The 72,089-nt window shown below is 42.2% G+C and overlaps 2 protein-coding genes across 2 annotated transcripts; both read right to left on the bottom strand.

Annotated features, from left to right (window-relative positions):
• Positions 1–5,165: 5,165 nt before the first annotated feature.
• On the bottom strand, positions 5,166–6,728 carry LOC123763811 (keratin-associated protein 6-1-like). Its single transcript, XM_045751128.2, has 2 exons — positions 6,695–6,728; positions 5,166–5,678 (listed from the first exon to the last, which is right to left on the bottom strand). Exons 1-2 carry the CDS (start codon positions 6,704–6,706, stop codon positions 5,439–5,441), a joined length of 252 nt encoding a protein of 83 aa, XP_045607084.2. The 5' UTR covers positions 6,707–6,728; the 3' UTR covers positions 5,166–5,438.
• A 36,688-nt stretch (positions 6,729–43,416) lies between these two features.
• On the bottom strand, positions 43,417–45,085 carry LOC123763812 (keratin-associated protein 6-1-like). The gene is made up of 2 exons (XM_045751129.2): positions 45,042–45,085; positions 43,417–43,892 (listed from the first exon to the last, which is right to left on the bottom strand). Exons 1-2 carry the CDS (start codon positions 45,051–45,053, stop codon positions 43,653–43,655), a joined length of 252 nt encoding a protein of 83 aa, XP_045607085.2. The 5' UTR covers positions 45,054–45,085; the 3' UTR covers positions 43,417–43,652.
• Between the last annotated feature and the right edge of the window lie 27,004 nt (positions 45,086–72,089).

Here is a 72,089-nt window from a genome sequence, read left to right as displayed (position 1 = left end):
ACTTCTGCGTGATGTAATCCATCATATCTTGGGCCGTCTTTCCCCTGAGCTCTGTTTCCCATGCTATATCTGTTAGGAATTTTCTTATCCCCTCATAGTTTCCCTTTCGGTATGCTAACCTTTTGGTTTCGGTATCCCTCCTCGAGTTCAATAACCCTTCTTCAATCAAGTACTCAAACACCAGTACACTGTGGTCGCTCATTCCTACTGGGTCCTCAAAACCAATTTCTCTTATGTCGGAGTCGTTCAGAGTGAAGACTAGGTCGAGTCTCGCTGGTTCGTCATTGCCTCTCATCCTTGTGGGTTCTCCGACATGCTGAGTTAAAAAGTTGCTTGTCACCACCTCCAATAGTTTGGCTCTCCACGTATCCTCGCCTCCATGCGGTTCCTTGTTCTCCCAGTCAATCTTTCCGTGATTGAAGTCGCCCATGATGAGCAGGTGGGATCTATTTCTACAGGCAGCAGAGGCTGCCCTCTCAATTATAGTGTTAACTGCCTTGTTGTTGTTTTCATACTCTTGACTGGGTCTCCTGTCATTTGGTGGAGGGTTGTATATTACTGCTACTACTATTCTTGGTCCTCCCATTGTTATGGTGCCTGCTATGTAGTCTCTGAACTCCTCACAGCCCGGGATGGCCATCTCCTTTAAACTCCATTCCCTTCTCATGAGTAGGGCCACTCCGCCTCCTCCTCTACCTTCCCTCTCTTTCCTTATTACTGTATACTCCTGGGGAAACACGGCATTCGTTATGATTCCAGAGAGTTTTGTTTCAGTGAGTCCGATTACATCTTGGTTAACTTCTTGTGCTCTTTCCCTTAGTTCACTTGTCTTGCTTGTGATCCCATCTATGTTCGAGTACATCACCCTGAAACTGACTCTCTTCTGCTTCTTTTCTGGGGGGGACCTTTGGGATCTGGGGTGAGTGGGAGCTGGGGGGACCTGGCACGGGGGGATTGGTGAAGGAGGGAGGGCTTGGGGTGGTGGGGGAGAGGGGGAGGGTACAGGGGGTGGATAAGAGGGGGAGGGTACAGGGGGTGGATAAGAGGGGGAGGGTACAGGGGGTGGGTAAGAGAGGGAGGGTTGGGGAAGCATGGGGGGAGGAGAGGCTGTGGGGGATAGGGGAGATGGGGGGGCTTGGGGGGAGAGAAAAGGGTGGAGGGCTTGGGGGGCGTGGGGGAAAAGGGAGGGCTGAGGTGGGTGAGGAAGAGGGGAGGGTTTAGGGGAGTGGGGGAGAGGGGAAGACTTAGGTGGGGTGGGGGAGAGTGGGGGGCTTAGGGGGGAGGGGGGGAAGGGAGGGCATGGGGGTGGGAGAGACGGGAAGGCATGTGGGAGAAGGGAGGGCATGGGGGATGGGGGGGAAGGGAGGTCCTGGGGAGAGGGGTGAGGGGGAGAAGGGGGGTGAGTGGGGGGAGGGGGGTGGGTGGGGGGAGGGTGCCCTAGGTGGGTACTTAGTGGGGGGCTGACAGGGGATGGGGCAGGTTGGGTGTCTGTTGGGTAGAATTTGGGGGTGGTGCCCCAATCCCTGTGGCTGTTGCACTGTTTGAGGGGGGTTCTCCACTTCGCTCTGGGATTGTAGGGTTCTGGGTTGTGGTACTCTGATTTCCTTCTCTCTCCCTGCGCTCCTTCCTCGCGTCTGCTGTCCGTATTCTCTCTTCCCTTGTCATATCCCTCTGCAGGAATATTTTCTTGAACTTCTCTACACCTTTTAGACAACACTTCCTTGCTAGCAGTTCCTCTTTCGCGATTTCGCTCATGAAAACCACCTTTATCATTCGGTCTCTGTCCTTGTTGTGTGTGTGTGTGTGTGTGTGTGTGTGTGTGTGTGTGTGTGTGTGTGTGTGTGTGTGTGTGTTGTGTGTGTGTGTGTGTGTGTGTGTGTGTGTGTGTGTGTGTGTGTGTGTGTGTGTGTGTGTGTGTGTACTCACCTATATACTCACCTATATGTGCTTGCAGGATCGAGCATTGACTCTTGGATCCCGCCTTTCTAGCTATCGGTTGTTTACAGCAATGACTCCTGTCCCATTTCCCTATCATACCTAGTTTTAAAAGTATGAATAGTATTTGCTTCCACAACCTGTTCCCCAAGTGCATTCCATTTTTCTACTACTCTCACGCTAAAAGAAAACTTCCTAACATCTCTGTGACTCATCTGAGTTTCCAGTTTCCACCCATGTCCCCTCGTTCTGTTATTATTACGTGTGAACATTTCATCTATTTCCACTTTGTCAATTCCCCTGAGTATTTTATATGTCCCTATCATATCTCCTCTCTCCCTTCTTTTCTCTAGTGTCGTAAGGTTCAGTTCCTTCAGCCGCTCTTCATATCCCATCCCTCGTAGCTCTGGGACAAGCCTCGTCGCAAACCGCTGAACCTTCTCCAGTTTCTTTATGTGTTTCTTCAGGTGGGGGCTCCATGATGGCGCGGCATACTCTAAGACGGGTCTCACATAGGCAGTGTAAAGCGCCCTAAAAGCTTCCTCATTTAGGTTTCTGAATGAAGTTCTAATTTTCGCCAGTGTAGAGTACGCTGCTGTCGTTATCCTATTTATATGTGCCTCAGGAGTTAGATTAGGTGTCACATCCACTCCCAGGTCTCTTTCTCGAATCGTTACAGGTAGGCTGTTCCCCTTCATTGTGTACTGTCCCTTTGGTCTCCTGTCACCTGATCCCATTTCCATAACTTTACATTTACTGGTGTTAAACTCCAGTAGCCATTTCCCTGACCATCTCTGCAGCCTGTTTAAGTCCTCTTGGAGGATCCTACAATCCTCGTCTGTCACAACTCTTCTCATTAATTTTGCGTCATCTGCAAACATTGACATGTATGATTCCACTCCTGTAAACATATCATTTACGTAAATTAGAAAGAGGATTGGTCCCAGCACCGATCCTTGAGGTACTCCACTTGTTACTGTTCGCCAGTCCGACTTTTCGCCCCTTACCATTACCCTCTGGCTCCTTCCTGTTAGGTAGTTCTTCACCCATACTAGGGCCTTTCCGCTTACTCCTGCCTGCCTCTCAAGTTTGTATAGCAGTCTCATGTGCGGTACCGTATCAAAGGCCTTTTGGCAGTCAAGAAATATGCAGTCTGCCCAGCCTTCTCTGTCCTGCCTTATCCTTGTTACTTTATCATAGAATTCTAAAAGGTTTGTTAGGCATGATTTCCCTGTCCAGAACCCATGTTGGTGCTTGTTTACAATTCCAATGCTCTCCAGGTGCTCAACAAGTCTTAGCCTAATTATTCTTTCAAGTATTTTGCAGGGGATGCTTGTCAGTGATACGGGTCTGTAGTTAAGTGCCTCCTCCCTATCACCCTTTTTGAAAATCGGTACGACATTTGCCTCCTTCCAGCAACTGGGCAATTCTCCCGACATAAGTGACTCATTAAAGATCATTGCCAGAGGCACGCTGAGAGCCTGCGCTGCCTCTTTGAGTATCCACGGTGATACTTTGTCTGGTCCAACAGCTTTATTTGCATCCAGTGTTGTCAACTGTTTCATTACATCCTCTGCTGTCACCTCTATATCCGATAGTCTTTCATCTTGGGTAATCTCTTCTAACAATGGGAGCTGCTCAGGCTCGGTTGTGAACACTCCATGGAATTTTGCATTCAGTACCTCGCAGATTTCCTTGTCGCTTTCTGTATATGCCCCTTCTGTTTTCCTCAGTCTTGTCACTTGGTCATTTACTGACATCTTCCTTCTTATATGGCTATGTAGTAATTTTGGTTGCTTTTTCGCTTTGACTGCAATATCGTTCTCATAATTTCTTTCCGACACTCGTCTTATGTTAATGTAATCATTCCTAGCTCTGTTACATCTAATCCTGTTGTCCTCTGTCCTTTGTCTTCTGTACTTCCTCCACTCCCTCCTGCTTCTCACCTTTGCTTCCTGACACTGTCTATTAAACCATGGGTTATTATATTCCCTCCTGCTTTTTTCCTTTATTGTTGGAATAAATCTATCTTCAGCCTCCTTGCATTTCAATATGACTTGGTTCATCATACCTTGCACTGTTTTTCTCTAAGTTCTTCCTCCCACTGCACTTCTCCCAGGTAGTCCCTTATCCTTCTGTAGTCCCCTTTTCTGTAATCAAGTCTCCTTTCCCGGACCTCTTGTCCTTTGGTCACAATTTTAAGCTCCATCATGTAGTCAAAGACTAGGACACAATGGTCACTAGCTCCTAGTGGTATTTCATGTTCCAACTGCTCGATGTCTTCTACATTCTGAGTGATAATGAGATCTAATAGGCTGGGCGTATCCCCTCCTCTTTCCCTAGTATCTTCTTTCACATGCTGTGTTAGGAAATTCCTGTCAATAACGTCTACCAGCTTCGCTCCCCAGGTCTCCTCCCCGCCATGGGGATTCCTCGTTTCCCAATTTATCTCTCCGTGATTTAGGTCCCCCATGACCAGCAGCTTCGCTCTCATTCTATGCGCTAAAGTTGCTGCCCTCTGCAGTTCATCCATACATGTCTTGTTGCTGTCCTCGTACTCCTGCCTGGGCCTTCTACTGTTTGGTGGGGGATTGTAGAGTATCAAGATTACAATCTTCTTCCCATCCACTGTCAGAGTTCCATGTATGAAGCTTGTGCTTTCATTGGTACCCGGATTTTCCAGCTCATCAAACATTATTTGTGTGTGTGTGTGTGGGTGTGTGTGTGTGTGTGTGGGTGTGTGTGTGAGTGTAAATAAATGCAAATGTATTGAGTTTATTATTAATTTTCATTAAGATGTTTTCCATTAAACGCAAATAACAGAGGAAAACAATTTGGCAGATGAAAATATTCGAGATATAGTAAACGAGAACGTTAAGATCACCCTAAGACTTGTTCAGTTAGGAAAAGCTGAACGACAACCATTGCCTAAAATATTCTTAAGTGAGAGTATTGTGATCAGGTAGAATACAATACACTGAGAGGTGAACCCAACTACATGGTGTATGTACACCAGAAGTTTACTTTAGTCTTGGACAATTTTCGGCTCCAAAATTATAGATGATGGTGATAAACGTTCGCGAGAATGGACTGGATGATCATTCTGGTTCACATAAAAAAAATTAGAGGATGACAGGTGCAAATCCGAACGCTGAACGAAATAGTTGAAAAAGTAGTAAAAATAAAATAAAATGTGCAAACTAATATGTTTGGATCAAGGCATTACTTAATTTTATTAATGATTATATATTTCTCTGAATTAATACAGGCGAGATCATGCAAGGAAGTGAATTCACATGATCACGTAAACTAGTAAACATGCAAAGTGTATTGAGGTTTTTAACAGAGACAAAAAAATTTCAGATGCTCAGAAGTTTATTTTCCTAATGATGATATGTAGTATTGATACATGATGGAGAGGTAATTTTATTTGTATTAGCGAGAGGACATGTAATTCTTATACACATGAAGATGCTCATATTACAGGAGGAAGGTCTGGTCTCTTAGCCGTACAGGCCACCGCCAAGTCCATAACCTCCAAGGCCTCCGAGACCATATCCTCCGTAGCCGAGACCTCCAAGACCATATCCTCCACCGAGACCATATCCTCCTCCGAGACCGTAGCCACCTCCAAGACCGTAACCAAGACCTGGGAGACCGAGACCTAAGCCACCGAAGCCAGCTTTAGGGTCAGCTTCTGGTTGAGGCATTGCTGCTGCCAGACCCACCAACAGGACGATGATCTGACGGTACACACAACATTATATCATTAGCTGGAGAAGGATGATCTAAGAGAAGGAAAATGAAAGTAAACATTTTATTGTTAATTCTTCACATAATGAACATTTAGGTTTGATAAGCAATCTAGGAACAAGTGAGCTTTAAGAAATTGTATTCATTTTCCCTGTATTTATGTAAAGTTTTACCCTGAAAGTAAAACTACTTCAAAAACTTGGGTAAAATATCTGAATCTTTAATTTTTAGGAGATTTAGTTATTTTTTGGTAAATGATCAACCTCAGTTTTCACACTATAATAATACTATAATAAAGATTGGCACTCATTCACTCTCATGCCTCACGCAACTGGTGCTATATTATATAATGCTTGGAATATTTATTTTTGTTTTATTGTTTCTAGCACCGCATAGTTCTGCGTGAATCTTGAAGTGACAGAACCTTAGTCACCTCACAAGTGTCTATTGATCGGACACTTTCTTCAAACGTAAGTGCCTATGGGTGGGGAAGCTATGGTACCGTTTCAAAACGAATTACACGTAACTATTTGGTTGTCATGGATACAGTTATTGGTCACCTAAATGAAGTTTTTTCCTCCTCCTAACCATAATATGAATTTAAGCATATTTTTCTCCACTGGCACTCATGATAACTTTTTACAAAATGGTCGCGAATCACATGCTCGTGAAACACTTATAATATTTCAATGTCTGATTTGCTTTACTAAATTATCATGACTATGTTTGTTGATTCTGTGTCGTAATTTCTTGCATAAATATAAATTTTGTTTTGAAAATGTATTGTTAGGAGTAAGTTTTATATTTAGCAAAGTTTTTAGAGGAAAGCAAGTTTCTTGGTTAGCCACTGTACCAAAACCTTCATATTTAATCAAACATTGAACTCACGTTTGACTATTTCCCTACAGTGCACATGTAATTGTTGAGTATTAGAACTCACCAGAACCTTCATGGTTGAATGTAATCTACTAAACTACACATGTAATTGTTGAGTATTAGTACTCACCAGAACCTTCATGGTTGCAGTGTTGTCGTGGGCGATGAAGGAAGGCGTGTGAAGGTGAAGAGACTGACTGTCCCATTTATACTCCAGCTTCCCGGAGCTGAGAATGTTGTCACGTGACCCTGACAAGGTCAGCAGCCAAGCAATGAAAAATTTTAATCATCGCCGAAGTTACTGAAGGTCGATGGGACCTGGGACGTCTATAATATTTCAGTATAACAATGTGAAAATATTCTCGTGCCAAATTTTCTTGAATCTCTTACTAAATCCAGCACATTCACGAGTCCGTATTTACGCATACTTATATATGTATAAATTAACACCTGCTCTGAGATAAACACACATCAACAGTTACAGTCAACACCTGGCGTCATGCACGAGAGGGGGACCGGAGGCCACACCCTCCAGCCTCGCCCTTGTGGCCATCAGCGTCTTAATGTGGCCACTGACTCCTGTGATAATTATAAAGAATTTGTATTGATTGTGTTGACTGTATATGCCAAAATGATATCCGTCTTGATAATTATGTGTAACTGAATATAAATAATATAAGCATAATAATTAAATATTAATAATAATTCTTTGTGTCGGGGGAAAATATATATATATATGTCGTACCTAGTAGCCAGAACGCACTTTTCAGCCAACTATGCAAGGCCCAATTTGCCTAATAAGCCAAGTTTTTATGAATTAATTGTTTTTCGACTACCTAACCTACCTAACCTAACCTAACCTAACGTTTTCGGCTACCTAACCGAACCTAACCTATAAAGATAGGATAGGTTAGGTTAGGTAGGGTTGGTTAGGTTCGGTCATATATCTACGTTAATTTTAACTCCAATTAAAAAAATTGACTTCATACATAATGAAATGGGTAGCTTTATCATTTCATAAGAAAAAAATTAGAGAAAATAAATTTATTCAGGAAAACTTGGCTTATTAGGCAAATCGGGCCTTGCATAATAGGCTGACAAGTGCATTCTGGCTACTAGGTACGACATATATATATATATATATATATATATATATATATATATATATATATATATATATATATATATATATATCTGTATATATATATATAATATATATATATATATATATATATATATATATATATATATATATATGTCGTACCTAGTAGCCAGAATGCACTTCTCGGCCTACTATGCAAGGCCCGATTTGCCTAATAGGCCAAGTTTTCCTGAATTATTATATTTTCTATAATTTTTGTCTTATGAAATGATAAAGCTACCCATTTCATTATGTATGAGGTCAATTTTTTTTATTGGAGTTAAAATTAACGTAGATATATGACCGAACCTAACCTAACCTAACCTATCATTATAGGTTAGGTGAGGTTAGGTAGCCGAAAAAGTTAGGTTAGGTTAGGTTAGGTAGTCGAAAAACAATTAATTCATGAAAACTTGGCTTATTAGGCAAATCGGGCCTTGCATAGTAGGCTGAGAAGTGCGTTCTGGCTATTAGGTACGACATATATATATATATATATATATGTCGTACCTAGTAGCCAGAACTCACTTTTCAGCCTACTATGCAAGGCCCGATTTGCCTAATAAGCCAATTTTTCATGAATTAATTGTTTTTCGACTACTTAACCTACCTAACCTAACCTAACCTACCTTTTTCGGCTACCTAACCTAACCTAACCTATAAAGATAGATTAGGTTAGGTTAGGTAGGGTTGGTTAGGTTCGGTCATATATCTACGTTAATTTTAACTCAAATAAAAAAAAATTGACCTCATACATAATGAAATGGGTAGCTTTATCATTTCATAAGAAAATAATTAGAGAAAATATATTAATTCAGGAAAACTTGGCTTATTAGGCAAATCGGGCCTTGTATAGTAGGCTGAGAAGTGCGTTCTGGCTACTAGGTACGACATATATATGTATATATATATATATATATATATATATATATATATATATATATATATATATATATATACATATATATATATATATACATATATATATATATATACATATATATATATATATATATATATATATATATATATATATATATATATATATATATATATATATATATATATATGTCGTACCTAGTAGCCAGAACGCACTTCTCAGCTTATTATGCAAGGCCCGATTTGCCTAATAAGCCAAGTTTTCCTGAATTAATATATTTTATCTAATTTTTTTCTTATGAAATGATAAAGCTACCCATTTCATTATGTATGACGTCAATTTTTTTTTATTGGAGTTAAAATTAACGTAGATATATGACCGAACCTAACCAACCCTACCTAACCTATCTTTATAGGTTAGGTAGCCGAAAAAGTTAGGTTAGGTTAGGTAGTCGAAAAAACATTAATTCATGAAAACTTGGCTTATTAGGCAAATCGGGCCTTGCATAGTAGGCTGAGAAGTGCGTTCTGGCTACTAGGTACGACATATATATATATATATATATATATATATATATATATATATATATATATATATATATATATATATATATATATATATATATATATATATATGTATATATATGTCGTACCTAATAGCCAGAACGCACTTCTCAGCCTACTATTCAAGGCCCGATTTGCCTAATAAGCCAAGTTTTCATGAATTAATGTTTTTTCGTCTACCTAACCTACCTAACCTAACCTAACCTAGCTTTTTTTGGCTACCTAACCTAACCTTACCTATAAATATAGGTTAGGTTAGGTTAGGTAGGGTTGGTTAGGTTCGGTCATATATCTACGTTAATTTTAACTCCAATAAAAAAAAATTGACCTCATACATAGAGAAAAGGGTTGCTTTATCATTTCATAAGAAAAAAAATATAGTAAATATATTAATTCAGGAAAACTTGGCTTATTAGGCAAATCGGGCCTTGAATAGTAGGCTGAGAAGTGAGTTCTGGCTACTATATATATATATATATATATATATATATATATATATATATATATATATATATATATATACATATATATATAAATATATATATATATATATATAAATATATATATATATATATATATATATATATATATATATATATATATATATATATATATATATATATATATATATATATATATGTCGTACCTAGTAGCCAGAACTCACTTCTCAGCCTACTATGCAAGGCCAGATTTGCCTAATAAGCCTAGTTTTCATGAATTAATGTTTTTTCGACTACCTAACCTACCTAACCTAACCTAACCTAACGTTTTCGGCTACCTAACCTAACCTAACCTATAAAGATAGGTTAGGTTAGGTTAGGTAGGGTTGGTTAGGTTCGGTCATATATCTACGTTAATTTTAAATCCAATAAAAAAAATTTACCTCATACATAATGAAATGGGTAGCTTTATCATTTCATAAGCAAAAAATTAGAGAAAATATATTAATTCAGTAAAACTTGGCTTATTAGGCAAATCGGGCCTTGCATAGTAGGCTGAGAAGTGAGTTCTGGCTACTAGGTACGACATATATATATATATATATATATATATATATATATATATATATATATATATATATATGTCGTACCTAGTAGCCAGAACTCACTTCTCAGCCTACTATGCAAGGCCCGATTTGCCTAATAAGCCAAGTTTTCATGAATTAATGTTTTTTCGTCTGCCTAACCTACCTAACCTAACCTAACCTAGCTTTTTTTGGCTACCTAACCTAACCTTACCTATATATATAGGTTAGGTTAGGTTAGGTAGGGTTGGTTAGGTTCGGTCATATATCTACGTTAATTTTAACTCCAATAAAAAAAAATTGACCTCATACATAGTGAAAAGGGTAGCTTTATCATTTCATAAGAAAAAAATTATAGTAAATATATTAATTCAGGAAAACTTGGCTTATTAGGCAAATCGGGCCTTGAATAGTAGGCTGAGAAGTGAGTTCTGGCTACTAGGTACGACATATATATATATATATATATATATATATATATATATATATATATATATATATATATATATATATATATATATATATATATATATATATATATATATATATATATATATGTCGTACCTAGTAGCCAGAACGCACTTCTCAGCCTACTATGCAAGGCCCGATTTGCCTAATAAGCCAAGTTTTCATGAATTAATGTTTTTTCGACTACATAACCTACCTCTCCTAACCTAACCTAACTTTTTCGGCTACCTAACCTAACCTAACCTATAAAGATAGGTTAGGTAGGGTTGGTTAGGTTCGGTCATATATCTACGGTAATTTTTACTCCAATAAAAAAAAATTGACGTCATACATAATGAAATGGGTAGCTTTATCATTTCATAAGAAAAAAATTAGATAAAATATATTAATTCAGGTAAACTTGGCTTATTAGGCAAATCGGGCCTTGCATAATAAGCTGAGAAGTGCGTTCTGGCTACTAGGTACGACATATATATATATATATATATATATATATATATATATATATATATATATATATATATATATATATATATATATATATATATATATATATGACTGAAAACTCACACCCCAGAAGTGACTCGAACGCATACTCCCAGGAGCAACGCAACTGGTAACTACAGGGCGCCTTAATTCGCTTGACCATCACGGCCGGACAAAAGGAAGTGATAGCCGAAGCTATTTGAACCACTTCCCTGCCGGCAACTCGGATGGTAATCTTGGGCATAGCATTTCACCAAATCACCTCATTCTTTGGGGCACACGTGAGGAACACAAATGCGAACAAGCCTGAATGGTCCCCAGGACTATATGCGACTGAAAACTCACACCCCAGAAGTGACTCGAACCCATACTCCCAGGAGCAACGCAACTGGTATCTACAGTGTGAGTTTTCTGGGGTGTGAGTTTTCAGTTGCATATAGTCCTGGGGACCATTCAGGCTTGTTCGGATTTGTGTTCCTCACGTGTGCCCCAAAGAATGAGGTGATTTGGTGAAATGCTATGCCCAAGATTACCATCCGAGTTGCCGGCGGGGAAGTGGTTCAAATAGCTTCGGCTATCACTTCCTTTTGTCCGGCCGTGATGGTCAAGCTGATTAAGGCGCCCTGTAGTTACCAGTTGCGTTGCTCCTGGGAGTATGTGTTCGAGTCACTTCTGGGGTGGGAGTTTTCAGTCGCATATAGTCCTGGGGACCATTCAGGCTTGTTCGCATTTGTGTTCCTCACGTGTGCCCCAAAGAATGAGGTGATTTGGTGAAATGCTATGCCCAAGATTACCATCCGAGTTGCCGGCGGGGAAGTGGTTCAAATAGCTTCGGCTATCACTTCCTTTTGTCCGGCCGTGATGGTCAAGCTGATTAAGGCGCCCTGTAGTTACCAGTTGCGTTGCTCCTGGGAGTATGTGTTCGAGTCACTTCTGGGGTGGGAGTTTTCAGTCGCTTATAGTCCTGGGGACCATTCAGGCTTGTTCGGATTTGTGTTCCTCACGTGTGCCCCAAAGAATGAGGTGATTTGATAAAATGCTATGCCCAAGATTACCATCCGAGTGCCGGCGGGGAAGTGGTTCAAATAGCTTCGGCTATCACTTCCTTTTGTCCGGTCGTGAAGGTCAAGCGGATTAAAGCGTCCCTGTAGATACCAGTTGCGTTGCTCCTGGGAGTATGGGTTCGAGTCACTTCTGGGGTGTGAGTTTTCAGTCATATATATATATATATATATATATATATATATATATATATATATATATATATATATATATATATATTAGTATATTTTAGTAGCAGTCTTTCCTGTAGACATATATTATTAAATATGACCGAAAAGGTAAGATTAATAATTCTAACACGAATTTTCTCCATCTTTCGTACATTACGCTTCACTGTTGGAGGTAAATCAAAAATCAATTCTCCAAAATTCATTTTTATTTCTAGTCTGACGCGACACGGGCGCGTTTCGTAAAACTTATTACATTTTCAAAGACTTTAGTTCACAAATACACAACTGATTAGAACTTACGTATCTCTGATTTTATATCTACATTTGAGTGAGGTGGGAGGGGTGATGTGGCATTAACACAAGACAGAACAAGAGGAGATATTAATAGGGTATTAAAAGTATCAACACAAGACAGAACACAAACAATGGGTATTGAATAGAAGTGTTTGTAGAAAGCCTATTGGTCCATATTTCTTGATGCTTCTATATTGGAGCGGAGTCTTGAGGTGGGTAGAATATAGTTGTGCAATAATTGGCTGTTGATTGCTGGTGTTGACTTCTTGATATGTAGTGCCTCGCAAACGTCAAGCCGCCTGCTATCGCTGTATTTATCGATGATTTCTGTGTTGTTTACTAGGATTTCTCTGGCGATGGTTTGGTTGTGGGAAGAGATTATATGTTCCTTAATGGAGCCCTGTTGCTTATGCATCGTTAAACGCCTAGAAAGAGATGTTGTTGTCTTGCCTATATACTGGGTTTTTTGGAGCTTACAGTCCCCAAGTGGGCATTTGAAGGCATAGACGACGTTAGTCTCTTTTAAAGCGTTCTGTTTTGTGTCTGGAGAGTTTCTCATGAGTAGGCTGGCCGTTTTTCTGGTTTTATAGTAAATCGTCAGTTGTATCCTCTGATTTTTGTCTGTAGGGATAACGTTTCTATTAACTATCCCTACAGACAAAAATCAGAGGATACAACTGACGATTTACTATAAAACCAGAAAAACGGCCAGCCTACTCATGAGAAACTCTCCAGACACAAAACAGAACGCTTTAAAAGAGACTAACGTCGTCTATGCCTTCAAATGCCCACTTGGGGACTGTAAGCTCCAAAAAAACCAGTATATAGGCAAGACAACAACATCTCTTTCTAGGCGTTTAACGATGCATAAGCAACAGGGCTCCATTAAGGAACATATAATCTCTTCCCACAACCAAACCATCGCCAGAGAAATCCTAGTAAACAACACAGAAATCATCGATAGATACAGCGATAGCAGGCGGCTTGACGTTTGCGAGGCACTACACATCAAGAAGTCAACACCAGCAATCAACAGCCAATTATTGCAGAACTATATTCTACCCACCTCAAGACTCTGCTCCAATATAGAAGCATCAAGAAATATGGACCAATAGGCTTTCTACAAACACTTCTATTCAATACCCATTGTTTGTGTTCTGTCTTGTGTTGATACTTTTAATACCCTATTAATATCTCCTCTTGTTCTGTCTTGTGTTAATGCCACATCACCCCTCCCACCTCACTCAATTGTAGATATAAAATCAGAGATACGTAAGTTCTAATCAGTTGTGTATTTGTGAACTAAAGTCTTTGAAAATGTAATAAGTTTTACGAAACGCGCCCGTGTCGCGTCAGACTAGAAATAAAAATGAATTTTGGAGAATTGATTTTTGATTTACCTCCAACAGTGAAGCGTAATGTACGAAAGATTGAGAAAATTCGTGTTAGAATTATTAATCTTACCTTTTCGGTCATATTTAATAATATATATATATATATATATATATATATATATATATATATATATATTTTTTTTTTTTTTTTTTTTAAAAAAAATAACTAAAAAATGGAAGGGAGTACCACCTCTGGCTGGAAGAAGGGGGACCCATAGCCTCGGAGGAAACCACACATAACGCATTGGAGGGAATGTGGGTCCCCTCCAATACAGTTTCTGTGTGCTTTTCTCCTACCACCCCCTTCCCTTTTTTTTTTTTCCTTTATTGTGTATTTAAAGGTTACAAAACATACAAGACAAATGCCTAAAGGTTATGGATCTCTTGAAGCTCCTCCGCTTCTGGACAGGAACCGAGGACGCAGCAAGCATTTCCCCTCTGGATCGCCACACTGAGACGCTGAAATAAAAAACTGGAAGCCCTTGGGTCTCTGGTGACGTCAATGAGCTTGGACCCCAATTCCTTGAGAAATCCCAAGGCACTCTTGCCCCAGGGGCCATGCGTCTCAGACGCTATGGGAACAAAGAGGTATTGACCTTCCAGTCGCCTGTACTTGAGTGATTTTGCTGTTTCCCTGTGGTTGGCCGCCCCACCTGCTTGATCAGCTCCGAAGTGTACATAGGTGTCAGCCAGGGTGGATACACATGTGTAGTCCCACACCAACTGTCTACCCTCCTTCCATGAGTATATGGTGATGCCATCAGGGCGAAGTGCTGGGAAATCCGGGTTTTGGACCCCTAGGATGCGAGGTTCTCTCTCCGCTGGGCACCCAGCTGAGACGAGGCTTCTCTTGATGATGTCATTGACCTCGTTGTGTCTTGCATGCCAGCCCTTTGTGCTTCCGCAATGCAACCCATGCAGTCCGTATTGGTCTGCTTCCACCCTGTTGCAAATACACTTGTATTCAGTGTGAATTGGGGCACCAAGGCGGAGGGCCACTGCTACACGAAGGGATTCTGGATCTAGGCGCGTGCCCATTGCAGACATGGGTACTGCCAGGAGGAAGTCTCCTGCATGGGGGGCACGCACTGCTCTGAGGCGGGCTTTCTCCTTGTCTGATGTTGCGACGCTGAGCATGGCATCAGCTACTTTTTCCACTAGAGGGTGGTCCCAGCTGGACTGTTTGTGTTGTTTTGTTGGCTCTATAATGGTTGCTGGGGCTGCAAGAACATCCCACTGATTTGAACATTCAGTGAAAGCAGGATCGTGTATTCCTGCTGAATCTCTCAGGGTTGCAGGTAAAATATCTCTGACGAGGTCGTGCGATGCATGAGAGGAGGAAAGGAAGGCTGGTAGAGCAATTTGGGAGGCTGTGCGGACACCAAGGCCGCCGAGTCTTACAGGAAGGGTTGCTTGCTCCCACTGAGAGTCGTCCAATGGCAGGTTCAGGACTTTCACCAGCATGGACCTCAGAAGGGTGTCATACACATTTAACTTAGGGCTGCTGTAGGATGGAGAACATCTCAGAAAGTAGGTCAACTTAGGGAGAGACAGGCATCTTGTAAGGAGAAAGAGAGCATCATGGGCATCAATCTTGTCAATCCTGTCCTGCATTCTCTTTAGGTCAGTGATTTTTGCAGCCAGGACCTCCTCGATTGCTCGTGGGCCAATGGGGGCACCCAGGAGAGTGCAGTCCGGTGGTTCGACAACGAGAAGTAGGATAGCCTACTCATGAGAAACTCTCCAGACACAAAACAGAACGCTTTAAAAGAGACTAACGTCGTCTATGCCTTCAAATGCCCACTTGGGGACTGTAAGCTCCAAAAAACCCAGTATATAGGCAAGACAACAACATCTCTTTCTAGGCGTTTAACGATGCATAAACAACAGGGCTCCATTAAGGAACATATAATCTCTTCCCATAACCAAACCATCGCCAGAGAAATCCTAGTAAACAACACAGAAATCATCGATAGATACAGCGATAGCAGGCGGCTTGACGTTTGCGAGGCACTGCACATCAAGAAGTCAACACCAGCAATCAACAGCCAATTATTGCACAACTATATTCTACCCACCTCAAGACTCCGCTCCAATATAGAAGCATCAAGAAATATGGACCAATAGGCTTTCTACAAACACTTCTATTCAATACCCATTGTTTCTGTTCTGTCTTGTGTTGATACTTTTAATACCCTATTAATATCCTCTAGTGTTCTGTCTTGTGTTAATGCCACATCACCCTTCCCACCTCACTCAAATGTAATGCCACATCACCCTTCCCACCTCACTCAAATGTAGATATAAAACCAGGGAAACGCTAGTTCTAATCAGTTGTGTATTTGTGAAGTCTTTGAAAATGTAATAAGTTTTACGAAACGCGCCCGTGTCGCGTCAGACTAGAAATAAAAATGAATTTTGGAGAAGTGATTTTTGATTTACCTCCAACAGTGAAGCGTAATGTACGAAAGATTGAGAAAATTCGTGTTAGAATTATTAATCTTACTTTTTCGGTCATATTTAATAATATTTGTCTACAGGAAAGACTGCTACCAAAATATACTAATATATATATATATATATATATATATATATATATATATATATATATATATATATATATATATATATATATATATATATATATATATATATATATATATAATTTGTGACAATAACCTCTTTGAAGAGAGATTGAGCCTGCTCTTCTCTACATAAAGTTACTTATATATACAACAATAAGATGCTACCTTCAAGATACGTCTACCAGTAGCACAAAACGTTTTGACCAGGAGGCAAACGTACCCAAAACTCCCCCCTACTCCACACTCCCTCCATGCTGGCTCCGTCATCAACCAGCAAACTACTATTCCCAGCCTGCCTGCTTCTGATTGGTGACCCACCGGCTGCACACTTGCACCTCAGCGCCCTCTACTTAGTCGATGTCTGGACTTGAACCAGTCATTGAAGTTAGAATATCTTGTGCTCTCAAACTGTGAACAACTAACTGATATACGCTCTGTCTATCAGGTGGATGTTTCTCAGCTAGCGCTTTATTCTCAGCACCTGTTTAATCACTTTTCTGTCTTTATATTATAGAGTAACGTCATTCCTGTTCTTAATTTTTATGTTATATTTTTTGACTTGTTTGTTTGCAGTGTACATAGCCAAGGGATTCTTTTGTTCATAATTTGTTTTCAATATTAATTAAAGTTTCGTTGTTCATACTATGTGTTTTGCGTGTCTTCCCTTAATTTACCACAGACAACAGCCAGGCAGTCTATCTTTTTTTTTGTAAATGTGACTAGGCATTGACACCAGCCATTAGGAGGACTGCCGAACATATACACTCCTACACTTTCCCGTCACATTTAATGGGGGCCTGTCCACGGAGCCTCACTCAGGTACTAGTACTAGAACATCAGTTTTTGTTAAATGTACTTGGCTTTGATACAGTTGCTTTTCAATATTTTCATTACTTTTAATATTTATATGGTGCTGTGTGTATTGTGCATTCCGAGAGTAGCATATAGTGAGTGTTGGATAACTTTGGATTACGTGGTGACTGTAGGCCGCAGTCATTCTCTTAATTGGTCATCCCTCCCTCAGTGTTATTACTCGTGTTTTCCACCTTTTGTCCCTAGGATATTTCTCAATCTCAGACATATCATCATTTTGGGTACCCTGGTACTTTGGTTTGTCTTCTGGTCAAATCACCCTATCTTCTGCAATCCGACCGAAGGAGGATAAAGAGGGCCATAGCTCGTCTAGCACGGACTACGTTGCTGAGTTGGGACCTCAGCAGCAGTTCTCGTCACCAGTTGACACTTGCACCCCTAAACGTCGGTCAGAGATGATGATATTTACTTAGGTAGGGAATTAGCTTTCTTTTTTCAGAGCACAAAGTTCGCTAATTCTGTAAGTATCATATTTCATTTAGTGGGGAAAACCCTTGCTTCTGTCTTATAGAGACTCGGCAAGGTAGTCCTACGTTCTTGGACTACCTTATTTACTTTTGGAGCAATTAAATGTTTCATTTGTTTTAGAAACTCAGTTTCATTTATTTAGTAGGATTTTCTTGCCCTTATTCTCTTACATTGAGTAATGGGTACAAGATTTCCTGCGCTTTGATTGACTAATCATTTACCATTCTAAAATTAACATTAATTGTTAAATATTAAATTCCACAGGGTAGTTACCAGTTGCCACGTTATCCTGTTACTGACACTTACCATATCTCAAGTATTCGTTGTACATTTATTTGCTATTTTTCACCATGTTTCGTCTCCTAGCTTTTCGTAACGATCCAGCAGGTGAAATAGGGACCTTAAGTCGTGCCAAGAGGATCGAGTTACAAACTCTTGCACACGAGTATCAACTAGATGTTCCTCATGGAGCCAACAAAAATGAATTCCATAACTTAATAATGGATCAACTCTTAGATGAAGGGAAGATTGACTCTGAAACTCACGAAACTTATTCTATTGCAGATAAACATGATCTGGCAACTATGAAACTCAAGCTCGAACTTGCAAAACTCGAGCGGGAGCAACAGCAAGAAGCTCTACAAATCAGGAAAGAAGAAGCTGCAATAAGGAAAGAAGAGCAAGAGAGGCTGCCCTGGCGAAAGAAGCCCTCCAACAACAAAAAGAAGCTTTACAACTGAGGGAAAGAGAAGCTGCAATCAGGAAAGAACAGGACCTGAAGCAAGCAGTGTTGGACGCCTACCTTCTCTCCACTGAAAGCTACAGACGAAAATTCCGTGACTATCTAACAGCAAGTAACACCACCTTTCTAGAATTTGCTAATACCAAGAAAAGATATTTCATGAAATGGCTGGAAGCAGCACATGTCTCTACCTTTTCAGAGCTCGTCAACCTCATGCTAGTTGAGGAATTCTTGAGACGTGTTCCCCTTTCCGTCCGTTTATATTTAGCAGATATAGAAGAAATCGACTACATGAAATGTGCGAAATCAGCTGACACCTACAGCCTCATCCACCGGCTTACACCAGAACCACCTTCCAGTAAGAAGTCTTGGTATAGTTATGATAAAGTAGGCACAGATCAAGCAAGCTCTCAATTGTATTGTAAGTATTGCAAACTCTATGGACATACCATAGATAGATGTGGGAAAGCTCAATGCAAAGGCAATGAAACAACTAAACCCAAACCGACTCCTCCTAAGTCCGGTAAGCCCGTGATGAATGTTGGTGTTCCTATTAATGATCTTTCTCTCTTTAGCAAACACCTGTATCCTGGAACTGACTCTACCAACGGTACAGATTCGGAGGGACGTTGCAAATTGAAGATCTTGAGGGACACAGCGGCTCTTCAGTCCATAATATTGAAACCAGCTGTGCCTAATATCACCTACACCGGGGAAACCGTCCTTATCACTGACCTCACTGCTACCACTCCGTATCCACTCGCCAGAGTCCACCTGGATTGTCCTTTTATGACCGGTGAAGTCCAAGTCGCCATCAGGGAGAAGCCTTTTCCCATGTCTGGAGTGCAACTTCTCCTGGGCAACGACTTGGCAGAAGATTTGCAACCGTCCAACGTGATCATCATGGACAAATCCCAGGTGTGTACCTCTGTAGTGGACATTCCCATCTTTGAGTATGTTCCAGCAAAGGTCCAAGAAAGTGATAAAGTTTCTCTTCCGGTTTTGGTGACCACCCGTGCACTAGCTGCACACCCGCAACCAGCTGACTCTACTGCAACCGCTGTCCCTCAAGACCATCAGAATCTACTGCCGAATCTTACTATGTTGGAGTTCCGTAAGTTACAGAGGGAAGATCCTTCATTAACACCATTATTCTTCCAGGCTGAGACTCAACCTGACAGTATCCCTGGGTTCTTCCTAGAGAATCAGTTGCTCTACTGCAGATAGACCCAGTAAGCTGAAGGAGGACGACGATTGGGCAAATGTCGAACAACTAGTGGTTCCCACCAGCCTACGGCCCGATATTCTACACCTGGCCCACGGAGCTCTTTCTCACTATGCTTTTAACAAAACCTACCACGGAATCAGACAAGACTACTACTGGCCAGGTATGGTTAAGGACGTCAAAAAGTACGTGCAACAGCGTCATACATGTCAGTTGGCAGGTAAACCTAACATCTATATTCCCCAGGCCCCATTGACTCCTATTCAGGTGCCTGCGAAACCTTTCCACAGACTCATCATAGACTGTGTTGGTCCTTTACCCCGGACCAGTTCTGGCAACGCCTATATACTAACTATCTTGTGTCCTACCACCAGATTCCCCATAGCAGTTCCAGTAAAGAACATTACGGCTGATACTGTGGTGAAACAACTAATGAAGATCTTCACCCAGTATGGATTTCCAAGAGAGGTTCAAAGTGACTGTGGCACCAACTTCACCAGTGATCTCTTCAAGAAGACACTGGAGGAGTTCAACATCACACAGGTACTGTCCAGCCCCTATCATCCTGCTTAACAGGGTTCTCTTGAACGTAGTCATCAGACTATTAAAGCACTCCTAAAGAAATTTTGCAATGAAACCTTGAGGACTGGGATAAACAACTTGACCTCATTATGTGCATTTTCAGAAGTCTCCCCAATGAGTCTCTAGGAGTATCTCTTTATGAGATGCTCTACGGACGTAAGTGCCATGCTCCTCTCAAAGCTTTCAAAGACTCTCTATGTAATGCCACCTTCAGTGACCCTCAGAATGTGCCCCAGTTTCTTCAAAACTTAAAACACATTCTATAGAGTACGTAAATTTGCTAATGACAATCTATTAAAAGCTCAGGAGAGGATGAAGACTAATTTTGACCAACGCAGCAAACTAAGGAAATTTAAACCAGGAGACTTCGTGTTGGCATATTTTCCTATCCCAGGTTCTCCATTGCAAAACAAGTTTTCAGGACCTTACCGCATCAAGGAGTGCAGAAACAATCACAACTACGTTCTTGAGACTCCAGATAGGCGGCGGAAGACCCAATTGTGCCACGTCAACCTCCTGAAGCAGTATCAAGGTACTCCCCCTACTGTGTTGGTATCATTATCTATCTTTAAAGGTCCATACCTCCTCAGTGAGACCTTCCCGGCTTCTCCTCCCGAAAACACTAATGCTGAGTAAGTGCCTTCCAACTCGGAAATCCTTAATGATCTTCATACCTATTTGCAGGACAGTAATAGTGCTCCTCTCATCAGAATCTTCAAGGAACATCAGAAGTTGTTCAGCGATGATCCACAGGAGTGTAATGTGGTTCAGCACGACATCCAACTACTCCCTGACACCCGTCCGATTCGTCAACCTTTCTACAGAATCAGCCCGAGCAAAAAGGAAGTCATGCGTGCAGAGGTACAGTACCTCCTGGATCATTGGCTGGCCACCCCTTGTGAGTCCCCTTGGGCCTCACCCTTCATCTTGGTGCCGAAACCGCAAGGTAAAGTGAGGTTGTGTACTGATTACCGGAAATTGAATCTTGTGACTATCAAGGATGCTTATCCATTACCTAGAATAGATGACATCCTTGACGCCATTGGTAATGCTCGATATCTATCAAAGTTAGACTTACTCAAGGGATACTACCAAGTATGTTTGACAGAGCGAGCTAAGGAAATATCTGCCTTTACCACTCCCTTTGGCCTTTACAGATACGAACGCCTTCCATTTGGACTATGTAATGCCCCGGCCACCTTCCAGCGAGCTGTCAACCGCGTCATCCAGGGCTTAGATAACACCTACGCCTACTTGGATGACATCGTTGTGGCAACCAACACCTGGAGCGAACATCTGCTCCAGCTGCAACGATTGTTTGCCAAGCTCCTGACAGCCGGCCTCACCATCAACTTGGGCAAGTCCACCTTTGCCAAAAGTAAAGTGCGTTATCTAGGTCATCAGATAGGGAGTGGCAGCATAACTCCATTAAACATACATACCCAAGCCATCAAGCATTACCCACAGCCTACCACCAGGAAGCAGCTCCTGCGCTTATTTGGTCTTGCCTCCTACTACCGTAGGTTTGTGAAGAATTTTAGTACGTTGGCGACACCATTGATCACGTTAACCAGCACCAAGCAACGGTATAATTGGACCATTCAGCAGATCATTGCTTTTGAACAACTTAAATTCCTGCTCTGTTCTAATCCTATTCTCGCCTCGCCAGATATCACGAAGCCTTTCATCCTCCTTGTCGACGCCAGTGGTACCGGCATCGGGGGTGTCCTGATGCAACAACGAGGCGAGGATGTTTTACCTGTTAGCTACTACAGCTACAAGTTAAAAACCCACCAGAAGAATTACAGCACGATCGAAAAGGAGCTACTCTCCATCGTCCTGAACTTGCAGCACTTTGAATCATACCTGCAAGGTGCTCGGTCTATCACCATCTGCTTGGACCACAATCCCCTACGCTTCCTGCAGCAAGCCCAATTCAACAATCAACGGCTTCTACGGTGGGCTTTATATCCGCAGAATTTCAACCTGGAGATCTTCTACATCAATGGTTCTGACAACATCATAGCAGACGCCCTCTCCAGAGTTTATGAGGTAGAGACAGCTCCACCTACTATTCTACCACCTGAAGACGTAACTTCACCCGTAAGTGCAGGCTTCGGAGGAGAGTTGTGACGATTATCTCTTTCAAGAGAGATTGAGCCTGCTCTTCTCTACATGAAGTTATGTATTTTATACAAGATTAAGATGCTACCTTCAAGATACGTCTACCAGTAGCACAAAACGTTTTGATCAGGAGGCAAAACGTATCCAAGACTCACCCACTATTCCACTCCCTCCACGCCGGCTCGTTATCAACCATCCAACTACCCTTCCCAGCCTGCCTGCTCCTGATTGGTGACTTGCCGACTGGATACCTACACATTGCACCTCAGCGCCCTCTACCTGAGTCGATGTCTAGGCTTGATCCTGCCATTGAAGTCAGAATATCCTTGTGCTCTCAAGCAGTGAACAACTAACTGATATACGCTGTATATCTGCTGGATGTTTCGCAGCTAGCGCTAATATTCTCAGCACCTAATTATTTTTCACCTTTAAACGTTATATTATTGTAGAGTAACTTCATCCCTATTATTCATTTATGTTATATTGTTTTTGACTCGTTCTTTTGCACTGTACATTGCCAAGGGATTGTCTTTGTTTATAATTTGTTTTCTAGATTAATTAAAGTTTCATTATTCATATTTTGTGTTTTGCGTGTCTTCCCTGACTTTTCCACTGACAGACAGAAAACAGGCAAGCAGTCTATTTTTTTTGTAAGTGTGACTAGGCATTGACACCTGCCATGGTAGGACGGCCGAACATCACCACTCCAATACTTTCCCATCACATTTATATATACATATATATATATATATATATATATATATATATATATATATATATATATATGTCGTACCTAGTAGCCAGAACGCACTTCTCTGCCTACTATGCAAGGCCCGATTTGCCTAATAAGCCAAGTTTTGATGAATTAATTTTTTTTCGTCTACCTAACCTACCTAACCTAACTTTTTCAGCTACCCAACCTAACCTAACCTATAAAGATAGGTTAGGTTAGGTAGGGTTGGTTTGGTTCGGTCATATATTTACGTTAATTTTACCTCCAATAAAAAAAATTGACCTAATACATAATGAAATGGGTAACTTTATCATTTCATAAGAAAAAAAATAGAGAAAATATATTAATTCAGGAAAACTTGGCTTATTAGGCAAATCGGGCCTTGCATAGTAGGCTGAGAAGTGCGTTCTGGCTATTAGGTACGACATTATATATATATATATATATATATATATATATATATATATATATATATATATATATATATATATATATATATATATATATATATATTATTAAATATGACCGAAAAATTAAGATTAATAATTCTAACACGAATTTTCTCGATCTTTCTTACGTTTCTTTTCACTGTTGATGGTAATTCATAGATCAATTCTCCAAAATTCATTTTTATTTCTAGTCTGACGCGACACTTGAGCGCGTTTCGTAAAACTTATTACATTTTCAAAGACTTTAGTTTACAAACACACAACTGAAACTGAATAGAGCTTTACACATCTTCGATTTTATATCTACATTTGGGTGAGGTCGATGAGGTGAAAACAAACTTTCAACAATGGGTATTGAATGGGTATTAAATTCAAACACAAGACAGAACACGAAACAATGGGTATTGAATGGAAGTAATTGTAGAAAGCCTATTGGTCCATATTTCTTGATGCTTCTATATTGGAGCGGAGTCTTGAAGTGGGTAGAATATAGTTGTGCATTAATTGGCTGTTGATTGCTGGTGTTGACTTCTTGATGTGTAGTGCCTCGCAGACGTCAAGCCGCCTGCTATCGCTGTATCTATCGATGATTTCTGTGTTGTTTGCTAAGATTTCTCTTTTGATGGTTTGTTTGTGAGAAGAGATTATATGTTCCTTAATTTTAACTTAACATTACTTAATTTTATTATTGATTATATATTTCTCTGAATTAATACAGGCGAAATCATACAAGGAAGTGAATTCACATGATCACACAAACTAGTAAACATGCACAGTGTATTGAGGATTTTAACAGACAAAAAAATTTCAGATGCTCAGAAGTTTATTTTCCTAATGATGATATGCAGTATTGATACATGATGGAGAGGTAATTTTATTTGTATTATCCAGAGGATATATAATTCTTATACACATGAATATGCTCATATTACAGGAATAAGGTCTGGTCTCTTAGCCGTACAGGCCGCCGCCAAGACCATAACCTCCAAGGCCTCCTAGACCATATCCTCCGTAGCCGAGACCTCCGAGACCATATCCTCCTCCGAGACCAAATTCTCCTCCGAGACCGTAGCCACCTCCGAGACCGTAACCAAGACCTGGGAGACCGAGACCTAAGCCACCGAAGCCAGCTTTAGGGTCAGCTTCTGGTTGAGGCATTGCTGCTGCCAGACCCACCAGCAGGACGATGATCCGACGGTACACACAACATTATATCATTAGCTGGAGAAGGATGATCTAAGACAAGGAAAATGAAAGTAAAAATTTTATTGTTAATTCTTCACATAATGAACATTTAGGTGTGACAAGCAATCTAGGAGAAAGTGAGCTTATATAAATCGTATTCATTTTCCCTGTATTTATGTAGAGTTTTACCCTAGAAGTAAAACTACTTCGTAAACTTGGGTAAAATATCTGAATCTTTAATTTTTAGGAGATTTAGTTATTTTTTGGTAAATGATCAACCTCAGTTTTCACACTATAATAATACTATAATAAAGATTGGCACTCATTCACTCTCATGCCTCACGCAACTGGTGCTATATTATATAATGCTTGGAATATTAATTTTTGTTTTATTGTTTCTCAGCACCGCATAGTTCTGCGTGAATCTTGAAGAGACAGAAGCTTAGTCACCTCACAAGTGTTCATTCATCGGGCACTTTCTTGAAACATAAGTGCCTATGGGTGGGGAAGCTATGGCACCGTGTAAAACGAATTACACATAACTATTTGGTTGTCATGTATACAGTTATTGGTCACCTAAACGAAGTTCTTTCGTCCTCCTAACCATAATATGCCCTCAAGCATATTTTTCTCCACTGGCACTCAAGATAACTTTTTAGAAAATGATCGCGAATTTAATCACATGCTCGTGAAACACTTATAATATTTCAATGTCTAATTTGCTTTACTAAATTATTATGACTATGAATATTGATTCTGTATCGTAATTTCTTGCATAAATATAAATCTTGTTTTGAAAACGTATTGTTAGGAGTAAGTTTTATATTTAGCCCATGGGGTCGCCATGGGTTCTCCCCTAGGTGTCCTGTTTGCAAACTTGTACATGGGTACCATCGAGCAAAAAGTCGTAGTCGACATGAACTTGAAACCAGCCATATACTGCAGGTATGTTGACGACATTTTTACACAAGTACCTGATGTCAGACATCTGCAGGAGCTGAAGGAGGCATTTGAGCAGAGTTCCGTGCTGCATTTCACTTACGAAATGGAAAAGGATGGGAAGCTGCCCTTTCTAGATGTAACAGTCATGGAAAAGAGCGGAGGTTTCCACACTGCAGTCTACACTAAGGAAACGAACATAGGAATGTGCCTAAATGCCAACAGCGACTGCCCAGACAGGTACAAGAGGAGTGTTGTTAACGCATATGTCGACCGTGCTCTCAGCCACAGCTCAGAATGGAAGCAAGTCGACGAAGAACTCTGTAGGGTAAGGCAGGTCCTAGTCAACAACGGCTTCTCCAATGGTTTCGTCGAAGACATCATAAGAAAGAAAGTGAAACGCCATGCAACCTCTGAAGAGACAACTAACACAACACCTATACCACCTATTAGACTATTTTACAGGAACTTCTTTTCCACAGCTCATAAAACGGAGGAAAGGGTCCTGAAAGATATTGTTAATTGAAACGTTATCCCTACAGACAAAAATCAGAGGATACAACTGACGATTTACTATAAAACCAGAAAAACGGCCAGCCTACTCATGAGAAACTCTCCAGACACAAAGCAGAACGCTTTAAAAGAGACCAACGTCGTCGATGCCTTCAAATGCCCTCTTGGGGACTGTAAGCTCCAAAAAACCCAGTATATAGGCAAGACAACAACATCTCTTTCTAGGCGTTTAACGATGCATAAGCAACAGGGCTCCATTAAGAAACATATAATCTCTTCCCACAACCAAACCATCGCCAGAGAAATCCTAGTAAACAACACATAAATCATCGATAGATACAGCGATAGCAGACGGCTTGACGTTTGCGAGGCACTGCACATTAAGAAGTCAACACCAGCAATCAACAGCCAATTAATGCACAACTATATTCTACCCACCTCAAGACTCCGCTCCAATATAGAAGCATCAAGAAATATGGACCAATAGGCTTTCTACAATCACTTCCATTTCAATACCCATTGTTTCGTGTTCTGTCTTGTGTTGATGAAATTAATACCCTATTAAATACCACCTCACCCCATCCACCTCACTCAAATGTAGATATAAACAAATCGGAGATATGTAAGTTCTATTCAGTTGTGTATGTGTAAAGTCTTTGAAAATGTAATAAGTTTTACGAAACGCGCTCAAGTGTCGCGTCAGACTAGAAATAAAAATGAATTTTGAAGAATTGATTTTTGAATTACCTCCAACAGTAAAAAGAAATGTACGAAAGATTGAGAAAATTCGTGTTAGAATTATTAATCTTACTTTTTCGGTCATATTTAATAATATATGTCTACAGGAAAGACTGCTACCAAAATATACTAATATTAAAGCGCACGACCCAGTAGCAAGGAATCAAGCCTTCACGATAAAATATCGCCAGGATCTGATTCGTGATCAGATATACAAGGCAGAGAATGAAATCAAAGACAACAAAACGCAACTACTTCATGCTACAAACGAGTGGAGAAATAGCAACATCGACGAAAGTATCCGTACCCGCATTGAACAACACCTCGACATCCTCACAGACCAACATCACCTCAGCACTGAAACAAGGATTATCAAGAAACTAACAACATTCTATGGAGGACCTATGGCAATTCCACGACCAAGAGATGGCTTCCTGAACCTTGCAGGAATTAACCTCACTGAGGACCAAGTCACTCTCCTAAATCTGGGCATAAACTGCCATGTTATGTCCAGACCGAGTGAGATGGCCCGGAAAGTAGAGTTGGAAATTCTGTTGGACGACATATTCGACCTTGAGACACAAAAGAAGGTCACCACCAAAGATACCTTACAAGCAGAACTTATTGCAGAAGGAGGAAAGAATCGAGGCAATTACAGAAGCACCATACTGTCCCCCGAGCTCAAAGCGGCAGCTAAAAGCCTTCGTGAGAACAAGGAGATAGTTGTCAGGAGAGGTGACAAGTCGCCAATATATGTCATTCTTAAAAAAGACGAATATCTGGCGAAAATGAACATCATACTCTCTGACCAAACTAAGTTCCAAAGGGTAACGAAGGACACTACAGCCGAATTAAAAGCAAAGGTCAACAAACTGATCGAAACTGTGAACGCCAAGAAATCCGGACTCCACCTGCCAAAGATCATTGGGGAATATAAACCTGGATATGCTTATGGAAATGTCAAGACACACAAGCCTGGAAACCCACTTCGGCCAATCATTAGCCAGATACCCACACCCACGTTCAGACTGGCGAAGCGACTCAACGGCCTGCTGACTCCTTATGTTCCTTGTGCCTTCAGCCTGAAGTCTCAAAAGGAATTTGTTGACTTACTGCGGGGCACACGGGCCACAGGGATAAGAGCCTCGTTGGACGTAGAATCGCTGTTTACCAACGTACCTGTGGACGAGACAATCGGGATGATAGCCGACAGAGTGTATCGTGATCCAGCCTGTACTCCTCTTGACATACCAGAAAATACTCTGAGGAAACTACTCCAAGTTTGTACTAAGGAGGCACCCTTCTTGAGCCCGGATGGGCACATGTATAAGCAAGTAGATGGGATCGCCATGGGTTCTCCCCTAGGTGTCCTGTTTGCAAACTTCTACATGGGTACCATCGAGCAAAAAGTCTTAGTCGACATGAACAACTTGAAACCGGCCATATACTGCAGGTATGTTGACGACATTTTTACACAGGTACCTGATGTCAGACAACTGCAGGAGCTGAAGGAGGCATTTGAGCAGAGTTCCGTGTTGCGTTTCACTTACGAGATGGAAAAGGATGGGAAGCTGCCCTTTCTAGATGTAATAGTCATGGAAAAGAGCGGAGGTTTCCACACTGCAGTCTACACTAAGGAAACGAACATAGGAATGTGCCTAAATGCCAACAGCGACTGCCCAGACAGGTACAAGAGGAGTGTTGATAACGCATATGTCGACCGTGCTCTCAGCCACAGCTCAGAATGGAAGCAAGTCGACGAAGAACTCTGTAGGGTAAGGCAGGTCCTAGTCAACAACGGCTTCTCCAATGGTTTCGTCGAAGACATCATAAGAAAGAAAGTGAAACGCCATGCAACCTCTGAAGAGACAACTAACACAACACCTATACCCCCTATTAGACTATTTTACAGGAACTTCTTTTCCACAGCTCATAAAACAGAGGAAAGGGTCCTGAAAGATATTGTTAATAGAAACGTTATCCCTACAGACAAAAATCAGAGGATACAACTGACGATTTACTATAAAACCAGAAAAACGGCCAGCCTACTCATGAGAAACTCTCCAGACACAAAACAGAACGCTTTAAAAGAGACTAACGTCATCTATGCCTTCAAATGCCCTCTTGGGGACTGTAAGCTCCAAAAAACCCAGTATATAGGCAAGACAACAACATCTCTTTCTAGGCGTTTAACGATGCATAAGCAACAGGGCTCCATTAAGGAACATATTATCTCTTCCCACAACCAAACCATTGCCAGAGAAATCCTAGTAAACAACACAGAAATCATCGATAGATACAGCGATAGCAGGCGGCTTGACGTTTGCGAGGCACTACACATCAAGAAGTCAACACCAGCAATCAACAGCCAATTAATGCACAACTATATTCTACCCACCTCAAGACTCCGCTCCAATATAGAAGCATCAAGAAATATGGACCAATAGGCTTTCTACAAACACTTCTATTCAATACCCATTGTTTCGTGTTCTGTCTTGTGTTGATGAAATTAATACCCTATTAATACCACCTCTTGTTCTGTCTTGTGTTGATGAAATTAATACCCTATTAATGCCACCTCACCCCATCCACCTCACTCAAATGTAGATATAAACAAATCGGAGATGTGTAAGTTCTATTCAGTTGTGTATGTGTAAACTAAAGTCTTATATATATATATATATATATATATATATATATATATATATATATATATATATATATATATATATATATATATATATATATATATATATATATATATATATATATATATATATATATATATATATATATATATATATATATATACATAGGGGTACCACCACTGGTTTAATTAATATATATATATATATATTTATATATATATATATATATATATATATATATATATATATATATATATATATATATATATATATATATATATATATATATATATATATAACCCTGGCTAACACCTACATTAACACCGTAAGTAAAGAGAACTGGATCACCACTACAATTTTCTCCCCATTGCTTCTGTGACACTCGGCGCCTGGCTAAAAGTGCTATGAGTTTTTTGAAGGAACTGCGTTCTATGCTCATTGAAACAACAAGGGATCCTAGAGCTGCCAGCAAACCTTCTTTTCCAGCGCCTCAGCGTGGCGATACAGAGGGGAAATGCGCACTGCATTCAGGGTTCCTACCCGCCACCTGAGGAGCTGGAGGAACTCGACAACCTATGACAACCATCTTTGTAACCCATATGTAACTCCTATTTTGTAACAAAGTTCAAATAAAGCAAATATATATGTGTACATACAAAAGAATGGGGGTGGTTATCTTGAGATGATTTCGGGGCTTTTTTAGTGTCCCCGCGGCCCGATCCTCGACCAGGCCTCCACCCCCAGGAAGCAGCCCGTGACAGCTGACTAATACCCAGGTACCTATTTTTTCAGCTAGGTAACAGGGGCATAGGGTGAAAGAAACTCTGCCCATTGTTTCTCGCCGGCGCCTGGGATCGAACCCAGGACCACAGGATCACAAGTCCAGCGTGCTGTCCGCTCGGCTCCCCTCTGTGGTAGGATTAGATAATATTAGTCTTCAGTGAGAACCCACAAGGTCTCCTCTGAATACTTTTTATTTTCTTCTCCGAGGCTATTGGTCCCCACATTGGCACCAGAGGTGGTACCCTCACAAATTTTATATATATATATATATATATATATATATATATATATATATATATATATATATATATATGTATATATATATATATATATATATATATATATATATATATATATATATATATATATATATATATATATATATATATATATATATATATGTCGTACCTAGTAGCCAGAACGCACTTCTCAGCCTACTATGCAAGGCCCGATTTGCCTAATAAGCCAAGTTTTCATGAATTAATTGTTTTTCGACTACCTAACCTACCTAACCTAACCTAACCTAACTTTTTCGGCTACCTAACCTAACCTAACCTATAAAGATAGGTTAGGTTAGGTTAGGTTCGGTCATATATCTACATTAATTTTAACTACAATAAAAAAAAAATTGACCTCATACATAATGAAATTGGTAGATTTATCATTTCATTAGAAAAAAATTAGAGAAAATATATTAATTCAGGAAAACTTGGCTTATTAGGCAAATCGGGCCTTGCATAGTAGGCCGAGAAGTGCGTTCTGGCTACTAGGTACGACATATATATATATATATATATATATATATATATATATATATATATATGTATATATATATATATATATATATATATATATATATATATATATATATATATATATGTCGTACCTAGTAGCCAGAACGCACTTGTCAGCCTACTATGCAAGGCCAAATTTGCCTAATAAGCCAAGTTTTCCTGAATTAATATATTTTCTCAATTTTTTTTCTTATGAAAAGATAAAGCTACCCATTTCATTATGTATGAGGTCAATTTTTTTTTATTGTAGTTAAAATTAACGTAGATATATGACCGAACCTAACCAACCCTACCTAACCTAACCTAACCTATCTTTATAGGTTAGGTTAGGTTAGGGAGCCGAAAAAGTTAGGTTAGGTTAGGTTAGGTAGGTTAGGTCGTCGAAAAACAATTAATTCATGAAAACTTGGCTTATTAGGCAAATTGGGCCTTGCATAGTAGGCTGAGAAGTGCGTTCTGGCTACTAGGTACGACATATATATATATATATATATATATATATATATATATATATATATATATATATATATATATATATATATATATTAGTATATTTTGGTAGCAGTCTTTCCTGTAGACATATATTATTAAATATGACCGAAAAAGTAAGATTAATAATTCTAACACGAATTTTCTCAATCTTTCGTACATTTCTTTTCACTGTTGGAGGTAATTCAAAAATCAATTCTCCAAAATTCATTTTTATTTCTAGTCTGACGCGACACGAACGCGTTTCCTAAAACTTATTACATTCTCAAAGACTTTAGTTTACAAATACACAACTGAATAGAACTTACACATCTCCGATTTTGTTTATATCTACATTTGAGTGAGGTGGATGGGGTGAGGTGGCATTAATAGGGTATTAATTTCATCAACACAAGACAGAACAAGAGGTGGCATTAATAGGGTATTAATTTCATCAACACAAGACAGAACACGAAACAATGGGTATTGATATGGAAGTGATTGTAGAAAGCCTATTGGTCCATATTTCTTGATGCTTCTATATTGGAGCGGAGTCTTGAGGTGGGTAGAATATAGTTGTGCATTAATTGGCTGTTGATTGCTGGTGTTGACTTCTTAATGTGTAGTGCCTCGCAAACATCAAGCCGCCTGCTATCGCTGTATCTATCGATGATTTCTGTGTTGTTTACTAGGATTTCTCTGGCGATGGTTTGGTTGTGGGAAGAGATTATATGTTCCTTAATGGAGCCCTGTTGTTTATGCATCGTTAAACGCCTAGAAAGAGATGTTGTTGTCTTGCCTATATACTGGGTTTTTTGGAGCTTACAGTCCCCAAGTGGGCATTTGAAGGCATAGACGACGTTGGTCTCTTTTAAAGCGTTCTGCTTTGTGTCTGGAGAGTTTCTCATGAGTAGGCTGGCCGTTTTTCTGGTTTTATAGTAAATCGTCAGTTGTATCCTCTGATTTTTGTCTGTAGGGATAACGTTTCTATTAACAATATCTTTCAGGACCTTTCCTCTGTTTTATGAGCTGTGGAAAAGAAGTTCCTGTAAAATAGTCTAATAGGGGGTATAGGTGTTGTGTTAGTTGTCTCTTCAGAGGTTGCATGGCGTTTCACTTTCCTTCTTATGATGTCTTCGACGAAACCATTGGAGAAGCCGTTGTTGAATAGGACCTGCCTTACCCTACAGAGTTCTTCGTCGACTTGCTTCCATTCTGAGCTGTGGCTTAGAGCACGGTCGACATATGCGTTAACAACACTCCTCTTGTACCTGTCTGGGCAGTCGCTGTTGGCATTTAGGCACATTTCTATCTTCGTTTCCTTAGTGTAGACTGCAGTGTGGAAACCTCCGCTAAAGTCTTTGAGAATGTATAAGTTTTACGAAACGCGCTCTTGTCGCGTCAGACTAGAAATAAAAATGAATTTTGGAGAATTGATTTTTGAATTACCTCCAACAGTGAAAAGAAATGTACGAAAGACTGAGAAAATTCGTGTTAGAATTATTAATCTTACTTTTTCGGTCATATTTAATAATATATATATATATATATATATATATATATATATATATATGTGTGTGTGTGTGTGTGTGTGTGTGTGTGTGTGTGTGTGTGTGTGTGTGTGTGTGTGTGTGTGTGTGTGTGTGTGTGTGTGTGTGTGTGTGTGTATGAGTGTGTGTGTGTGTGTGTGTACTCACCAATTTGTACTCACCTATTTGTGCTTGCGGGGGTTGAGCTTTGGCTCTTTGGTCCCGCCTCTCAACTGTCAATCAACTGGTGTACAGATTCCTGAGCATACTGGGCTCTATCATATCTACATTTAAAACTGTGTATGGAGTCAGCCTCCACCACATCACTGCCTAGTGCATTCCATCCGTTAACTACTCTGACACTGAAAAAGTTCCTTCTAACGTCTCTGTGGCTCATGTGGGACTCAGTTTCCACCTGTGTCCCCGTGTTCGCGTTCCACCAGTGTTGAATAGTTTATCCTTGTTTTCCCGGTCGATTCCTCTGAGGATTTTGTAGGTTGTGATCATGTCTCTCCTTACTCTTCTGTCTTCCAGTGTCGTAAGGTGCATTTCCCGCAGCCTTTCCTCGTAACTCATGCCTCTTAGTTCTGGGACTAGTCTAGTGGTCTACCTTTGGAATTTTTCCAGCTTCGTCTTGTGCTTGACAAGGTACGGGCTCCATGCTGGGGCCGCATACTCCAGGATTGGTCTTACATATGTGGTGTACAAGATTCTGAATGATTCCTTACACAGGTTCCTGAACGCTGTTCTGATGTTAGCCAGCCTCGCATATGCCGCAAACGTTATTCTTTTTATGTGGCCTTCAGGAGACAGGTTTTGTGTGATATCAACTCGTAGATCTTTCTCTCTGTCCGTTTCATTAAGTACCTCATCTCCTATTCTGTATCCTGTGTTTGGCCTCCTATTTCCACTGCCTAGTTTCATTACTTTGCATTTACTCGGGTTGAACTTCAACGGCCATTTGTTGGACCATTCACTCAGTCTGTCTAGGTCATCTTGTAGCCTCCCACTATCGTCCTCAGTTTCAATCCTCCTCATAATTTTTGCATCATCGGCAAACATTGAGAGAAACGATTCTATACCCTCTGGAAGATCATTTACATATATCAGAAACAGTATAGGTCCAAGGACTGACCACTGCGGTACTCCACTCGTAACGTCTCGCCAATCTGAGACGTCACCCCTCACACTGACTCGTTGTCTCCTTTTACTTAGGTACTCCTGTATCCAACGGAGTACCTTCCCTTTCACTCCAGCCTGCAACTCCAGTTTTTTTCACTAGCCTCTTGTGTGGCACTGTTTCAAAGGCTTTCTGACATTCCAAAAATATGCAGTCTGCCTACCCTTCTCTTTCTTGCCTTATTTTTGTTGCCTGGTCGCAGAATTCAAGCAACCCTGTGAGGCAGGACCTGCCATCCCTGAATCCATGTTGATGCTGTGTTACAAAGTTCTTTCGCTCCAGGTGCTCCACTAGCTTTCTTCGCACAATCTTCTCCATCATCTTGCATGGTATGCAGGTTAGGGACACTGGTCTGTAATTCAGTGCCTCCTGTATATCCCCTTTCGTGTATATCGGGACTACGTTAGCTGCTTTCCAAATTTCTGGCAGTTCCCCTGTTGCCAGTGATTTGTTATACACCATGGAGAGCGGGAGGCACAGTTCTTCTGCTCCTTCCTTTAGTATCCAAGGGGAGATTCCATCTTGGCCTATAGCCTTTGTCACATCCAATTCTAGTAAACACTTCCTTACTTCCCCGCTGGTAATCTCAAACTGTTCCAGTGGTTCCTGGTTAGCTATTCCCTCTCTTATCTCTGGGATTTCTCCTTGCTCTAAGGTGAAGACCTCTTGGAATTTCTTTTTCAGTTCCTCACACACTTCCTTGTCGTTTGTAGTGAATCCTTCTGCCCCTATCCTTAATTTCATAACCTGTTCCTTTACTGTTGTTTTTCTCCTGATGTGGCTATGCAGCAATTTAGGCTGAGTCTTTGCCTTGCTTGCGATGTCATTTTCGTATTGTCTTTCTGCCTCTCTTCTCATCCTGACATATTTATTCCTGGCATTCTGGTATCTTTCTCTGCTCTCCATTGTCCTGTTATTCGTATAGTTTCTCCATGCCCTTTTACTTTGCTGCTTAGCTAGCCTACATCTCTGATTAAACCATGGGTTTCTCATCTTCATTTCACTGTTTTCCTTTTGGACTGGGAGAAACTTGTTTGCTGCGTCCTTGCATTTTTGCGTGATGTATTCCATCATATCTTGGGCCGTCTTTTCCCTGAGCTCTGTTTCCCATGCTATATCTGCTAGGCATTTTTTTATCTCCTCATAGTTTCCCTTTCGGTATGCTAACCTTTTGGTTTCGGTATCCCTCCTCGAGTTCAATAACCCTTCTTCAATCAGGTACTCAAACACCAATACACTGTGGTCGCTCATTCCTACTGGGTCCTCAAAACTGATTTCTCTTATGTCAGAGTCGTTCAGGGTGAAAACCAGGTCGAGTCTCGCTGGTTCGTCATTTCCTCTCATCCTTGTGGGTTCTCTGACATGCTGGGTTAAGAAGTTTCTAGTCGCCACCTCCAGTAGTTTGGCTCTCCACGTATCCTCGCCTCCATGCGGTTCCTTGTTCTCCCAATCAATCCTGCCGTGATTGAAGTCCCCCATGATGAGCAGGTGGCCACACGTAGGCAGTGTAAAGCTCCCTGAATGCCTCCTTACTTAGGTTTCTGAATGATGTTCTAACTTTTGCCAGTGAAGAGTACGCTGCTGTCGTTATCCTATTTATATGTGCCTCAGGAGATAGATTAGGTGTTATGTCCACACCCAGGTCTCTTTCTCGCGTCGTCACAGGTAGGCAGTTCTCCTTCATTGTGTACTGTCCCTTTGGTCTGCTATCACCTAGTTCCAGTTCCATAACTTTACATTTGCTCGTGTTGAACTCCTGTAGCCATCGTAGGTGTGTGTGTGTGTGTGTGTGTGTGTGTGTGTGTGTGTACTCACCTAGTTGTGTTTGCGGGGATTGAGCTCTTGCTCTTTGGTCCCGCCTCGCAACTGTCAATCAACTAGTGTAAAAAGAATTATACTAGTGTTTGGGCTCGAGCTGACGACCGTCGGCCACCGGCGGCAGACCCAACTCAGACCGTGACTCTTCCTATCTGAGACCGTGACTCTTCCTAAAAGGAAGTGCTCTAATAGCGTATGGGGTCGACCAGAGGACCGTCGTGACACCAGCAGGTGACCCCACACACTGACCATGACTCTTCCTTATGTGCCTCATGCTTCCTTATGTGTGTGTGTGTGTGTGTGTGTGTGTGTGTGTGTGTGTGTGTGTGTGTGTGTGTACTCACCTAATTGTACTCACCTAATTGTGCTTGCGGGGGTTGAGCTCTGGCTCTTTGGTCCCGCCTCTCAACCGTCAATCAACTGGTGTACAGATTCCTGAGCCTATTGGGCTCTATCATATCTACATTTGAAACTGTGAATGGAGTCAGCCTCCACCACATCACTTCCTAATGCATTCCATTTGCTAACTACTCTGACACTGAAAAAGTTCTTTCTAACGTCTCTGTGGCTCATTTGGGTACTCAGCTTCCACCTGTGTCCCCTTGTTCGCGTCCCACCAGTGTTGAAAAGTTCATCCTTGTTTACCCGGTCGATTCCCCTGAGGATTTTGTAGGTTGTGATCATGTCCCCCCTTACTCTTCTGTCTTCCAGTGTCGTGAGGTGCATTTCCCGCAGCCTTTCCTCATAACTCATGCCTCTTAGTTCTGGGACTAGTCTAGTAGCATACCTTTGGACTTTTTCCAGCTTCGTCTTGTGCTTGACAAGGTACGGGCTCCATGCTGGGGCCGCATACTCCAGGATTGGTCTTACATATGTGGTGTACAAGATTCTGAATGATTCCTTACACAGGTTCCTGAACGCCGTTCTGATGTTAGCCAGCCTCGCATATGCCGCAGACGTTATTCTCTTTATGTGGGCTTCAGGAGACAGGTTTGGTGTGATATCAACTCCTAGATCTTTCTCTCTGTCTGTTTCATTAAGTACTTCATCTCCTATTCTGTATCCTGTGCCTGGCCTCCTGTTTCCACTGCCTAGTTTCATTACTTTGCATTTACTCGGGTTGAACTTCAACAGCCATTTGTTGGACCATTCACTCAGTCTATCCAGGTCATCTTGTAGCCTCCTACTATCATCCTCTGTTTCAATCCTCCTCATAATTTTTGCATCGTCGGCAAACATTGAGAGGAACGAATCTATACCCTCTGGGAGATCATTTACATATACCAGAAACAGTATAGGTCCAAGGACTGACCCCTGCGGGACTCCACTTGTGACGTCTCGCCAATCTGAGACCTCACCCCTCACACAGACTCGTTGTCTCCTGTTGCTTAGGTATTCCTCTATCCACCGGAGTACCTTCCCTCTCACTCCAGCCTGCATCTCCAACTTTCGCACTAGCCTCTTGTGTGGCACTGTATCAAAGGCTTTCTGACAATCCAAAAATATGCAGTCTGCCCACCCTTCTCTTTCTTGCCTTATTTTTGTTGCCTGGTCGTAGAATTCAAGTAACCCTGTGAGGCAGGACCTGCCATCCCTGAACCCATGTTGATGCTGTGTTACAAAGTTCCTTCGCTCCAGATGCTCCACTAGTTTTTTTCGCACAATCTTCTCCATCAGCTTGCATGGTATGCAGGTTAGGGACACTGGCCTGTAGTTCAGTGCCTCCTGTCTATCCCCTTTCTTGTATATCGGGACTACGTTAGCTGCTTTCCAAGTATCTGGCAGTTCCCCTGTTGCCAGTGATTTGTTATACACTATGGAGAGTGGTAGGCTCAGTTCTCTTGCTCCTTCCTTTAGAACCCAAGGGGAGATTCCATCTGGGCCTATAGCCTTCGTCACGTCCAACTCTAGTAAACACTTCCTTACTTCCCCACTGGTAATCTCAAACTCTTCCAGTGGTTCCTGGTTAGCTATTCCCTCACTTACCTCTGGAATTTCTCCTTGTTCTAAGGTGAAGACCTCCTGGAATTTCTTATTCAATTCCTCACACACTTCCTTGTCATTTGTAGTGAATCCTTCCGCCCCTATCCTTAATCTCATAACCTGTTCCTTTACTGTTATTTTTCTCCTAATGTGGCTATGCAACAATTTAGGCTGAGTCTTTGCCTTGCTTGCGATGTCATTTTCGTATTGTCTTTCTGCCTCTCTTCTCATCCTGACATATTCATTCCTGGCATTCTGGTATCTTTCTCTGCTCTCCAGTGTCCTGTTATTCCTATAGTTTCTCCATGCCCTTTTACTTTGCTGCTTAGCTAGCCTACATCTTTGATTAAACCATGGGTTTCTCATCTTCATTTCTCTGTTTTCCTTTTGGACTGGGACAAACTTGTTTGCTGCGTCCTTGCACTTCTGCGTGATGTAATCCATCATATCTTGGGCCGTCTTTCCCCTGAGCTCTGTTTCCCATGCTATATCTGTTAGGAATTTTCTTATCCCTTCATAGTTTCCCTTTCGGTATGCTAACCTTTTGGTTTCGGTATCCCTCCTCGAGTTCAATAACCCTTCTTCAATCAAGTACTCAAACACCAGTACACTGTGGTCGCTCATTCCTACTGGGTCCTCAAAACCGATTTCTCTTATGTCGGAGTCGTTCAGAGTGAAGACTAGGTCGAGTCTCTCTGGTTCGTCATTGCCTCTCATCCTTGTGGGTTCTCCGACATGCTGCGTTAAAAAGTTGCTTGTCACCACCTCCAATAGTTTGGCTCTCCACGTATCCTCGCCTCCATGCGGTTCCTTGTTCTCCCAGTCAATCTTTCCGTGATTGAAGTCGCCCATAATGAGCAGGTGGGATCTATTTCTACAGGCAGCAGAGGCTGCCCTCTCAATTATAGTGTTAACTGCCTTGTTGTTGTTTTCATACTCTTGACTGGGTCTCCTGTCATTTGGTGGAGGGTTGTATATTACTGCTACTACTATTCTTGGTCCTCCCATTGTTATGGTGCCTGCTATGTAGTCTCTGAACTCCTCACAGCCCGGGATGGCCATCTCCTTAAAACTCCATTCCCTTCTCATGAGTAGGGCCACTCCGCCTCCTCCTCTACCTTCCCTCTCTTTCCTTATTACTGTATACTCCTGGGGAAACACGGCATTCGTTATGATTCCAGAGAGTTTTGTTTCAGTGAGTCCGATTACATCTGGGTTAACTTCTTGTGCTCTTTCCCTTAGTTCACTTGTCTTGCTTGTGATCCCATCTATGTTCGAGTACATCACCCTGAAACTGACTCTCTTCTGCTTCTTTTCTGGGGGGGGACCTTTGGGATCTGGGGTGAGTGGGAGCTGGGGGGACCTGGCACGGGGGGATTGGTGGAGGAGGGAGGGCTTGGGGTGGTGGGGGAGAGGGGGAGGGTACAGGGGGTGGATAAGAGGGGGAGGGTACAGGGGGTGGATAAGAGGGGGAGGGTACAGGGGGTGGATAAGAGGGGGAGGGTACAGGGGGTGGGTAAGAGAGGGAGGGTTGGGGAAGCATGGGGGGAGGAGAGGCTGTGGGGGATAGGGGAGATGGGGGGGCTTGGGGGGAGAGAAAAGGGTGGAGGGCTTGGGGGGCGTGGGGGAAAAGGGAGGGCTGAGGTGGGTGAGGAAGAGGGGAGGGTTTAGGGGAGTGGGGGAGATGGGAAGACTTAGGTGGGGTGGGGGAGAGTGGGGGGCTTAGGGGGGAGGGGGAGAAGGGAGGGCATGGGGGTGGGAGAGACGGGAAGGCATGTGGGAGAAGGGAGGGCATGGGGGATGGGGGAGAAGGGAGGTCCTGGGGAGAGGGGTGAGGGGGAGAAGGGGGGTGAGTGGGGGGAGGGGGGTGGGTGGGGGGAGGGTGCCCTAGGTGGGTGTGTGTGTGTGTGTGTGTGTGTGTGTGTGTGTGTGTATGCGTGTGTGTGTGTGTGTGTGTGTGTGTGTGTGTGTGTGTGTACTCACCTAGTTGTACTCACCTAGTTGTGTTTGCGGGGGTTGAGCTCTGGCTCTTTGGTCCCGCCTCTCAACCGTCAATCAACAGGTGTACAGATTCCTGAGCCTATCGGGCTCTGTCATATCTACACTTGAAACTGTGTATGGAGTCAGCCTCCACCACATCACCCCCTAATGCATTCCATTTGTCAACCACTCTGACACTAAAAAAGTTCTTTCTAATATCTCTGTGGCTCATTTGGGCACTCAGTTTCCACCTGTGTCCCCTTGTGCGTGTTCCCCTTGTGTTAAATAGACTGTCTTTATCTACCCTATCAATCCCCTTCAGAATCTTGAATGTGGTGATCATGTCCCCCCTAACTCTTCTGTCTTCCAGCGAAGTGAGGTTTAATTCCCGTAGTCTCTCCTCGTAGCTCATACCTCTCAGCTCGGGTACTAGTCTGGTGGCAAACCTTTGAACCTTTTCCAGTTTAGTCTTATCCTTGACTAGATATGGACTCCATGCTGGGGCTGCATACTTCAGGATTGGCCTGACATATGTGGTATACAAAGTTCTGAATGATTCTTTACACAAGTTTCTGAATGCCGTTCGTATGTTGGCCAGCCTTGCATATGCCGCTGATGTTATCCGCTTGATATGTGCTGCAGGAGACAGGTCTGGCGTGATATCAACCCCCAAGTCTTTTTCCTTCTCTGACTCCTGAAGAATTTCCTCTCCCAGATGATACCTTGTATCTGGCCTCCTGCTCCCTACACCTATCTTCATTACATTACATTTGGTTGGGTTAAACTCTAACAACCATTTGTTCGACCATTCCTTCAGCTTGTCTAGGTCTTCTTGAAGCCTCAAACAGTCCTCTTCTGTTTTAATCCTTCTCATAATTTTAGCATCGTCCGCAAACATTAAGAGAAATGAATCGATACCCTCCGGGAGATCATTTACATATATCAGAAACAAGATAGGACCGAGTACAGAGCCCTGTGGGACCCCACTGGTGACTTCACGCCAATCGGAGGTCTCACCCCTCACCGTAACTCTCTGCTTCCTATTGCTTAGATACTCCCTTATCCACTGGAGCACCTTACCAGCTACACCTGCCTGTCTCTCCAGCTTATGTACCAGCCTCTTATGCGGTACTGTGTCAAAGGCTTTTCGACAATCCAAGAAAATGCAGTCCGCCCAGCCCTCTCTTTCTTGCTTAATCTGTGTCACCTGATCGTAGAATTCTATCAAGCCTGTAAGGCAAGATTTACCCTCCCTGAATCCATGTTGGCGATTTGTCACGAAGTCCCTTCTCTCCAGATGTGTTACCAGGTTTTTTCTCACGATCTTCTCCATCACCTTGCATGGTATACAAGTCAAGGACACTGGCCTGTAGTTCAGTGCCTCTTGTCTGTCGCCCTTTTTGTATATTGGGACCACATTCGCCGTCTTCCATATTTCTGGTAGGTCTCCCGTCTCTAGTGACTTACTATACACTATGGAGAGTGGCAAGCAAAGTGCCTCTGCACACTCTTTCAGTACCCATGGTGAGATCCCATCTGGACCAACAGCCTTTCTAACATCCAGATCCAGCAGGTGTCTCTTGACCTCCTCTCTCGTAATTTCGAACTCCTCCAAGGCCGCCTGGTTTACCTCCCTTTCTCCTAGCACAGTGACCTCACCCTGTTCTATTGTGAAGACCTCCTGGAACCTCTTGTTGAGTTCCTCACACACCTCTCTGTCATTCTCTGTATACCTGTCCTCGCCTGTTCTAAGTTTCAATACCTGTTCTTTCACTGTTGTTTTCCTTCTGATGTGACTGTGGAGTAGCTTTGGTTCAGTCTTGGCTTTGTTTGCTATATCATTTACAAAATTTTTCTCTGCTTCTCTTCTCACCCTGACGTACTCATTCCTGGTTCTCTGGTATCTCTCTCTGCTTTCTGGTGTTCTGTTATTCCGGAAGTTCCTCCACGCCTTTTTGTTCAGTTTCTTCGCTTCGATACATGCCCTATTATACCATGGATTCTTCTGTTGCTTCTCGGATTTTTCCCTTTGGGCCGGGATGAACCTGTTTACTGCCTCCTGACACTTTTAGGTAACATAGTCCATCATACCCTGTACAGACTTGTCTCTGAGGTTTGTGTCCCAAGGTATTTCACTTAGGAAACTTCTCATCTGTTCATAATTCCCCTTTCGGTATGCCAGCCTTTTGATTCCTAGTTCTTTTTTGGGGGAGATAAGTCCTAGCTCTACCAAGTACTCAAAGTTCAATACACTGTGGTCACTCATTCCCAAGGGCGCTTCCATCTTAACTTCCCTTATATCCCATTCATTTAGGGTAAATATCAAATCAAGCATTGCTGGTTCATCTTCTCCTCTGATTCTTGTTGGTTCTTTGGTGTGCTGGCTTAGAAAGTTTCTTGTTGCCACGTCCAGCAACTTAGCTCTCCATGTTTCTGGTCCTCCATGCGGGTCTCTGTTCTTCCAATCTATCTTCCCATGGTGTGTGTGTGTGGGTGTGTGTGTGAGTGTAAATAAACGCATATGCATTGAGACTATTATTAATTTTCATTTAGATATTTTCCATTAAACGCAAATAACAGAGGAAAACAATTTGGCAGATGAAAATATACGAGATATAGTAAACGAGAACGTTAAGATCACCCTTAGGCTTGTTCAATTGAGAAAAGCTGAACGATAACCATTGCCTAAAATATTCTTAAGGGAGAGTATTGTGATCAGGTGGAATACAATACACTGAGAGGTGAACCCAATTACATGGTGTATGTCCACCAGAAGTTTACTTTATTCTTGGAGAATTTTCGGCCCTAAAATTATAGATGATGGTGATAAACGTTCGCGAGAATGAACTGGATGATCATTCTGGTTCACGTAAAAAAAAATTAAAGGATGACAGGTGCAAATCCGAACGCTGAACGAAATAGTTGAAAAAGTAGTAAAAATAAAAAAATAAAAATGTGTAAACTAATATGTTAGGAAGGCATTACTTAATTTTATTAATGCTTATACATTTATTTCTCTTAATTAATACACGCGAGATCATGCAAGAAAGTGAATACACGTGATCAAATAAACTAATAAATAAGCAAAGTGTATTGAGGATTTTTAACAGAGACAAAATTTATTCAGATGCTCAGAAGTTTATTTTCCTAATGATGATATGCAGTATTGATACATGATAGAGAGGTCATTTTATTTGTATTAGCGAGAGGACATGTAATTCTTAGACACATGAAGATGCTCATATTACAGGAGGAAGGTCTGGTCTCTTAGCCGTACAGGCCACCGCCAAGACCGTAACCTCCAAGGCCTCCGAGACCATATCCTCCGTAGCCGAGACCTCCAAGACCATATCCTCCTCCGAGACCGTAGCCACCTCCGAGACCGTAGCCACCTCCGAGACCGTAACCAAGACCTGGGAGACCGAGACCTAAGCCACCGAAGCCAGCTTTAGGGTCCGCTTCTGGTTGAGGCATTGCTGCTGCCAGACCCACCAACAGGACGATGATCTGACGGTACACACAACATTATATCATTAGCTGGAGAAGGATGATCTAAGACAAGGAAAATGAAAGTAAACATTTTATTGTTAATTCTTCACATAATGAACATTTAGGTGTGATAAGCATCTAGGAAAAAGTGAGCTTTAAGAAATTGTATTCATTTTCCCTGTATTTATGTAAAGTTTTACCCTGAAAGTAAAACTACTTCAAAAACTTGGGTAAAATATCTGAATCTTTAATTTTTAGGAGATTTAGTAATTTTTTGGTAAATGATCAACCTCAGATTTCACACTATAATAATACTATAATAAAGATTGGCACTCATTCACTCTCATGCCTCACGCAACTGGTGCTATATTATATAATGCTTGGAATATTAATTTTTGTTTTATTGTTTCTCAGCACCACATAGTTCTTCGTGAATCTTGAAGTGACAGAAGCTTAGTCACCTCACAAGTGTCTATTCATCGGACACTTCCTTTGAACGCAAGTGCCTAGGGGTGGGAATGCTATGGTACCGTTTCAAAACGAATTACACGTAACTATTTGGTTGTCATGTATACAGTTATTGGTCACCTAAATGAAGTTGTTTCCTCCTCCTAACCATAATATGACTTCAAGCATATTTTTCTACACTGGCACTCAAGATATCTTTTTACAAAATAGTCGCGAATCACATGCTCGTGAAACACTTATAATATTTCAATGTCTGATTTGCTTTACTAAATTATCATGACTACGATTGTTGATTCTGTGTCGTAATTTCTTGCATAAATATAAATTTTGTTTTGAAAATGTATTGTTAGGAGTAAGTTTTATATTTAGCAAAGTTTTTAGAGGAAAGCAAGTTTCTTGGTTAGCCACTGTACCAAAACCTTCAAATTTAATCAAACATTGAACTCACGTTTGACTATTTCCCTATAGTGCACATGTAATTGTTGAGTATTAGTACCCACCAGAACCTTCATGGTTTAGTGTACTCAACTAAACTTACATGTAATTGTTGAGTATTAGTACTCACCAGAACCATCATGGTTTAGTGTACTCTGCTAAACTGCACATGTAATTGTTGAGTATTAGTACTCACCAGAACCTTCATGGTTTAGTATACATGTGCCTAAACTGCACATGTAATTGTTGAGTATTAGTACTCACCAGAACCTTCATGGTTGCAGTGTTGTCGTGGGTGATGAAGGAAGGCGTGTGAAGGTGAAGAGACTGACTGTCCCTTTTATACTCCAGCTTCCCGGAGCTGAGAATGTTGTCACGTGACCCTGACAAGGTCAGCAGCCAAGCAATGCAACATTTTAATCATGGCCGAAGTTACTAAAGGTCGATGGGCCCAGCGACGTCTCTAATATTTCAGTAGAACAATGTTAAAATATTCTCGTACCAAATTTTCTTGAATCTCTTACTAAATCCAACACATTCACGAGTCCGTATTTACGCAAACATATCGACGTATAAATTAACACCAGCTCTGAGATAAACACACATCAACAGTTACAGTCAACACCTGGCGTCATGCACGAGAGGGAGAATGGAGGCCACACCCTCCAGCCTCGCCCTTGTGGCCATCAGCGTCTTAATGTGGCCACTGACTCCTGTGATAATTATAAAGTATTCTTACTGATTGTGTTGACTGTATATGACAAAATTATGTCCGTCTTAATAAGTATGTGTAACTGAATATAAACAATATAAACATAATAATTAAATATTGATAATGATTCATTGTGTCGGGGGAAAGGAAGCCCGAGTGTATTCATATACGTTAGGATTATATCGAGGTGGCATCCCGCCTAGGAGCCTAGGACGCCACCCCACAACAAGCTGACTAACTCCTGGGTACCTACCTACTGCTAGGTCAACAGCGAAATTAGGTGAAAGGAACTGTGCCCAACCATTTCTGTTCCGCCCGCGATATGAAACTGGAATTATTGATTGTGTGTCGAGAACGAATCGGACTGTTCTATCGGGACCCAATAATAATTATGTATATAAATATATTGGGCACGCATCCCCTACTTCTGAAGAGCTGGATGCGGTTCTCGTACAGTGAATGTTATATGTGTGTATTTTCTGTAAATCGTAACACAATGCTATAAAATATATATAAAAAGATTAGGGGTTGTAGGAGAAGAAAATATTAAGGTGTTCAGTGAGAATCCTCAAGGACATTGGCTTCTCACATAACCACAGAGCATTACGTCAGGACTTGGGAACCTGGAATGGGGCTTAAGTGGAGCGCCTAAACTCCCTCACCGCTCGTACATTCACAAACCGTGTCTTGAACCATTGAGTGCTTATCCTTGGTATGAGCTTTATGATGGTGTATTGCACTTTTTGGAATAACAAGACATTTTCTGAATGTATATATAAATATATATATATATATATATATATATATATATATATATATATATATATATATATATATATATATATATACATATATATATATATATATATATATATATATATATATATATATATATATATATATACATATATATATATATATATATATATATATATATATATATATATATATATATATATATATATATATATAACTGAAAACTCACACCCCAGAAGTGACTCGAACCCATACTCCCAGGAGCAACGCAACTGGTATGTACAAGACGCCTTAATCCACTTGACCATCACGACCGGACATAATGAGGTGATAGCCGAGGCTATTTGAACCACCCCACCGCCGGCACTCGGATAGTAATCTTGGGCATAGCATTTTACCAAATCACCTCATTCTTTGGGGCACACGTGAGGAACACAAATGCGAACAAGCCTGAATGGTCCCCAGGACAATATGCAACTGAAAACTCACACCCCAGAAGTGACTCGAACCCATACTCCAAGGAGCAACGCAACTGGTATGTACAAGACGCCTTAATCCACTTGACCATCACGACCGGACATAATGAGGTGATAGCCGAGGCTATTTGAACCACCCCACCGCCGGCTTAAGTGGTGGTATATATATATATATATATGATATATATATATATATATATATATATATATATATATATATATATATATATATATATATATATATATATATATAAATATATATATATATTGGTAGCAGTCTTTCCTGTAGACTTATATTATTAAATGTGACCGAAAAAGTAAGATTAATAATTCTAACACGAATTTTCTCGATCTTTCTTACGTTTCTTTTCACTGTTGATGGTAATTCAAAGATCAATTCTCCAAAATTCATTTTTATTTCTAGTCTGACGCGACACTTGAGCGCGTTTCGTAAAACTTTCGTAAAGAAGACAATGTCCAACATAACAGGCCAATTACACTGGATTAATCTTTGTGTTTAGATAGGAGATGCCTCGTATGGGCCAATACGCCTTCTGCAGCCTCTATGTTTCACCTCACATTTATCCCTTATGTATCCCCCCATGTTTTTCACCTTCATTGTATTATCACCTGACCTAATGCGGGTATAAAATCAACTAGTATTGTAAGATCTGTTCACTTGAGAATGAACCATGGAGGTTCGAAACGTCGTGCAAATTATACAAATAAGTGTAATACACTCTATAGTAAATCACTTCTTTTCTTCACCTTAAAAGTACGAAAATGAGTTTTGGAGAACTCCTATTTCAATTAAGCCCTGATGCTAAGAAAATAGTTAGAGGGATAGAAGCCCTAAACCAGAAAATTATAAATACAGAATATGCGGTCATATTCAATGAAACATATATATATATATATATATATATATATATATATATATATATATATATATATATATATATATATATATATATATATATATATATATATATATATATATATATATATATATATATATATCGCACCTCACATATCGCATATATATATATATATATATATATATATATATATATATATATATATATATATATATATATATATATATATATATATATATATATATATATATATATATATATATATATATTAGTATATTTTGGTAGCAGTCTTTCCTGTAGACATATATTATTAAATATGACCGAAAAAGTAAGATTAATAATTCTAACACGAATTTTCTCAATCTTTCGTACATTTCGTTTCACTGTTGGAGGTAAATCAAAAATCAATTCTCCAAAATTCATTTTTATTTCTAGTCTGACGCGACACGAGCGCGTTTCGTAAAACTTATTACATTTTCAAAGACGTTAGTTCACAAATACACAACTGAATAGAACTAAATACACAACTGAATGATTGATGAAGATTAAGCCATCCAAAAGGTGGCACGGGCATGAATAGCCCGTAAGTGGTGGCCCTTTTAAGCCATTACCAGTATCAAGAGCTGATACTGGAGATCTGTGGAGGTGCGAATGCACCCTGCATGACGGGAGATGTCTCCCTTGTGAATGTGTTAAGATGAAGATGAAGATGAGGCACGGGCATAAATAGCCCGTAAGTGGTGGCCCTTTTGAGCCATTACCAGTATCAAGAGCTGATACTGGAGATCTGTGGAGGTGCGAATACACCCTGCATGACGGGAGATGTCTCCCTTGTGAATGTGTTAAGATGAAGATGAAGCCACCCAAAAGGTGGCACAGGCATGAATAGCTCGTAAGTGGTGGCCCTTTTGAGCCATCACCAGTATCAATAGATGATACTGGAGATCTGTGGAGGTGCGACTGCACCCTGCGTGACGGGAGATGTCTCCCGGACCAAATGGTGACCAGATGGTGTGAATAGAACTTACACATCTCCGATATTATATCTACATTTGAGTGAGGTGGAAGGGGTGATGTGGCATTAACACAAGACAGAACAAGATGTGGTATTAATAGGGTATTAATTTCATCAACACAAGACAGAACAAGAGTATTAATAGGGTATTAATTTCATCAACACAAGACAGAACACGAAACAATGGATATTGAATAGAAGTGTTTGTAGAAAGCCTATTGGTCCATATTTCTTGATGCTTCTATATTGGAGCGGAGTCTTGAGGTGGGTAGAATATAGTTGTGCAATAATTGGCTGTTGATTGCTGGTGTTGACTTCTTGAAGTGTAGTGCCTCGCAAACGTCAAGCCGCCTGCTATCGCTGTATCTATCGATGATTTCTGTGTTGTTTACTAGGATTTCTCTGGCGATGGTTTGGTTGTGGGAAGAGATTATATGTTCCTTAATGGAGCCCTGTTGCTTATGCATCGTTAAACGCCTAGAAAGAGAGGCGTTTAACTATCAGTGATATATATATATATATATATATATATATATATATATATATATATATATATATATACATATATATATAATATTACTTTATTATACATTTAAAGGTTACAAGATATACATTGGTTGCTACAAAGAGTGCTTACAGGTTATGGATCTCTTGAACCTCCTCCGCTTTAGGACGGGAACCGAGGATGCAGCAGGCGTTTCCCCTCTGGATTCCCTCTCAGTTTCCCACAGTTAGGCGCTGAAACAAAAAACTGGCAGCTCTTGGGTCTCTGGTGACGTCAATGAGCCAGGGTGGATACACACTTGTAGTTCTACACCAAGTGCCTGCCCCCTCCCCCTTCCAGGAGTATATGGTGATGCCACCAGGGCGAAGCGTGGGGAAATCCGGGTTTTGGTTCCCTAGGATGTGAGGTTCTCTCTCCGCTGGGCACTGAGCTGAGACGGGGCTCCTCTTGATGATGTCATTTACCTCGTTGTGTCTCGCATGCCAGCCCTTTGTGCTTCTGCAATGCAACCCATGCAGTCCATATTGGTCTGCTTCCACCCCTGTTGCAAATACACTTGTATTCAGCTTGAATTGGGGCACCAAGGCAGAGGGCCACTGCTACACGAAGGGATTCTGGATCTAGACGCGTGCCCATTGCCGACTTGGGTACTGCCAGGAGGAAGACTCATGCATGGGGGGCTTACACTGCTCTGAGGTTGGCTTTCACCAAGTCTGATGTTGTGGCTCTGAGGATGGCACCAGCTATTTCTTCTATTAGCGGGTGGTCCCAGCTGGACTGTTTAAGTTTTTTTGTTGATTCTGTGATGGGTGCTGGGGCTGGAAGAGCATCCCACTGATTTGAATATTTAGTGAAAGCAGGATCGTGTATTCCTGCTTAATTGCTCAGGAATTCAAGTAGGATATCTCTTACGAGATCGTGCGATACATGGGAGGATGAAAGGAAGGCTTGTAGAACAATCTGGGAGGCTGTGCGGACACCTAGACCTCCGAGTCTTATGGGGAGGGTTGCTTGCTCCCTCTGAGAGTCGTCCAATGACAGGTTCAGGACTTTCACCAGTATGGACCTCAGAAGGGTGTCATACACATTTAATTTAGGGTAGGTCAAGTAGGTCAACTTGGGGAGAGATAGGCAATTTGAGGAGGAAGAGAGCATCATGGGTACCATTCTTGTTAATCCTGTCCAGCATTTGCTTTAGATCAGTGATTTTTGCATCCAGGACCTCCTCGATTGCTTGTGGGCCAATGGGGGCATCTATGAGGGTGCAGTCTAGTGACTCGACAACGAGAATGTCTGGAAGAACATTTTTTATTTGGCTAGTGATGTCTGGGTTGCGGGAGATTATCTTCACATTTGGATGCATTGGGAATGAGGCCCAAGGCTGCTCCCTGCTCCTGGATTTTCCCTATATCCTCCAAAATGGTGTCTGGGGTTCCGGTGAGAGTGCCATCATCCAGGTTCTAGATAATGGAACCTGGCTCGCTTGTCAGACTATCAGTGACCTCTTTAATAGCTAAGCAGAAAAAGAAAGGGAGAGAGGCAAAGGGGTCACTTTGTTAGACACCTTCACAGGAGTCTATATCATGCTCCCCAAAAAGAAGCTTAGAGTCCACACTGTAGCACGATTGGATGAATGGTTAGTAGTAGTAGTAGGCATCCTTCAGTCTCGGGAGACTATGGAGTTGCGCCCTAGTTGTCAATCCGGGTGCAGCGTCTGGTGTGACTGATGAGGCCAATCCGAGAGTGGCAGTCCATCCCACACCGACCACAAACGAAGTCCGATTCTGGTCTGTCTTCCTGGCTACCGGCTTTCCTTCTCTATCTCTTTGCCTCCGATTCCATGGCAAGTGACTCCTCGAACTTGGAGAGACCTCTTTGAACAGACTGCCCCCAGGCTGAACGGTCTGCAGCCAGTGTCTCCCATATAGCAAGATCGACGTCCATGGCTTTCAGGTCCCTCTTGCATACGTCTTTGTACCGTAGCTGGGGCTTGCCTGTTGGACGCTTTCCCTGCATCAGCTCTCCATACAGGAGATCCTTGGGGATCCTGCCGTCGCCCATTGGCACAACGTGCCCGAGCCAGAGCATTCATCTGTTTCAGCATTGTGTACATGCTGTTGATTCTTGCTCTCCCCAAGACGTTGTTTGTCACCTTGTCCTGCCAGGTGATGTCCAAGATGTGTCGAAGGAAGCGCATGTGGTTGGCATTCAGTTGTCTTTCCTGACGGGCGCAGAGTGTCCAAGACTCACTGCCATAAAGGAGAGTGCTCAGGACACAGGCTCTGTAAACCTGAATCTTAGTATACTCTGTTAGCCTATTGTTGGCCCACACTCTCTTTGTCAGTCTGGACATGGTAGTAGATGCCTTACCGATGCATTTGTTTAGCTCTGTATCAAGAGAGAGGGAGTCAGAGATTGTGGAGCCCAGGTACACGAAGTCGTGAACGACTTCCAGTTTGGAATCGGAGATGCCGATGTCAGGTGGGGAGTCCATTCCTTGTCCCATGACTTGTGTTTTCTTCAGGCTGATGGTGAGTCCGAAAGCCTGAGAGGCCTCGCTGAAGCGGGTTATGAGCCGTTGGAGGTCTTCGGCTGAGTGGGCAGTGACTGCTGCGTCGTCGGCAAAAAGGAAGTCGCGCAGACACCTCAGCCGAACCTTCGTCTTGGCTCTCAGCCTGGCGAGGTTAAAGAGCTTTCCATCCGACCTGGTCCGGAGGTAAATGCCTTCCGTGACAGATCCGAAGGCGTGCCGCAGCATAACTGCGAAGAAAATTCCGAATAGGGTTGGAGGCAGTACGCAGCCCTGCTTTACTCCACTTCGGATGTCAAAGGCGTCTGATGTTAGGCCATCAAAGACCACGCTGCCCCTCATGTTCTCATGGAAAGATCTGATGATGCTGAGGAGCCTGGGTGGGCATCCGATCTTGGGGAGGATCTTGAACAGGCCATCCCTGCTGACGAGGTCGAAGGCCTTCGTCAGATCTATGAAGGCTACGAAGAGCGGCTGCTTCTGTTCCCTGCATTTCTCCTGCAGTTGTCTGAGGGAAAAGACCATGTCGATGGTGGACCTGTCAGCTCTGAATCCGCATTGTGATTCTGGATAGACTCTCTCTGCAAGTACTTGGAGCCTCTTCAATGCGACTCGAGTAAACAGCTTTCCGACAATACTGAGGAAGGAGATTCCACGGTAGTTTTTGCAGTCGCCCCCTGTCACCTTTATTCTTATACAGCGTGACGATGTTGGTATCCCTCATGTCCTGTGGTACCTCTCCTTCTTCCCAGCAGAGGCAGAGAATTTCATGCAGCTCCATGAGCAGGCTACCTCTGCAGCACTTCAAGGTCTCAGCAGGAATGCCATCTTTGCCTGGAGCTTTACCAGAAGCAAGGGAGTCTAGGGCATCGCTGAGTTCTTCCAGGGTCGGTTTGCTGTTGAGCTCCATTAACACAGGCAGACACTCAATGGCGCTCAGGGCATCTTCGATGACCACATTGTCCCTGGCGTATAGCTCAGAGTAGTGCTCGACCCAGCGCTTCAGCTGCAGTGTCTGGTCCTGAATCACCTCGCCAGTGACAGATTTCGGAGGAGCGGTCTACCTCTGGATTGGGCCGAGGGCCTGCTTGATGCCGTCATATATTCCCCTTACATTTCCTGTATCCACTGCAGTCTGTATCTGGGAGCAGAGCTGGAGCCAATAGTTGTTGGCACATCGCCTGGCGCTCTGCTGCACTTAGCAGCGGACGGCCTGAAGGATCTGTAAGTTGCGCTGACTTGGGCAGCCTTTGTAGGCTGCCAAGGCGTTTCTCTTCTCTTCGATGACATGTGTCATCTCTTCCGAGTGAGCCTCGAACCAGTCTGCCGACATGCTGGTCTTCTTGCCAAAGGTGGAAATGGCAGCGTTGAACACAGCGTCTCTGAAGTGCTCCCATTTTTTACAGGCAGTGACCCCGGCTGGGCCAGGGAGAGCTTCGTCGAGCACGCGTGCAAAATCTTTCACCTTGTCCTGGTTGCGGGTGTTGGTGGTGTCGATGTGAGCTCTGCCCGCCTTTTTCGAGTGATGAATCTTCTTTGGCTGCATCTTGACCCTGCTACATACCAGGAAGTGGTCGGTGTCACAGACAGCACTCTGGTAGCTACGCGTAATCTTGATGCTGGGTAGACTTGCATGCCTGGTAAGAATCAGGTCAAGCTGGTGCCAGCGCTTGGATCTGGGGTGTCTCCAAGATACTCGGTGTTGAGGTTTTGTGCCGAAGAACGTGTTGGTGACACAAAGACCATGATGGCAGCAGAGTTCTAGCAGACGTTGCCCGTTCTCATTCATCCGCCCTATGCCGAATTGACCCAGACAAGTTGGCCAAATGTTGTGTTCGGCACCTGGCTCCTTTACAGGGATTCTCGCTATGACTCTGTTGAGGTCATCGTAGAATTTTTCCTTTGCCTCTGCTGGAGAAGTCAGGGTTGGTGCATATGCACTAATTACATTGACTGGTCCTGTTTGGGAGTGCAGTTGTAGAGACAGAATTCGTTCGGTTTCCCCCATCGGTGGCATAATGTGTCCCAAAAGTGCATTCCTGACGGCAAATCCCACACCATGTTCTCTGGTCTCATCAGGTGGTTTTCCTTGCCAGAAGAAAGAGAAGGTCCTCTCTCTCACAGATCCTGATCCAGGGAGCCTGGTCTCTTGGAGAGCAACAATATCCATCTGCAGTTTGCTCAGCTCCCTATCGATGATTGCTGTTTTTCGGGCGTCATTGATTTCTTGCAGGTCGTCAGAGAAACCTGGTGTCAGTGTCCTGACGTTCCATGTGCCCAGCTTTAGGGCAGTTGATATTTTCTTCTTAGGTTTGGTATTGCTTGGTGCAAAGTTTTCGGGCCGCTTGTCGGTTTTCACCCTAAACCCCACGCACCCAGTGAGGTTAACAGACCGTGGCGAGGCAACACCTTATTGGCTAGGGTTTGTCCAGCTTGAGGCGGGTGGTAGCTGCCCAGTGGGGCGCGATGACCCCTCCCACCGTCGGAAACAACCCCTGGCATCACACTCTTCGCCAATCGAGCAGAAGACTTAAAACCGGTAGACTGTGGCTTCCCGTGTTGGTTCGATGCTGTGAGGCGAAGCTGGAGTGCCCTCTCCAGGGTGCAAAACCTGGGTAGGTAGATATGGAGGAGAAGCTGATACCCATGCAGCAGGTCCCCCCTCTCCACGTTGCTGAAATTATCCAATAGAAAGGCAAATGCCAATACACATTGTTCCAGCAACGTCTTAGGAGCTGCTAGAACGAGGTCGACGTCAACAACGAACTGCCTTAGGGGCTCCAACTCCGGATTTTCCCTCGAGGTTGACTCCTGAAGCCTTTCCCAAAAAAGGGGTATGGCCGCAAGGCAGCGGAGGTTTAAAATCAGGGTTTTCCTTCCCCTAGATGGGCTGCCTTCCCAGGCTATCGAGTCCCATCTACCCGGAGCAGCTGGTTTTAAAGCGCCAGAGACACGCCCTCGCCCCTTCTCCTGTAGAAGCAGTTCCGCCGGACTTAGACTAAGCCACCCGTGCAGGCCAGGAGTTGGACTTGGTTGTCAGAGGCTATTTGAGACGCTTGCCATATAGGAGCATTTTATAGGTCATGGGAGCTCGTCCCCCATTACCACCCCCTGGCTATGAAAGCCCCTTGGAACCATGAATGGATAAAGGGGACGGAAATGGTTGTGTACAGCCCTGAAGACAGCGTCGTTTCTGACTTGATTTAAGGCATTTTTCAATCAAGCTTTACTATGCCTTCTGGTCCGGGAGATCAGCAATGTAAGCCCGTGCTGCATGTGCTGCAGTTTCACAGCCTAGAAGGCTCCCAAACCCGAGCTGATTAGGTTTCAGCAAGGTGGCTGCTTCCTGGTTGATTGATCTCGTTGTGGGAACCGACCTGTGAGATTTATATTTATTTAATTTATATGAATATATATTTACGTTAATTTATATACTTCGATATCAATTTGTATAATGATAAGTGGACTGTATTTCTGCAATAATCTCATAATCTCACAAATCGATCCTCTACACATTAGGGGGGGTTTATTAAATTTATATATATGCAGCCAATCGAACTACAGTAATAGACTACATACATTGAAGAGGTTCCTTATCTTATAGTACAGCAGGCCTTAGTCCAAACAGGTATAACTAGGATGTAGACACCAAATTATCCTCTTTGAGGTAGCTTCCATCACCCAGTAACTGGTGCACAAAGCATATGCTTCCTCGTCTTGACCTGTCAAAAGGGCGCTAACTGTGAAACCAGGTTCTATATATGACAAGCTATATCAGAGAAAACACTATACATGGAACATGAAGACCTGGCTTAATTACCTTTAGTTTGAGGCTGCCTCGCGTTCTAACTGGACCACCCTACCCAATGACATTAATGGCCACTAATGATAGATATACGGGTTTCGGAAAGAACACTTAACTTGATTTGTTGACAGCGTGTTGATAATGGTACACCTTTGGTTTCCATAACACTACGTCCAAGTAAAATTAACAGGAGCCGTATTTGCTCCCGTGTGCCTCTGGTCTAGTATAAACAATGGCTGACCCTCCTTCCTCACTGACGCCTGGCTTACATTGTCCAGATCTCAGAAAGTGATAGAAGGGTCACATTTACTCTACTTTAATATTGATAATTAAGTTAATTTATATAAGATGTTTTTATGATGGTAAAGTCCAAAGACTAATGTATTTAAGAATAATTCCCACCATAATAGGTGGAGAATATAATAGTATGTGGTGATGATATCCCGTTTTCTATAGACGGTAATTCCACTACAAGTTACGTTTTCTATGGGTAACTTGTTGGTAATACAGCAGCAATTATTATCTGTCTGTATGATATTAAATGGTGTCGGATTTTCCGACATAATTCCCCAGGGGCTGCTCACGGGTCGAAGTCCTAATTAGAACAGACGAACACCGATACTCCTCCTTCGAATTATTAGATTAATTTGATGTTAGTAGTTAGTAATCACACATTTGTGCGTCTGTCCGTACAGGACGGATGTCCCGTACTAGAGTTGCAGGGGTTAGAAGTCTAATGCGATTTCATTTCCCTGTCAACTCTTGAAAGGCTAATATTCAAGCCTTATTACATATTATTTAACCCAGAAGACTGAATGTGATCAAGTACTATAGTCAAGTATGATTCAGGGACTGCAGTGAGATCAGTGACATTAGATATAACTTGAAGTTTCTTCAGGTAACTGGTCACTGATATATAAACACTGAGGCCCATGGAATACATCTTGATTAAATAATAAATGTATCAAATCAGTCATCAGATTTATTGGGGTTTAATTTAGTTAATTGATTCAGAAGATTGAATAGCTCATCATTAAAGTAAAGTATGGTTCTGAGACTGCAGTGGGTTCAGTGACATTGGTCGCAGTGACTTGTAGCTGTTTAGGCTACTGTTCACTGATTTGCCACTGAGGCCTCATGAACTCATCTTCAGCTTTAAATGATGATACTAACATCAACCTCTGTTGGTATAGTCAGCTGTAATCTCCTTAGTATAATGCTACTGGAGAAATATAATCAGCTGACAAATTTAGATTTCTATTGGTATTGTTTATCTGCAGGCATAGGTCTCCTCAGGCTTGATACTGGGCCTGAGAGTAATTTACCTCCTGCAGAGTTTAACATGGTTATACCCTGATATTTAGTAGGGCTACCGATGAATCGATGACAATAGTCTGTCCCTACAAGGAGACCGAAGTCGGTGAGGTGATCAGACTTAATATTATCTGCCAATTTTATTCCTCTATTTCTCAGGAATTTGGCTGTTGCTCTCAGACCTTGAACTTGTAGGTCTACTGGTATTTTGTCCACCACAATGGCTTGTACTCGACAGACGTACCTGCCTAAACGTACTGATGGTTGTACCACCTGGTAGACTTGAGGTCCTGCATCTGTTACAAACCCAGAGATGTTGAATGACATCTGGGCTACAGGCTTTAATTGTAGTTCATCTGCCAACTTTTTAGTGATATATGTTCTCTGGGTCCCTTGGTCAAACAACCCACGGGTATGGACCTTGGCCCTCTTATTCAGGATGGTAATTTGGGCAGTAGGCAAAGTCGTATTACCTTTAGACTTTGCCGATTGGACACTGTTTGTTGGTTGCACCTTGCAGTACTGTACTGTGGTGGGAATGCTATCTTCCACCTTGGGTCTTGAATACGTTAATTTCGTATATTTGCACAGTGCTGCATGGTGCCTACCTCTTCTACACCTGTTACAGGTGTTGAATTGGGTATCACAATAGTCTATGTTGTGTGACTTGAGACACCTTGCACATCTCCCTAATTCCTGGAGTCGCTCCATACGAGTGTCTCTGGTTGGATAATTAGCACAACAGTATGTTGAATGTTTCTTTTTGCAGAACATACATGTCCCCCAGCCTACTGCACGTTTGGAAGTTACCGGTTTGGGTGAACTAGTAACAGTAGGCTTGGAGGATGCTGCTGCATTGTCAGATTTTCTGCAACTTGATGTTTGATTAATTGGTTGATGTTTATTTGGGGTAGTTGTTTTACCCTTTAATTGACTCTTATTTTCTATTTCTGAAGGCTTGCAAGAGGCTTTAACTTCCTCATTTGCACGTCGTTTGTTTATGATGGAATGTAAACCTTCAGTGATGTCCTGTACTGTCAGGATGGTGTTATGTTGATGTGAATATAATTCATCTAGTATATCGCTGGACAATTTTCGTTGAAGGACTACTTTGGTCATCCATTCACTAGTAGTTATATCAACCTTAAGACTGAATGTTCTTAGTAGTGACTCAAACTCCATGCTGAAGGATTGTAATGAGTCAGCAGTCTGATCAGGTTGAGGTAAATCCAGCAATTGTAGTACTAGATGTATGACAGTTTTCTCATTGCCAGCATTATCCCTAGGAAGCTGGACTGGGAAATTAGTGCTGTCGCTATTTTCATTTACATTTTCTACTACTGGTTCAGCTTCACCTCTAGTTTGGTGGCATGTTAACTTAGTAGCCTCAGGTATTGGGTTTTCAGAATCCACAGAGACTGTGGATAAATTGTCTGAGAACTGCTTAATTTCTGGTGGTATAATATTAGGTGAAGCTTTATCCTTGTTGATTAAAGGATCTAATCTGGCTTGACATTTATTCTCAAAAAGATCCAGATCATCCATAACATTATCTACTTTATTTGATGTACTTGCTAATTGTTCTGATTCAATTATCCTGTGTAAATGTTCCAACCTGCCTTGAGTTTCTTCTTCATATTGTGCTAGGTCAGACAGGAATGGTTCCACATCTTCAACTACTACGTCGTCGTGGACTTGATTTTGGTAAGATTTCCTATTTGCTTTCAATATATGCAATTGGGTTTGAATCTGTAACAGTGGTATTTTCAACCGATGATAATTAATTACAGGCTCATATAACAACTGTTCATATTGGTTGAGATCCCTTGTTAGTTGGCGTTTGCTTGCTATTAAAGCACGCTTTGCTTTCTGTGGATTAGTCATGGTGACTTGTTAATTGGGCACCACTGGCTCATAAATTGTGAGCAAGTACTAATGGCAGCCTAGGGTTAAATTCTGAACTCACTAGGCAATAATCCTACCTCTACTAGAGGTTAGCACTTAAAATTAATACACATTATATATATATACAATCATACACACTAATGATTTGAGTGATAAACCAGTGTCACTGGAAGTACCTTTAGGTTAGCTCTTCTATATCACCCTAGGATGGTAGAGACACTAATTAATCACTCAAAGGTGTAATGATCATAAGTAAATTATTATATATACAACTCAATTCGAGTTGATAAAAATTACACCCAAAATAGGGTCTGGACCATTCATTAATGGTGTTAGGTTGATCAATATAGTACAACTGACTATGGTAATAATGGGACTAGGATGAGCAATAATAGTTCAACTAGTCAGTGTTAATATCCTACCCTGTTGTGGGTTGGCAATTAATAAATATTATACTGTGAACACTAGTGCAATATATATTAAATAATTCTCTATTTTGGAGAAATAATATACACAATTATTGATAATAGCCTCTTAATTAGCCTCTATGAAACTTCTAATATTATCAAGAAGTATTAAATATTATTAGTGACCTCGCGAAATAAACTCCACAAAATTCGTCGATAATCTCTCGCGAAATGTAACACCACGAAATCCGTGAACAATCACGCGACACAGTCACTAATTTGGCTGGCTTCTATATTAGCGCTGTCATTTCACAGAATAACACGCCACCAAATCTGCGGGTGTACATGAAACCGCTGACGAAGCTGATCTGAACTGAGCGGGGCTCGTGAACTCGCGCGAGTCAACGCCGCCGTCATTGACTGCTGGCTTTGTTAAATAACACTGCACTAGTTTATTTAATGAATCCACTGGTTAACTGGTTCATCCGGTACTAAGATGACCAAATGTGGGTTCAAAGGACCGAATAATCCCATCCGGTTCGAAGATGACCAAATAATGTGGGAACCGACCTGTGAGATTTATATTTATTTAATTTATATGAATTTATATTTACGTTAATTTATATACTTCGATAGCAATTTGTATAATGTTAAGTGGACTGTATTTCTGCAATAATCTCATAATCTCACAAATCGATCCTCTACACATTAGGGGGGGTTTATTAAATTTATATATATGCAGCCAATCAAACTACAGTAATAGACTACATACATTGAAGAGGTTCCTTATCTTATAGTACAGCAGGCCTTAGTCCAAACAGGTATAACTAGGATGTAGACACCAAATTATCCTCTTTGAGGTAGCTTCCATCACCCAGTAACTGGTGCACAAAGCATATGCTTCCTCGTCTTGACCTGTCAAAAGGGCGCTAACTGTGAAGCCAGGTTCTATATATTACAAGCTATATCAGAGAAAACACTATACATGGAACATGAAGACCCGGCTTAATTACCTTTAGTTAGAGGCTGCCTCGCGTTCTAACTGGACCACCCTACCCAATGACATTAATGGCCACTAATGATAGATATACGGGTTTCGGAAAGAACACTTAACTTGATTTGTTGACAGCGTGTTGATAATGGTACACCTTTGGTTTCCATAACACTACGTCCAAGTAAAATTAACAGGAGCCGTATTTGCTCCCGTGTGCCTCTGGTCTAGTATAAACAATGGCTGACCCTCCTTCCTCACTGACGCCTGGCTTACATTGTCCAGATTTCAGAAAGTGATAGAAGGGTCACATTTACTCTACTTTAATATTGATAATTAAGTTAATTTATATAAGATGTTTTTATGATGGTAAAGTCCAAAGACTAATGTATTTAAGAATAATTCCCACCATAATAGGTGGAGAATATAATAGTATGTGGTGATGATATCCCGTTTTCTATAGACGGTAATTCCACTACAAGTTACGTTTTCTATGGGTAACTTGTTGGTAATACAGCAGCAATAATTATCTGTCTGTATGATATTAAATGGTGCCGGATTTTCCGACACTCGTAGCCTTAGCTACGAGGGGTCGGAGGGTGTTGCCAACGGCAATGGCCCTGATTTCCCTATCCTTCTCCTTTAGAGCAAAGAGTGCTGCTCCATAAAAGACAAGCCTGATGTCCTCAGGGATGCCGCCTGCCAAACACATGTTGGAGAATCTCGTAGGTTCCACTAGAAGGTCCTTTGCAGCATCTCCAAGCACTGGGTTCAGCATTTGTTTGATGTACTGGGGTCTTAGGCCTGTACAGCCCCCTGCTGAACCTGTTGGGAAAGACATGGCTGCTTTGTATACCTCAGATTCTCGAACAGTCAAGGGTTCCATGCCGGTATTGTTTTCCTGGGAATCCCTGCTGCTGTTTGGGGCTCTGGGGTGGGTGTTTGTCTTGTAGAGCGTGTGCTGTTGTGGCGTTCCTCGGGGCAATAGTGCCATCGCTGGTTATGAATCTGATGGCACCTGTGGTATTGCCCTCTTCTATTTTCCTTGGAAATCTGTGCTCTCATTTTGTGGTTCTCAGGTGAGTTATTGTTGGTCGTCGTGCGGCTGGAGTTCTTGGCACGAGGGGGGAGGCGGACCAGGTTGTCTGCTCTGGGGAATTCATTAAGTGCCCTGATTACAGAGGTTGCTAATGACTTGTCTCTCCTCGACGGTAATGTTAGGCATGCATTACCAAATAGAAGGAGATTGTGTCATGATCCAATGGTTCTGGGAGGATTGTTGACCTTTGTCAGCAGACTGGTGAGTTTGGCTGCTGCTTGGTGACGTGCATCCACGGGGATGTTGAGCAAGGTCCTGGTGGACGTCGCTTTAACTGCTTCAAGCAAATTATCTGCTGAAATGAAGTTGAGGGAGGTATTGTTCCTTGCACCTGCAGCAGGTTGTCCATCGTCAGTACCCCGGGGCGGGCGCCTAGATCCTAGACAACCACCTGAATTGACAGAATGAAAGCAGTCAGTTCCATCTTGATTGAGACGATACCGTCTGTCACACTCTTGACAGTTTCTTCTTGGGTATTCATCTTCTTGGCTGGAAAGAGGCTGTGTGTCAGGTGCGACACGCGCCATGCTTAGATGTGATGATGCCTGGCTGCCCACTGAGTGCACCCTCTCCTTCCTGGATGGAGTGTAACAAGGCAAGCATTGCCCTCCTGGGGGAGTTGGGCACGGCCTGGGCACCGTGTGTGGGTAGGCTGTATGTTGATGGGAGGCTGGCTGGGTCAGGCGCAGGTAGCGGGGTGCGGGAAGATGGCGGGTGCGCTGTGCTGGGGGCGGGGGTAATGGAGGGGGCACACGAGGGAGGCCGCCGTCACACTTCTTACACACTATCAACACTTCGGGGAAATCACTAATGCACCTTGTTTAAAACACTACACTCACCGAATTTGCTTGGGAAAGCCCAAACTTTCGACTAGCATCACTGTAGACTGCTCGAGAGCCTCCCTATCATTCCCCCCTTCCCCCGCTCCCCGCCTGGGGTCTGGTGGGTGATGGCACTCGGACGACGGCGACCCTCCCCTCACCAACTGCCCCTGCCTCATCCCCACCATCCCAAACAGCGCACCTTTCTATGTTGATTTTGTTGGCATGAAGGAGATGCTGTACTTCTTGTCACCCGCGGGGCCTTCAGCAGGTATTCATACCAACATAGGTCAAGTCTTGGTTGGCACAGACATCATGCTCCATGCTGAAATTGGTTGAAGTGTAGGACCTTGCTCACCACGTGTCCGTCCCCCTCTCCATCTCCCTCTAATCTATATAAATAAAAAAGGAAATGTTCGTTTGTTCAAAATAGCTAATTTCGGAAAGTTCTTCACCGATTGCTTTGAAATTTTCACACAATGTTCAATTCGCATCCGGCCAGGTTTTTATATACATACCATATAGATGTCACGTCTGTGACGGTAAAAAAATATGTTTTTCAAAAAAACTGTGTTTTTCGTGTGAGGAAAATCTTCGAAACCTATTTACCGATTGCATTGAAATTTTGATACAAAGTTGTATTCGAATAGGCGCGTCTTTTTATATATCAACTATGCACATGCCTCACCTGTGACAGGAAAAAACATGTTTTTTTTTTTTTAACAACGCCATCTATTGGACGTAAGAGCAACACAAGCTGTAATCTCCAAAAGTTCTTCACCGATTGCTTTGAAATTTTGACACAACGTTGCATTCGCATAGGGGCGTCTTTTTATATACCTACTATATAGATGACACCCCTCTGACATGTAAAAATATGCGTTTTAAAAAAAAAATGTCATCTGTTGCACATAATAGCCACAAGCACGATTAACTAAATATGTAACGAATTCCATTTCAATGTTGCATTGATAAATTTTATCATCATAGATTTCGATTTATTTTCATTTTGATTGAATTATTTTGTGTGAACTGCATTGGAATTGAGCTGTGTTGTTTACCATACCGTTCATTTCGTGTGTTTAGTTTATTTTTTTATTTTTTTCATATTTTCATTTAATTTTTTAACTGTTTTTCTTATAATTCAGTGATGGGAACATCAGATCACTTGATATTCTCAATTTTCTGATGGGAACATCAGACCATTTGGGAAGGCATCGGACTAGGGAATGGGGAATGGTGGGGATGACGAGGGGACGAGGGAGTGGGTAATGGAGGGGAAGGACGAGGGGACGGGGGAGTTTGGGATGGTGGGGATGAGGGGATGGGGGAATGGAGGACAAAGGGACAGGGAAGTAGGGCATAGTGGGAAGGAAGAGAGGGTGGTGGGGAAGACGAGGGGACGGTGGAGTGGGGAATGGTGCAGAGGCCGAGGAGACGGGTGAGGGAGGAAATGGTTGGGAGGACTGGGGTTGCTGTGACTCAGCAACGCACACGCGTTCCTGAGCCACAGTAATGTGTGGCCGGGTACTGCTAGTCTATATAAATAAAAATGGAAATGTTTGTTTGTTCAAAATCGCTAATCTCCAAAATTTCTTCACTGATTGCTTTGAAATTTTCACACAATGTTCCATTCGCATCCGAGCAGGTTTTTTATACTTACTAAATAGATGTCACGTCTGTGACGGTAAAAAACATACTTTTTCTGAAAAACTGTGTTTTTTCATGTGTTTTTCATGTGAGGAAAATCTTCAAAACCTCATTACCGATTGCTTTTAAATTTTGACACAATGTTGCATTCGAATAGGCGCGTCTTGTTATATATCTACTATATACATGCCTCACCTGTGACAGGAAAAAACATGATATTTTTGAAAAAAATCGCCAGCTGTTGGACGTAAGTGTAACACACGCTGTAATCTCCAAAAATTCTTCACCAATTGCTTTGAAATTTTGAACCAACGTTGCATTCGAATAGATGTGTCTTTTTTATATTTCTACTATATAGATGCCACCCTAGTGAAAGGTAGAAACATGCATTTTTGAAAAACAGCACCATCTGTTGCACTTAATGGCACCAGGCACGCTATACTAAATATGTCACGAATTCCATTTCAAAGTTTCCGATTGCATTGATAAATTATATTTTCATAGATTTCGATTTATTTTATTTTATAGTGAATTATTTTGTGTGACATTGTGTTGGAATTGAGCTGTATTTTTACCATACCGTTTATTTCGTAAGTATATGTTTAGATGCCTCACCTGTGACAGGTAAAACTATGCTTTTCTTGAAAAACAGTCCCATCTGTTGCATGTTTGTACTAGATATGTTACAATTCCATTTCAATGTTTCTGATTGCATTGATGAATTGAATTTTAATGGATTTTGATTTATTTTCAATTTGGTTAAATTATTTTGTGTGAATTGCATTGGAATTGAGCTGTGTTGTTTACCAGACCGTTCATTTTATGAGTATAGTTTATTCATATATTTTTTTATATTTTTATTTCATTTTTTAACTGTTTTTCTTATATTTCAGTGATGGGAACGTCACATTACTTGATGTTCCCAATTTTCTGATGGGAACATCAGAACATTTGGGAAGGAGGGAGTGGGGAATGGTGGGGATGACGAGGGGAGGGAAGTGAGAGATTGTGTGGAGGACTAGGGTGCAAGGGAGGGGGGGTAGAAGTGGGGATGGACGAGGGGACGGGGGAGTTTGGGATGGTGGGGACGAGGGGATGGGGGAATAGAGAATGGTGGAGAGGACAATAGGACCGGTGAGTGGGGCATGGTGGGAAGGAAGAGGGGATGGTGGAGTGGGGAGTGGAGAGGAGGACAAGGGGATGGTGGAGTGGGGAATGGTTGGGATGCCGAGGAGACGGTTGAGGGTGGAATTGTGCAGAGGACTGGGGGACAGGGAAGGTTGCTGTGGCTCAGCAACGAACATTCGTTGCTGAGCCACAGCAACGCATGGCCGGGTACTGCTACTCTATATAAATAAAAATGGAAATGTTCGTTTGTTCAAAATCGCTAATCTCCGAAAGTTCTTCACCGATTGCTTTAAAATTTTCACACAACGTTCCATTTGCATTCGAGCAAGTTTTTATATACATATTATATAGATGTCACGTCTATGATGGTAAAAAAAAAATGTTTTTTCTGAAAACTGTTTTTTTTTCATGTGAGGGAAATCTTCGAAACCTCTTTACCGATTGCTCTGAAATTATGACACAACGTTGCATTCGAATAGGCGCGTCTTTTTATATATCTACTATATACATGCCTCACCTGTGACAGGGAAACACATGATTTTTTTAAAAAACAGCGCCATCTGTTAGACGGAAGAGCAATACACGCTGTAATCTCCGAAAGATCTTCACCGATTACTTTGAAATTTTGACACAACGTTGCATTCGAATAGGCGCGTCTTTTTATAAACCTACTTCATAGATGCCACCCCTGTGACGGGTTAAACATGCGTTTTTGAAAAACAGCGCCAAGTGTTGCACATAATGGCAACATGCACGCTATACTAAGTATGTCACGAATTCCATTTCAATGTTTCCAATTGCACTGATAAATTTTATTTTCATAGATTTCAATTTATTTTATTTTTTAATGGATTATTTTGTGTGACATTGTGTTGGAATTGAGCTGTGTTGTTTACCATACCGTTCATTTCGAAAGTATAAGTATAGATGCCAAACCTGTGACAGGTATAACTATGTCTTTTCTTGAAAAACAGCGCCATCTGTTGGACATAAGATCAACACACGCTGTTTTCTCTGAAAGTTCTTCACCAATTGCTTTGAAATTTTGACACAACGTTCCATTTGAATACAGGCATGTTTTTATATACTTATACATAGATGTCCCACCTGTGACAGGTAAAAACATGTTTTTTTTTTTTAAACAAGTCCATCTGTTGCACGTAATAGCAACACACACACACACACACACACACACACACACACACACACACACACACACACACACACACACACACACACACACACACACACTATACTAAATATGTTATGATTCCATTTCAACGTTTCCGATTGCATTGATAAATTGAATTTTCATATATTACGATTTATTTTCAATTTGATTTAATTATTTTGTGTGACATTGCATTGAAATGGAGCTGAGTTGTTTACTGTAACATTTATTTCATGAATATAGGTTATTTTTTTTTTTATACTGTTTTCGGTTTTAAACCGTTTTTCTCATATTTCAGTGATGGAAACCTCAGATAATTTGATGTTCCCAATTCTCTGATGGGAACATCAGATCATTTGGGAATGCATCGGACGAGGGAGTGGAGAATGGAGGGGAGGACGAGGGGAAAGGAGTGCGGGATTGTGGGGAGGACAACGAGACAGGGGAGGGGGTAATTGTGGGGAAGATTATGGGACGGGGGAGGGGAAATGGTAAGGAGGTTATCTTGAGGTTATCTTGAGATGATTTCGGGGCTTTTTTTTAGTGTCCCCGCGGCCCGGTCCTCGACCAGGCCTCCACCCCCAGGAAGCAGCCCGTGACAGCTGACTAACACCCAGGTAACTATTTTACTGCTAGGTAACAGGGGCATAGGGTGAAAGAAACTCTGCCCATTGTTTCTCGCCGGCGCCTGGGATCGAACCCAGGACCACAGATTCACAAGTCCAGCGTGCTGTCCGCTCAGCTGAACGGCTCCCCCGGGAGGACGAAGGGACGGGGGAGTGGGAGATGGTGGGGAGGACTCGAAGACATGGAATGGTTGGTGTAGCCATAGCAACAGGTGGCCGGGTACAGGTAGTATATATATATATATATATATATATATATATATATATATATATATATATATATATATATATATATATATACATATATATATATATATATATATATATATATATATATATATATATATATATATATATATATATATATATATATATATATATATACATGTGGTGTGGTCAAGAGAGGGAGGGGGTCACCAGTGTGCCAATATGTTTGGAAAAGATAAGTTGAGTCCAGCCCTGTGGTGAACATTGTGAGTTTCGTGTTGAGTGCACCACACCCAGGGAGCCACAATACACGCACCAGTGTTTAGTGACAAAAGGAAATTATCCAAGTGATCAGTGCCACCACCCCCCCCCTCCCCCTGAGTGTAGTGCCTCCCGCCCCGTCCCCCCATCTCCAGAGTGTAGTGTCTCCCCCCATCCCTAGTGTGTATTGTATCTAGCCCCCCTGCAGTGGGGTGCAGTGTCTTCCGCTCCCCCGCCCTCACCTCCAACGATCTGATAGTTCCTTCCTCTCCCCCCCCCCCCAGACAGGGCATAGCGCAGCCTCCCATCCCCCACCCACCACCTCGACAAGTCATAGGGGACTGCGTTGTCGGCCTCCAGAGTCATACGCCAACATGGTGACTGTCCTGGGTCAGGGAGGCCTCCCATGGGAGGAGGCAGCACTCAGGAGCCTGTTGCATCAGTACAAATCGCAAACAAATTACATTGCAACAGACGACCTGCTAGAGGCAATTAAAGTAACGTCAACGAGGACACTCACCCACATCCGAAAGGCCTCTCGCCAATTTGCTGCCGGGAAATAACACAGACCTCTTCAGAAAAGTCAACAGAGGGTCAAATAACATTGATGAACCAGATACTATCAAAGCCTGACAAAATCTGTTACTTTTTGGCAACACATGCTTAGGTGTTTCAAACAGAGGAAACAAGACACTGGCCTCATCCATCAATAAAGCAATTAGGGATTTTCTTAGGGCTGACAACCTAATTCGCATCACCAAACACACCAAACACCGCCGCGGCAGACCAAGTAAGACAATCAGCGACAACAGAAAATTAGGTACCCAAGTCAGCAAGAAAATTGAAGAGGGCAATACAGTCGGGGCACTCAGGTTGATCACAAGTAAGGGCAAAATTTTGCCCAGGGATGAAACCACAGCCCAAGCACTGAGAGAAAAACACTCCCTCAGCGCCGTAGGGGACCTTCCCCACAGGTCAGGGTCCCCCTTACCATGCAGGGACACCTCGTCCTCTGGGAGTCAGAGGTTTATAAAGCTATCGTTTCATTTCCCCCGGGCTCCTCAGGAGGCTTCACAGGGGTTTTCAGCTGAATATATGCCTGGGGACCCTTCAGGCTTGTTCGCATTTGTGTTCCTCACGTGTGCCCAAAAGAATTGAGGTATTAGAATGAGGTTACCGGCGGGATGATGGGGAAATAGCCTCGGCTACCATCAGCTTTTGTCCAGTCGTGAGGGTCGAGTGGTTAAGGGGGTCCTGTACACCAGTTGCAGAGTGCTCCTGGCAGTATGGGTTCGAGTCACTTCTGGGGTGTGAGTTTTCAGTTGAATATATGCCTGGGGACCATTAAGGCTTGTTTGCACATTCAGTATTTTGATACAATATATATATATATATATATATATATATATATATATATATATATATATATATATATATATATATATATATATATTAGTATATTTTGGTAGCAGTCTTTCCTGTAGACATATATTATTAAATATGACCGAAAAAGTAAGATTAATAATTCTAACACGAATTTTCTCAATCTTTCGTACATTACGCTTCACTGTTGGAGGTAAATCAAAAATCACTTCTCCAAAATTCATTTTTATTTCTAGTCTGACGCGACACGGGCGCGTTTCGTAAAACTTATTACATTTTCAAAGACTTCACAAATACACAACTGATTAGAACTTACGTCTCTCTGATATTATATCTACATTTAAGTGAGGTGGGAAGGGTGATGTGGCATTAACACAAGACAGAACAGGAGGGGATATTAATAGGGTATTAAAAGTATCAACACAAGACAGAACAGAAACAATGGGTATTGAGTAGAAGTGTTTGTAGAAAGCCTATTGGTCCATATTTCTTGATGCTTCTATATTGGAGCGGAGTCTTGAGGTGGGTAGAATATAGTTGTGCAATAATTGGCTGTTGATTGCTGGTGTTGACTTCTTGATGTGTAGTGCCTCGCAAACGTCAGGCCGCCTGCTATCGCTGTATCTATCGATGATTTCTGTGTTGTTTACTAGGATTTCTCTGGCGATGGTTTGGTTATGGGAAGAGATTATATGTTCCTTAATGGAGCCCTGTTGCTTATGCATCGTTAAACGCCTAGAAAGAGATGTTGTTGTCTTGCCTATATACTGGGTTTTTTGGAGCTTACAGTCCCCAAGTGGGCATTTGAAGGCATAGACGACGTTAGTCTCTTTTAAAGCGTTCTGTTTTGTGTCTGGAGAGTTTCTCATGAGTAGGCTGGCCGTTTTTCTGGTTTTATAGTAAATCGTCAGTTGTATCCTCTGATTTTTGTCTGTAGGGATAACGTTTCTATTAACAATATCTTTCAGGACCCTTTCCTCCGTTTTATGAGCTGTGGAAAAGAAGTTCCTGTAAAATAGTCTAATAGGGGGTATAGGTGTTGTGTTAGTTGTCTCTTCAGAGGTTGCATGGCTTTTCACTTTCCTTCTTATGATGTCTTCGATGAAACCATTGGAGAAGCCGTTATTGACTAGGACCTGCCTTACCCTACAGAGTTCTTCGTCGACTTGCTTCCATTCTGAGCTGTGGCTGAGAGCACGGTCGACGTATGCGTTAACAACACTCCTCTTGTACCTGTCGGGGCAGTCGCTGTTGGCATTTAGGCACATTCCTATGTTTGTTTCCTTAGTGTAGACTGCAGTGTGGAAACCTCCGCCCTTTTCCATGACTGTTACATCTAGAAAAGGCAGCTTCCCATCCTTTTCCGTCTCGTAAGTGAAACGCAGCACGGAACTCTGCTCAAATGCCTCCTTCAGCTCCTGCAGATGTCTGACATCAGGTACCTGTGTAAAAATGTCGTCAACATACCTGCAGTATATGGCCGGTTTCAAGTTCATGTCGACTAAGACTTTTTGCTCGATGGTACCCATGTAGAAGTTTGCAAACAGGACACCTAGGGGAGAACCCATGGCGACCCCATCTACTTGCTTATACATGTGCCCATCCGGGCTCAAGAACGGTGCCTCTTTAGTACAAGCTTGGAGTAGTTTCCTCAGAATACTTTCTGGCATGTCAAGAGGAGTACAGGCTGGATCACGATACACTCTGTCGGCTATCATTCCGATTGTCTCGTCCACAGGTACGTTGGTAAACAGCGATTCTACGTCCAACGAGGCTCTTATCCCTGTGGCCCGTGTGCCCCGCAGTAAGTCCACAAATTCCTTTGGAGACTTCAGGCTGAAGGCGCAAGGAACATAAGGAGTCAGCAGGCCGTTGAGTCGCTTCGCCAGTCTGTACGTGGGTGTGGGTATCTGGCTAATGATTGGCCGAAGTGGGTTTCCAGGCTTTGTGGAAAGCAAAGGTCAACAAACTGATCGAAACTGTGAACGCCAAGAAATCCGGACTCCACCTGCCAAAGTTCATTGGGGAATATAAACCTGGATATGCGTATGGAAATGTCAAGACGCACAAGTCACTTCTGGGGTGTGAGTTTTCAGTTGCATATTGTCCTGGGGACCATTCAGGCTTGTTCGCATTTGTGTTCCTCACGTGTGCCCCAAAGAATGAGGTGATTTGGTAAAATGCTATGCCCAAGATTACTATCCGAGTGCCGGCGGTGGGGTGGTTCAAATAGCCTCGGCTATCACCTCATTTTGTCCGGTCGTGATGGTCAAGTGGATTAAGGCGTCTTGTACATACCAGTTGCGTGGCTCTTGGGAGTATGGGTTCGAGTCACTTCTGGGGTGTGAGTTTTCAGTTGCATATTGTCCTGGGGACCATTCAGGCTTGTTCGCATTTGTGTTCCTCACGTGTGCCCCAAAGAATGAGGTGATTTGGTAAAATGCTATGCCCAAGATTACTATCCGAGTGCCGGTGGTGGGGTGGTTCAAATAGCCTCAGCTATCACCTCATTTTGTCCGGTCGTGATGGTCAAGTGGATTAAGGCGTCTTGTACATACCAGTTGCGTGGCTCCTGGGAGTATGGGTTCGAGTCACTTCTGGGGTGTGAGTTTTCAGTTGCATATTGTCCTGGGGACCATTCAGGCTTGTTCGCATTTGTGTTCCTCACGTGTGCCCCAAAGAATGAGGTGATTTGGTAAAATGCTATGCCCAAGATTACTATCCGAGTGCCGGCGGTGGGGTGGTTAAAATAGCCTCGGCTATCACCTCATTTTGTCCGGTCGTGATGGTCAAGTGGATTAAGGCGTCTTGTACATACCAGTTGCGTGGCTCCTGGGAGTATGGGTTCGAGTCACTTCTGGGGTGTGAGTTTTCAGTTGCATATTGTCCTGGGGACCATTCAGGCTTGTTCGCATTTGTGTTCCTCACGTGTGCCCCAATGAATGAGGTGATTTGGTAAAATGCTATGCCCAAGATTACTATCCGAGTGCCGGCGGTGGGGTGGTTCAAATAGCCTAGGCTATCACCTCATTTTGTCCGGTCGTGATGGTCAAGTGGATTAAGGCGTCTTGTACATACCAGTTGCGTGGCTCCTGGGAGTATGGGTTCGAGTCACTTCTGGGGTGTGAGTTTTCAGTTGCATATTGTCCTGGGGACCATTCAGGCTTGTTCGCATTTGTGTTCCTCACGTGTGCCCCAAAGAATGAGGTGATTTGGTAAAATGCTATGCCCAAGATTACTATCCGAGTGCCGGCGGTGGGGTGGTTCAAATAGCCTCGGCTATCACCTCATTTTGTCCGGTCGTGATGGTCAAGTGGATTAAGGCGTCTTGTACATACCAGTTGCGTGGCTCCTGGGAGTATGGGTTCGAGTCACTTCTGGGGTGTGAGTTTTCAGTTGCATATTGTCCTGGGGACCATTCAGGCTTGTTCGCATTTGTGTTCCTCACGTGTGCCCCAAAGAATGAGGTGATTTGGTAAAATGCTATGCCCAAGATTACTATCCGAGTGCCGGCGGTGGGGTGGTTCAAATAGCCTCGGCTATCACCTCATTTTGTCCGGTCGTGATGGTCAAGTGGATTAAGGCGTCTTGTACATACCAGTTGCGTGGCTCTTGGGAGTATGGGTTCGAGTCACTTCTGGGGTGTGAGTTTTCAGTTGCATATTGTCCTGG

Source organism: Procambarus clarkii, chromosome 52 (genome assembly GCF_040958095.1).
Source record: "Procambarus clarkii isolate CNS0578487 chromosome 52, FALCON_Pclarkii_2.0, whole genome shotgun sequence".
NCBI classification, from domain to species: domain Eukaryota; kingdom Metazoa; phylum Arthropoda; class Malacostraca; order Decapoda; family Cambaridae; genus Procambarus; species Procambarus clarkii.
Note: the sequence above shows the minus strand (reverse complement) of the source record. Positions and strands in the feature narration are given on the sequence as shown.